This window comes from Schistocerca cancellata, chromosome 8 (genome assembly GCF_023864275.1).
Source record: "Schistocerca cancellata isolate TAMUIC-IGC-003103 chromosome 8, iqSchCanc2.1, whole genome shotgun sequence".
In the NCBI taxonomy this organism is placed as follows: Eukaryota; Metazoa; Arthropoda; class Insecta; order Orthoptera; family Acrididae; genus Schistocerca; species Schistocerca cancellata.
This window is the reverse complement of record NC_064633.1, coordinates 45,118,251-45,190,339: the sequence shown is the minus strand read 5'-3', so window position 1 is coordinate 45,190,339 and position 72,089 is coordinate 45,118,251.

Here is a 72,089-nt window from a genome sequence, read left to right as displayed (position 1 = left end):
TTCGACCATGAAATCCAAGTATTCTCACCTCCCGCCTAACTGTCATAGTACTTGCTGTGGATCCTGATGCCGTTTGGAATTCCTTAGTGATGTGTCTGGATAGATGTCTGCCTATTACACATTGCGACCCTCTTCAACTGTCGGCGTTCTCTGTCAGACGAGGTCGGCCTCTACGCTTTCGTACTGTACGTGTCCACGTTTCCACTTCACTGTCACAACGGAAACAGTGGACGTAGGAGTGTGGAAATCTCGCATCCAGACGTATGACACCCAATCACCTGACCTCGTTCGAAGTCCGTTAGTTCCGAGGAGCGCCCCATTCTGCTCTCTCACGATATCTAATGATTACTGGAGTCACTGACATGGAGTACCTGGAAGTAAATGGCAGCACAATGCACCTAATACGGGAAACATGTTTTTGGGGGCGTCCGGATACTTTTCATCACATAGTGTATAAAGCACTGCCACACAAATGAAAAACTGAATATCAGAGTCTTTTTTTTTCGGACATTTATGGTAAGTACGTAGCTTTAGTTTACGTTCAGATTCAACTGCCAACCGCGGCAGCAGTCATCCGTCTTCCGCAAGTCTTCCTTCATTTCACACATATCCGTTCTTCCAAACTTCCCATAGCCAACACCATCGTCCGCGAATATCTTCACGGAAGCTACAGCGTTATGCCCTGGATCATTATTATAGCGCGTGTTTACCTGTCAGATGTACAAACGGAAGGGGCGCGTAGACGTCAATGAAACAAGCAAATAACCTGAACAAACTCAAGTTCGCAAACCAGTATCTGTCCAATACGATGTATACTTAAGTGTAGTCGAGCCAATGTCACAACATTGTTAAGGCTACGTTTTGCGTGATGTTCCTTATGGCGAAAGGATGAGTATGTGGTGGGTGCTTGATGCTTCAACAGCACACTTTCACGTGACTGATCGGGAATGCGTAGCAGGTACTATCGGCAACAAGTGTATGCAGCAAGTATATGGCTTGCATATACTGTGGCTTGGCAGGTCCGCCTACTTGAACTCATTGGATTTTGAATGTGGGAATATTTAAAAGCTTTCTCGTGTTGCAGCCCTGTTGATAGTGTGGATGAACTCCGGGAAAGGGTTGTGGAAGGATGTCAGCGCATTCGGACCACGCTTATATATTTGAATGTCTGTGGGCATCGATCAAGTGACGTGTTGCAGCCCGCGTTCACATGAATTTGGTAGTGTGTGTCCTCATGTGCATACTTGCAGTTTTTCAATCGTCGGGGTCTGTGTTACAAGTTGTTCATGTGCTGAGTCCTGATTCGTCGTATCAAGGGAACAGCTGGTTTCCGGGACCATGTATTTGAGGATTATTTGATTGTCGAACACCCAGTATATTGTAAGCACCAACATGAACATAAAGAGCAACGGAGACGTAAAGCTAGATTCCTTCCGACGATTTGCATTTTATAACTAATAAACAGCTCAGAATTCTGTCTCGCATTCAGCTGGCTTGGTGACCAGGCAGGCCGTTCGGTCATACAGATTGCGTTTTCCAAAGTTTTCAAAAATAGCTAAGAGACAATCGTCCCTCGGATAAATACACAATTTCTGCTCGCCAGAATTGTATTATATACCACTGACGTAGTCGTTGACGGGATGTTGGATGATAATCTTACTTTCTTCATTCCAGCCTTATCCTAAATTTCTTCCATTCATTCTTGGATGGCTCCTTTAACATATTAAGTCCAAAGCGCGTCCTTGGCCCTCTACTAAGTGAGCTAGTGATTCCACATTAAGGGCGTTGTGGATGAAATGTTAAACTGTTATTCTTGTATCAGGAAACGGGTTTGTTCACATCAAGAAAAGTAAGCACACCGAGAATGTGCTGACGTACGGAGCAGGCCGGAATGTCAGCTCGGTGACCGCTGTCGTGGTTTCCCATAACCGGGTGGCAAGAAGAGGCTCGTCGGATGTTGTGCGCCCACCAACGACTCTGGACACTGGAATGGCACAAAGTTCTCTTTTGAGACGAGTCCCAGTTTTTTGTACAGCATCACGACAACGTGTCTCTGTGCGGAGCCTCTAAGGAGAATGACATACATTTTTCATCTAGCGTCATGTTACGAGCTGCCGTCGGGTACATTAGTCGATGATTTCTGGCTCCCATTGCCGGTAATTCAGACATCAGCCATTGCTGAAGTGTAAAGACCGATGCCGCTCCCTTTCTCTGAGTACTCCGTGACATCTTTCTAAAAGCTGCTGCTTGACAGCATGTCGCTACAAAGAGTGTTCGACTACTGCGCTAGCCAACATCTTCTCCATATCTGTCACCAGCTTGAACCATCTGGTCAGGGCTTGCCTAGGGACTGCCACTTCACCGCAGGTCCGCCGCTCTGATTGATCAACTCTGGCACAGATTCGGAGCAGAATGATACGACGTAACTGTACCTGCCATCCAAGCTCCAGCCGTGGTGGAGCTCTATGTAATTACTCTCACACCTTATACACCCCAAAACAACAAAGTTAAAAATGTAATGTTTCAACTACGTTGCATTAGCTCATTACGTCCACAAAGTATATCTTCGGATCCTTGTGGTAAATTCGATGCTGATATTTGTAACTCACTCACTGAGATTTGGGAATACAATCCACACAGTAGCATTTCAATCACGAGACATTCTCTGTAAGTCGGCATTGGAGGTTCCTTTTAAGGTATCCAAAGCATTGTTCCTAATTAGAAAATTGTCACCTCGTTTGCTCCTTCCCCGCTTACTTTTGACGTCAAGATTAGTAAGAAGAGACAATAAATCCATCAAAAAGTATTTCAGTAGCAACTGTGGGCCAGTAAGCGCATTGTGGCGACATTTGTGTTAGAATAACAGGTACACAAAAGCATTGAGAGAAGCGCTAGCCGTAAGCAGTGGAAACGCACTGCGCAGTAATAACAGCTGGCGGAGGCAGGGCAACGTCACCACGCCAGGACAAGACCCCCATTTTGTGAGCTACGTAAGCACGGGCTGGGTGGTAGTGCAAGAAAGGCATCTCGGAGCTATACAGGGTATTACAAAAAGTTACGGCCAAACTTTCAGGAAACATTCCTCAGTCACAAATAAAGAAAAGATGTTATGTGGACATGTGTCCGGAAACGCTTAATTTCCATGTTAGAGCTCGTTTTAGTTTCGTCAGTATGTACTGCTCAATGGAGCACGTTATCATGATTTCATACGGGATACTGTACCTGTGCTGCTAGAACATGTGCCTTTACAAGTACGACACAACATGTGGTTCATGTACGATGGAGCTCCTGCACATTTCAGTCGAAGTGTTCGTACGCTTCTCAACAACAGATTCGGTGACCGATGGATTGGTAGAGGCGGACCAATTCCATGGCCTCCACGCTCCCCTGACTTCAACCCTCTTGACTTTCATTTATGGGGGCATTTGAAAGCTCTTGTCTATGCTACCCCGGTACCAAATGTAGAGACTCTTCGTGCTCGTATTGTGGACGGCTGTGATACAATACGCCATTCTCCAGGGCTGCATCAGCGCATCAGGGATTCCATGCGACGGAGGGTGGATGCATGTATCCCCGCTAACGGAGGACATTTTGAACATTTCCTGTAACACACTGTTTGAAGTCGCGCTGGTACGTTCTGTTGCTGTGTGTTTCCATTCCATGATTAATGTGATTTGAGGAGAAGCAATAAAATGAGCTCTCACATGGAAAGTAAGCGTTTCCGGACACATGTCCACATAACATATTTTCTTTCTTTGTGTGTGAGGAATGTTTCCTGAAAGTTTGGCCGTACCTTTTTGCAACACCCTGTATAAATAGGTACTAGTTTTGACGCAGATTCATTCGGAGCACAGCACCACCACCACAGTCTCAGTTCTATGTAGATGATGAGATGACTATGCACTGTAAGCTGCATCCGTGGGTTCAAGACTGGGTCCGTCCTGCCGCCACCTGCAGTGAGTCTTCCTGTGGGACAGGGTGCCACACTGCTGCTGATCCGGTGTCAGTGCCTGTCGTAACCAGATTCCAGCCAGAGGGCAGCGGGCTATGTCCTGTGACCATCAGTCTCTACCCACCTGCACGTCCGACGCGTACACGCCATGAGTCGCTGAGGGCAGCAGTTCAACAAAGGAACGCCATCGCAGCAGAAGTAGGAGAACGTCACTGACGCAAGTGTCGCTGATCACTGTGTGTTAGAAGCTGTCACTCGGCCTGACATCCACATCGCAGGACGTCTGTTCGAGTATCTGCATGCCAGGACGGAAGCAGCAGCCATGAGCCAACCCCGACGGGAGTCACAGGAGTGAAGCGTGTCTGCCTCACATTGCTAATGACGTGATGCGTACTTAAAGTTCGGAGAGACATTTGTAGTTGTCACAAGTGTGTCTCTGTGCTGATTAGCCAGTCACCACCGCCACCACCAGCACCACCACCACCATCACTACCACCCCACACCTTATCAGGCGCCATCTGCACTCTTCCGTGGCATATAAGTATCAGAAATAAGTGATCACTCCCTTTCCCGTCTTCCCGACGGAGATCTCAAAACAATTAAGGGCTGCCACTGCACAATGTTATCAGTAGGGCACCTCAGTAATACGCAAACAGTAAGAGACTGTGCAAATAATGTCCTGATTGCTACAGTAGGTACAGTCGCAGAGATCGTCCACGATGAGATTCAATGTGCTGCGCCTGTTCTCAGTTCGAGCAACGGCAGAGTAGGATACGACGGTCCACAGCATCGCGTAGGTTTCGAGAGTAGCACAAACTCTCAGCAACCCCACTATGCTGCTGGATATCAACAGCAGCAAGTAGACACTGGCATACCGTGCCATTTCATAAACATGCTCTTGGCCACTCCAGGCACTACATCGATTATGTACAACAAGAAAACATGCCACTGAACACTCAAATTGTGGTGTCACCGCCAGACACCACACTTGCTACGTGGTAGCTCTTAAATCGGCCGCGGTCCGCTAGTATACGACGGACCCGCGTGTCGCCACTGTCAGGATTGCAGACCGAGCGCCGCCACATGGCAGGTCTAGAGACACGTCCTAGCACTCGCCCCAGTTGTACAGCCGACTTTGCTAGCGAAGCTGCACTGACAAATACGCTCTCATTTGCCGAGACGATAGTTAGCATAGCCTTCAGCTACGTCAATTGCTACGACCTAGCAAGGCGCCATTTATCTTTTGCTGGTTATCTCATAAAGCCTGTACCGTCAGACCGACGTTCACCAATTGTGGATTAAAGTTAAGTATTCTACCAGTTACTCTTGTTTTGCTAGTCTTATTTCTCTGACCTGTTCCAGACCTCACGCCAGCCTGGGTGAGCTTAATCGTGTGCCTTTCGGCTTCCTCCAAACTCCGTGAATTGGCTCCTGCCAATTCACAACACAAATCATGATACAAGGTAAGGCAAAAAGTATGCAGAGCGTCAAGACTTTTGAGTCAAAATTTAGTCAGCAGCAGCCACCATTTTTCGCTTAACAGCTTTTTAATGTGATACTTCAGTTTCTCCCGGCGATTTGTTGCTCGAACAGTCCACGGGTATACTGCCGGTTCATAGTGTCCAACGGGCTCAATATTTCGGCCATCAGACATGTCGCCATCGTCAGGTGCGCTGACGAACGGAGCCCCTGAGGGCGGGCGACCGATTTCAATTCCCTTCCCCCGCGGGCCGCTCTCTTCGCCGTCCGCGCCGGCGCCCGCGCGCCGGCGGTCGTGAAGACGTGGGCGTCGGAAGCTGTCGTAGCGTCGATGTGCTCGCTACGTCCTTCCTGGTCGCCAGTTCGTACTTCTTGCTGAGGGTCTTCTTAATTACATTCATTGCCGGGCCCCAAGCCTTGCTGAGACTGTAATCGCAATCTCGGTTGATAAGATCTTCCCTGGTGCGAATTTCGGTAGCCTCCCTTATAAGCTGTCCCAATATTAAGTCGTCTGAGCCAGGATCTTGGTACGCTCATAATCCGTCTCATGTTTCTCCGACAAACAGTGCTCTGCTACCGCCGAATTATTTGGATATTTCTTTCGAGTGTGCCTTTGATGTTCTCGGCAACGATCTTCGATGGTGCGTACTGTCTGTCCGATATAAGTCTTCCCACACTCACAGGGAATTTGGTATATGCCGGCCTTCCTCAAACCGAGGTCATCTTTCACTTCCCAGTGATGGCCGTGTTTTATTGGGTGGGCAAAAGACGGCTTAACTCGGTGTTTCTTTAATATACGGCCGATTTTCCCCGACACTGTACAGAATAAAGGCAGTGGCTGCCTCTTCTTCCGTGACTTCATCCGTCTCCACAGGTTGTGCTGTGGTGGTGGGACGGAGAGCGCGTCTAATCTGCCATTCCGAGTACCCATTTTTTCGGAACGCGGTTTTGAGGTGTTCCAATCCCTGGGGCAGATTCTCTGCGTCTGAGGTGCTGTGTGCCCTGTGTGCCAGTGTTTTTAGTACGCCATTCCTCTGAGAAAGGTGGTGGCAGCTGTCTGCATGCAGGTACAGGTCAGTGCGCTTTTTCTTCCTGTACACACCGTGGCTCAGGGTATCCTGTGGCGTGGAAACCATGTATCATTACTGAAGCTTCCGCTGGGCTCAAATAACGGTTTTCCTTGTGCTCTTAAGGCCCCACTTTAGCTTTCGTAGAGCTCTCGCAGTTCCCGTGGACATGTGAAACGGAAACAGATTGTAAGCAATGGCTCTCTTTAGTCTCATCTTGCCTAGCGACCATGGTGGTCATCAGTTAATCAATTTATACGTTGCGATTTTGAAGCCAGCATTAACGCATAACGCAATATTAATGTTTGTCCAGTTACCTAGCCACAACCGATTTTGGTCAATTTAACTAGGGACCAGTATTTCTCTATAACAGCCCTACCTTTCTGGATTCACAAGTGTGCCTATCATAGAGTGCTGTCGAACGCATTCTGCAAGACGAAAACCAATTGTACAGTGTGATCAGAGGAGTGTGGCCCCCATGGAGTGAGCATTTAAGAATATTATGGAAGGATATCACGTTCACCAATAATGAAATTAAGAGATACTTTGTGTCTTGTCAGACAGTGTTAACGCTTGTCGACTTGTCGCGGATGCGTGCCACCAGAGGGTAGGGAGCCCGCACATGTGACCGAAGGCCGCTGGTATCAGGCTGCGAGGAGAAGTGGACGGTGGAGTCAGCTGATGGACAGCCACGAACGGGAAGGCTTCTCCAAAGCTGGTGTTCCCAGCAGCCGAACTGAACTTAGCTGGCTGTCAAACACAAGCAACCCAGTTGGGCAGTTGTTGTCTTTTCCCGGGCGAGAGGATGGCGATTCCAGAGGAGGCGTAGAAAGGGGCTTGTAGATTACAAGAGGAGCATTGGCTGGGTACTTTAGCAACCGACAGAGGCATTTCGGTCGACCGAGTGATGCTACATAGGGTGCAGTGGAGACTACAGGTTGTGCGTTCAGTGTGACGAAATATCAGTAATATCCAACATGAAAGGTTCGTGTCTACTACGCGATGTGTTAAGTTTATTCTGTGTTGACACGTTGGCGGTGCGTTTGTTTTCTGTAATTAAAAGCAGTAATGATGTTAATTTTATACTGTGAGCGTGACTGATTCAGTACGTGCCATACGGAAAATTATTGTTTTGTTATACCGTGAGCATGACTGATTTTATGTGTGGCATTGTAAAGAAATCTGTAATTATAAAATTTGCGTAGGTTCTACTGTAGTGAGTAGATAGTAGCGTTACTTTGTGTAAGACACCAAGAAACCCGAAATCCCAAATAAGAACGTCACGATAATGTAAAGTAGGGAACAGTGTTAGCCTGACAGGTACGACAACTTTGACAATAATATAACACCTTAATGTTTTGATGAACACCAATTTCAATAATTACTGAGTATGTCATGATATAAAGGTAGAAAGAAAGAAAAGTTATTTTTAATTACCTATCAAACATCTCAGTAATAACTGCAAATCAGTAAGACGAAAGTTAAGTCGAACGTAATATGTCGATCAGAGATAACATTTATTGTGAAAGAGAGTTGTAAACGCGGCGAAAACTAAATTCAATGCGTCTACAATGCTCGATCGTGGAAGTGTTGGTCGCTTGCTAGCTTGCTTGCTATCAAGTCGTGAGAGAGCACCGTTTGTTATAGTACTACAAACGGAACGCTACGAGATTGTTTCTATTAAAAAAAAAAGTGCGTGATAGAAATGCGCGGACTTTGTTCTCAGTTATTGTGCCTTGAGAACTTGAACTGAAGTGATATTCTGATACTGTACGACGAGTTAATGAACTCTAATTATTGGAGATACTATTGTTGGACTCAACCTTCATCAAAGTGAACAGTTCAAAAAAAATTTCAAATGTGTGTGAAATCTTATGGGACTTAACTGCTAAGGTCATCAGTCCCTAAGCTTACACACTACTTAACCTAAATCATCCTAAGGACAAACACACACACCCACGCCCGAGGGAGGTCTCGAACCTCCGCCGGGACCAGCCGCACAGTCGTCCGTCGCTCGTGGTCTCGCGGTAGCGTTCTCGCTTCCCGAGCACGGGGTCCCGGGTTCGATTCCCGGCGGGGTCAGGGATTTTCACCTGCTTCGAGATGACTGGGTGTTTGTGTTGTCCTCATCATTTCATCATCATCCAGGAAAGTGGCGAAATTGGACTGAGCAAAGATTGGATAATTGTACGGGCGCTGATAACCACGCAGTTGAGCGCCCCACAAACCAAACATCATCATCATCATCACAGCCGCACAGTCCATAAAGTGAACAGTTACAACGAAGAATGGACATAGTATCGATGGCTACAATACCTGATTAGCCTTGAGCAGGAAACATTAATACGACCACACGAAGATAATACAAATACGTCGATTGTAAAAGTTGTCGTAATTGTCACGATCACCGAACTGAAATGAATCGTAAGTGATCAGATCCATCGGTGATGATTATAAACTAACTGCTAAGAAGGGACAATAAAAATTGTTCGTCAGTAATGGAAATCTCACGTGTTGGCTCCATCATTAATTGAATTGTGTGATAGTTGATGATCAAAATTAATTAACAGTGAACGTTTTAATTGAAAGAGTGACTTGATGAACATTGAGCATTGAAATGAGTGTTTCGCCGAAATAATATTACGACGTACGAAAGCAAGATAGCATTATAGATTTGTCTCTGGATCTGCGTCGTGCCGTACTGAACTATTCTGCCTAGCAACGTAACAACAACTACTGATATTGAACCGCAAGTGAATTTTTCCTCGCTTCAGTGGTGTGAAACGACGCCTGTGATGAATATGAGAGGCACCCACGTGCCTTGCTCATACTGTGGCATCAAGCAGTCAGGCCTGCGAGATGAGTGGTCTGCCAAGCGAGTGGATTAATTCTTATTTATCGAGTAACATGAACTCTCGTACTCACAATATAGTTACAAATTATCCTCCTGTATGAATAATACGCAACGGAAACACGCATCTGACTATCAGTAATTTACAGAACTCTGACTGTTCACTATGCACTGGCAACACCACATTTTCTTTCCTTTTTATTTAACGGCTTTTATCAACACGTGGCCATCGCACTGAATATGAGTGGTGCACACATTATAAATTCTGGATATCATGATAACATACAATTCGAAGGAAAAGGCCACCAATCTTTTTATTTTGACTATCTTATTTATTCCGATGAATTCTATAACCTAAACACACAAATTCTATAACCTACAACAATAACACATGAGAAATTCCGCCCAGTGGGCATGGCTTTACATTGGTGAATCTCTATCTTATGGTCTCGTAATTATTTAACGCTACAGTGCACTTTCTGGATAGGATGGTGGATCTTTTATTATACCTCACACTTCGACTCTCACAATCATCATCACGAAACTTTCCTCCAGACCGAGCGGTACCGAAGGAACAAGCATAACCCACTAATCTTTTGAAACTACCTTGTTACTCTCCCATGCAAACCACACATACCCAAATTACATGACATACACCACACTACAATATGCAATACTACACAGGGAATAGTCACAACATTATCACTTTCAGCTTTCCCACTTCAATTAATATTTATCCTAGTTTCACACGACACTGCCCCACCTTGTAATTCTACTTTCCTACTATGAACTCTGGAGATATATGCACATCTTCCTGTGCAATGAAAGCCAAGTGGCGTTGCTGGATAGACGGCTGACTCACCTTGTTTCTCTCTCAGAGAGTTATAGTTTGAATCAAGCATCACACGGAAACATATCTCGACGAGTAATAATAAGAACATATTCATCACACACACGAGTCCTCAACTGATACCATGGACGAATACTTCTCTTTATCCTTTGTCTCATACACAGATTGAGACTCACACAGTACTCACCACGTGGAAGTACTCGCCTCTAATTTCAAGTCCTGCACACGCTATTTCTTAAATATTTCAAGTTATAGTACACACGCTAGTAATTCAGCTTAACTTAAGCACACGGAAGTATTCCAACTTATTGCTACACGTGGTTTCATTGTGACCGTTGGTCACTTCCGAAGATTACTACGATCCCATTAATATTACCTGCCTGACATTTAATTCTCCCCACAAAAGTTCCTGAAATAGAGAAATTATTATTTCAAACTACTCTTAAATATTCCACATGCATACCATGTCTCCACTCTTTTGTCTTAACGGAGCACAACTAAGACAGGTCTTAACAGCACAAGATCCAGCGGCAGAGTGCTGAAACATGGCCGTTCTTCAGGTCATCTCGCACCTCTGTCGAGGTGGGGGAAGACCATGCTACCGTATTGGTCAGCCACATTTCAGGCGCTCAAAGCTCCGGTAAGTTTCATCTCTTTGGTTCCACCAAAGGTGGCCAAAGGATCGTCTCAAAGATGATCATATATTCACATTCACTATCTGCGGTTAGCAGACGACCATACATTCATTCATTTCACAGATCTCACCAAACTGGATGTAGGGATTTATTTTGTGGGAGTGCACATGTGATCAATTAAATAAATAAACTGTCATTCTTTCCCACACTGGTATCCGGCTTCGCTGTATTAATTGAAATTGAGTTATTTTACAAAAAAATGTGTTGTTCTGACAAAAATAATGAAGTATGTTGTACCTATTTTCAATGTCGGCGGTACTGTACCCTTTCAAATGATCCACTCAATACTGCAATAACTAACTAACAAGGCAAAGCAAATGATCATAAAACCAGAATAGACAATTAAAATCAGCAGTTCGCATCGCTGAGAAGTCTGTGCGGACTCGGAAACGGACTTTCATACATTACGCGAGGAACAATTTTCTTTAGAGACTTTCAGCTGCTGTTCCACGTTATCCGACGGGGAAAACCATCACTGCGCGTTGCGTCTCTATTCCACGGAGCAGTAGCGGCTCAACAGCAACAGAAACAACAAAAGGGGAGAGGGGACGTCACATTTGGTGACCAGTTGGTGATGAAACTGCTCCATATCTAGATTTAGCTTAGTGATAATCTAAGGAAGTTCTAATGATGCTAAAGAATAGTATTCTGTTTCTTTTTATTGCTTTTTTTCTGATTATTTGTGGAAGTTACTGTCGTCTGCCATTTCGGTGTCTGTGGCCAAGAGTCATATATTATGAACTGTTGTTTTCATTGGACCATTTTCCTTACTGGGGCAAAGCCTAAATTAAATTTTGTTATTTTGTGCTCAAGGGATTTTATGTTGTTATCCTCTCATTCCAAGCCATGAATTCAATAATGTATCTGGGCTGTAGATTACGTTTAGTGCCACTGCTTATTGTCAGTTCTGCGGAAGGAAATTTTATGATTGTAAAACAGAGCTCACGCCTGCAGAATCCCAGCCAGAACCCAAGATCACCCAAATCCTAGCTACAACTTCCGAAAGTGGTATGGGAAAACGTACTAGAAGAACTGACAAGGTAATGGTATTTACAGTAATAGGAGACTCGCTTGTGGAACAAGTAATAAAAAGCACTCCGTCGTCATGCCACGAGTGGCCTACCGGGACCATCCGACCGCCGTGTCATCCTCAGTGGAGGATGCGGATAGGAGGGGCGTACCGGAAAAAAATGGTTCAAATGGCTCTGAGCACTACGGGACTTAACTTCTGAGGTCATCAGTCCCCTAGAACTTAGAACTGCTTAAACCTAAGTAACCTAAGGACATCATACACATCCATGCCCGAGGCAGGACTCGAACCTGCGACCGTAGCGGTCGCGCGGTTCCAGACTGTAGCGCCTAGAGCCGCTCGGCCACTCCGGCCGGCTTCCCGTAAGAAACGTTATGAGTATGACAATGCGTAATACAAAAGTTACTCAGCACGTTTTAATTGTCACCTGTAGAAAGTAATTTTTGTTTGATCGGAGGCACATTTTTTTGTCCTTTTCGTACACTGGCAACTCGCAGCGCCATAGAACCGCTGTCCGCCCGCTCGAAGAGTGCCTTGTCTTTCTGTAGTAAATCGGAATAACGACGCGGAAAGCCTTAGTATGAAACGTTAATTTTACTGTCTCTTCTAAACACCATGTTCTCTTTTCGCTTGGCTACAGCTGAAGCAGCATTTCTTGTAAATTCAAGAGCGCAAGGAGGCGCCAGGAACAGCTTATTATGGATCAGCGCAAGAAGCCTGTCAGAAGATCACAGAAACCGTGTGCGCGACAGGCAGATTTCTCTGTCACACACCACGTCGCTTATCATAAACCCGTCTCAACACGCACCCAAGCGTGCGCGACGTGCCCCACGTTGCAGTTGCCTCTTAACCTTTCCGAGCGCTGATGTCCTTACTGGCAACGGCGGCTGTTGCTCGATCTCGAAAAGCCTAGAATATTTTCTTGATACTTTTATCCGCTTCTGACATGCAGAGGCTCAGAACATGGACGTAACATCCAGTGTAAAGTAAAAGCCTGTTTTATAAAATCACGTAGCACCAGCAAATGTGCTATAAAGTGTGTTCGTTATCATTAGAACAGTTCGGTAAATCCCATGTTACAGTACTGAAGCACATGCAAAATTTTTGTTCGCGTAAAATCCGGTCTCAGGTGTAAAATTAGTTTTCCGCTATTTAAATTTCATATAAGTAACTATCAAAAATTTACTGACACATACATTTCTACTCATATGATTGCCGTTCCGTCCTGTAACACGGAGAAGAAGGGAACCAGAGCAAAAATGCTCCTATCAGAGCATAAAAAAGGCGAATATGCTCTTGTTTTAAGAGACTCTGACTGAAAATGGGGTACCAGGTGGCTGACGCTATTTTTTTCCCAAACTTTTTTGCATACGAACATATTTGGGCATATTTATCCTGAGAGAGAAAGAGTCAGTGACGTGATATCGCATGTCGATACAACCCCACGTCTGCCATAGCAACTGAATTAGCCGGCCGCGGTGGCCGAGCGGTTCTAGGCGCTTCAGTCCGGAACCGTGCAACTGCTACGGTCGCAGGTTCGAATCCTGCCTCAGGCATGGATGTGTGTGATGTCCTTAGGTTAGGTTTAAGTAGTTCTAACAAGGGAACCTCCCCATCGCACCCCCCTCAGATTTAGTTGTAAGTTGGCACAGTGGATAGGCCTTGAAAAACTGAACACAGATCAATCGAGAAAACAGGAAGAAATTGTGTGGAACTATGAAAAAAAAGCAAAATAAACAAAGTGAGTAGTCTATGCACAAGAAAGGCAACATCAAGGAGACTGAGAGCTCAGGAGCGCCGTGGTCCCGTGGTTAGCGTGAGCAGCTGCGGAACGAGAGGTCGTTGGTTCAAGTCTTCCCTCGAGTGAACAGTTGGAATTTTTATTTTCGGAGAATTATTAAAGTTCAGGCACCCACACATGAACTTCGCTCTCCAAAATTCCAGGACATGTTCAGATTTGCTTGGACATATGCTGGATTTGACGGTCTACACACGGAAAAATTTGGAAACGTTAAAAACATATGTTTTCACAAAGCACAGGGAAAACTGTGCGACTGTGAAACTGTTGCATTCATTTCTTGCAGTTTATGTGACAAACTCTTATGTTTTCATCACTTTTTTGGGAGTGATTATCACATCCAAAAGAAAACCTAAATCGGGCAAGGTAGAAGAATCTTCTTACACATTCGCCAAGTGTACAAGTTAGGTGGGTCGACAACATTTTCCTGTCATGTGACGCACATGTCGTCACCAGTGTCGTATAGCCGGCCGTGGTGGCCGTGCGGTTCTAGGCGCTCCAGTCCGGAGCCGCGCTGCTGCTACGGTCGCAGGTTCGAATCCTGCCTCGGGCATGGGTGTGTGTGATGTCCTTAGGTTAGTTAGGTTTAAGTAGTTCTAAGTTATAGGGGACTAATGACCACAGCAGTTGAGTCCCATAGTGCTCAGAGCCATTTGAACCATTTTTGAACCAGTGTCGTATAGAGTATATCAGACGTGTTTTGCTGTGGAGGAATCGGTTGACCTATGACCTTGCGATCAAATGTTTTCGGTTCCCATTGGAGAGGCACGTCCTTTCGTCTACTAATAGCACGGTTTTGCGGTGCGGTCGCAAAACACAGACACAAAACTTATTACAGTGAACAGAAACGTCAATGAACGAACGGACAGATCATAACTTTGCGAAAACAAAGAAAGTAAACTTTTCACTCGAGGGAAGACGTGAACCAACGACCTCTCGTTCCGCAGCTGCTCACGCTAACCACGGAACCACGGCGCTCCTGAGCTTACACTGTCCTTGATGTTGCCTATCTTGCACATGGACTACTCAGTTTGTATATTTTGCTTTTTTTTTTTCATAGTTCCACACAACTTCTTCCTGTTTTCTCGATTGATCTGTGTTCAGTTTTTCAAGGCCTATCCATTGTGCCAACTTATAACTAAATCTGAGGGGGGTGCGATGGGGAGGTTCCCTTGTAAGTTGTAGCGAACTGATGACCTCAGATGTTAAGTCCCATAGTGCTGAGAGCCATTAGCAACTGAATTGCGGGCGAGCGGTTCTAGGCGCTTCCGTCTGGATCCGCGCGACCGCTACGGTCACAGGTTCTGAAACGTCCCCTTAGAGAAATTGTACAAGACTGTGCTTAAACTGACACACAATATTTTTGGCGCAACGCTATCTGACTTTCAAAAATCTCTACAAAAGAATGGCGCTGACTAAATTTACCTATACGTTTCACAAATCACTTACCTCACAAAAATCTTCGTTTCTCGAACTACTGCAATACAGCGAGCGCCAATACTGCCAGCTAAATAAAAGATTCAAACTACTGAAGGCACTAACTACTGATAGGCATAGTTAGCAAATGAAAGATTTTGCTGGAGAACAAACAATGTATTTACCATAATAGTGTTCAAAAGTCATAATATATATAGCAGTTCATGACATCCAGTCTTACAAATTTACTGTCTCTGATGGACACACGTCCAGATCATATGCTCTCAAAACTCCGCCATCTCTCTCCCCACATCCACCACTGCTGGCGGCTCACCTCCAACAGAGCAACGCTACGCGCTGTTAACAGCGAACAGCCCAACACTACAATGGCAGACAACAATGCAAACTAGCCACAGAATGCACACAGCACAGCCAGTGATTTTCATACAGAGCGCTACGTGGTGGTGGTGTTACCAATATAAGAACCTAAACAGCCTAATTAAATAGCCCCTACGCTCCCCACAAAAACTTTTACAAATTGTTTTGGGCACTGGCCAATATACATTTGTTAAAATTTTTTCACAATTACAATAACTAAGAAATCAAATGCACACACTTATTGATACAATGTTGGTCAAAAGATAAAATTTTCTCACAGTCCATAAATACAGTCCTGATCGTTCATCATAGTAAAATTGCAGTGTTTTCCTCTAAGTCTGAGCAGTCAAAGAAAATTCACACGGAAGTAGTGGATTTCCGTGCAGTCTTGAAGAAGTAGTGTTGTCCTTCCAACGGAAAGGCAGTGCTGACTCTTGACATGCAGACAGATAATGGGCCACAACAGAGCAAACCCACACCAGAGTCAGTCGAAGTTTTGAAGAATATTTGTAAGTAGGTCATCACAGAGCAGACCCACTATAGTCTTGGTAGAGAGTATGGTATTGGTAGGCCACCAGAGGTGGAGACCCACTGCAGTCCTTGTAGGAATAATGGTATAAATGAGTCATCAAAGGTGTAGACCCACTGTAGTCCTTGTAGAAAATATGCTATTGGTGGGCCATCAAAAGTGCAGACCCACTGTAGTCCTTCTAAAGACGGCCAGCAGCCATCTGTTGCGACCATGCAGGTGCACAATCACCATCGAAGAGTCTTGTGTACAATATAGCAGAGTCCATAAACCACCACTTGTGCACTCACAAAATTTTTGGAATTAAGTTAGAACCAGCATTGCTGAATTATTAACATATGTCCAAACACTAACAGTCCTCTTTTTTCTTTTTTCTTATTTATTGTGCATATACTATGACCAACAGAAATGTGTGCAGTGAAATGAATGCTTACAAGTTACATAATTTGATGAACTTTTGTCAATTACAAATTTTTAACATGAGAATACAATAACAAAGGTACAAAATACATCATTAAAGAACATAACAATACTGACAACATTTGTAGTAATACAGGCTTTACAAAAGAATAGATATAAACGTATACATCAGTGTTACAGGAATTATGATATAAATAAATAAAATAATGAGAATAGTTTTCGAAACATTAATTTCACACGTGAGCATTGAAACAGAACAGAATTAATAATGTCTAAACATCTTTACAAAGTAAATAACATATTATTAATGCAAATTATATTTGAGGGTAACAGTATTCTGCATCATAGTGAATGTAGCTTAGTACTAGAAAAATTCTACAACATAAATCTTATTAGCTAAACACATAAAGACAGGAAAAACACGAATACACAAGAGTACACAAACACATAGCAGAATAACACAAGGAAAGGACAGGGTTTGTTTAACTGCAGTATTTTCCAAACAAAACATTCTTTACTTCTTGGAGATCTCCCTTTATTCATCATTATTCCCAAAAAGTCCTATCTATACTTGCTTTCAGTATTGTTTTCGTATAACTTGTCAATGCATTTCTTCCAACTCATCGCAACTCATTCTCTTATACAATCTACCATCTCTTAAGCTAACTTAAATCTACTGAGCTCAGATGCTAGACTAAGGGATGTGGCAATGCAGCAGCACAAATTAACACAAACAGTAATGACAAAAAAATGCAAATTGGCAAAGCAAGCAGCAGTAAATCTAAATTAGCAGAGCAAATGCAACATTACAACTAATATGAGCCAATGTGCAGCAACAAGAAAAATAAATCAGTCGTAAAACTGGCTTAACAGAGTAATACAAAGTGACATTCAGTAGCACTATGCCTGGCAAACAGCAAATGCTATAACTTATTCTTAAACATGGCAAAGTTCAAACAGAAAAAATATTACACTAAAGACAACAATGCAGATAAGGGAAATGCCTATTCACATCGTAATGTCTATGTAATGAAAGTGGTGCACCACAACTTGATCTACGAAAAATATTACCAAGTAATTGAAAAGAAAATTATGTACGCAATTCCTGTGAAGGGAAATGTCTTTTTGTGCTGTTTCGTTTTTTTTCTATTTTTTTTGAAGTAGATCATGAAGTTATTATTTACTGGATCTGTAGGCACAAAATATCTATATTAGTACATCTATTAAATTTTATTCTAACCAATGCTGCAGTGTAGCTAGAAACTAGATATTAAACAAAATGAGTAATCCCTCAACTAGAAAGACAATAGATGTAAAATGTTTTTCATCATTTCATTAGGCATTTTAGAAAATATCATAAATTAAGAGCCTCACAGTGTAATCATATGTTTTCAAGTTTGAACGTGTCGTATTTGCGAAGCTTTCTACTAAGAAATGACAATAGTGAGGATAATGGCCTCCTTTTTTCTCCACCTGTACCTCTGAAAGGCACACACTATTGGCTTTTTTCCAGGCGACTATAGCGCAGCTGGGTGCTTACAGTGACCTACCTTCCTTACCGGAATATTTACGACATCAGTTTGCGCTACAGTGACAGTTTGATACAAAAAAAATTTCACAGGTCGAAATATTTGCGTTACAAATCTGTAGAAACATAATCCTATAAATATAACAGTTTCCAAAACATTTTTGCCGGCATTCTGATACATTCACGCATTTACACACATTTCATAACTCTTAAAATACAATTCTTGGTTTCCAACATCCTTTTTCACAAGTCAGAGTCCCAAACCACTACACATTATTCCTTACCTTATTACACATATACATATTCGTCAACACTTCTTCTATATTTCATCATAATAAATACGTAGCATAATCAAATTGCTCATATAGCATCAGCTTATTGATCATAAACATACCTCAACAGCACAATACACATCATCGTCGTAATAATATCATCAAAACACTTCAGTCAAATCTCAAAAACGTCGTAGCTTTCTGTAATAATTTCGAAACATAAAAAAAATTCTCTGCTCATTTCAATAGTGTCATCTACCTCAAACGTACTTTAAGATCATGATCCCATATCAAATACACAATTCAAAGCTCTCATAGTATCACAATGGTTCCGAAAAAATATGAACAGTTCACAAAGTACAGACAAAATACAATTTCGTAAGTGTCAAGTTATCCAACTGTGTAATTGCGTTAACATCTGTCACTGATATAGTAAAAAAAATGTTAGTCTCTCTCAGTTAAATGATCAGATAGCTGTGTAATTTATGTCTTAGAGAAATGTGGTACCGATGTGTAAAGTTGTATAAGCAAATACCATACTAGCTAGGGTTCCTTGTGCTTTCCAGACACATGGTACAGAAAGTAAGCATGTACCCCCCTGAGGATTTATGTAATTATACCCTCAGGTGTTAGAGATTACAGCAATGGAATGAAAAGTATCACGGAAATTCTCTGTATCGTTGTAATTCAAAAATATTTAAAAATAAATGTTTTAAGTACAAATTAATCACTCAAATACGTGTACTGTAACGCTAAACTGTGCGTCTTGTAAGATAATCTCTGTGGAAGTGTCGTAGTTATCGTCCTCCGAAAGCTAAGTTCTGCAGAAGTCAATGTACTTACCTCATGATAAAGAAAAGTGAAATGCTTTGCGTATAGATATCTTAGTTATTACGCTTATTGCCGTGATGAAGAAAGTACTGTGCTGTAACATATTGTTGTGCTATGGAAAAGGCTGTCTCATTGTAGCTATACCACAAAAGTTACTACTAAAACATGTTTTACTTTCCAGAATAATACAGAAAAACTGAGCAGATATAAAACAGAAACACCGCAAAAGCAACATTGTAAATTGTGTCACACATTACTAGCGTCGTGATATAATCGTGTTGCTGTCAAAGAAACCAACTGCTAAGTCATCTTTAATCTCACAGAAAGTACTTTAAATCCAGAATGTATTCTCAAGTAAACCAAAATGTTGCATTAAAATCTTATTAGCAGTACTGGTATATGTTCTAAGTATGTGAGCCTTATAGTCGTTACATAATCGTACAACTAACAAGCAAGAATGTACACAGACAATAACACTGTGTCATCTGTTCACTATAACAATGCATTCGTAATTACTGTCTAAATACGTTCCCTAGGTTCTAGACTGGATAGTTAACCTTGAAACATAGTTGAATGTTAACAGTTTCTAAGTCTGACGAAGCGTACTAGTTACATGAAGTGCAAAATTTTATAGCAAACACTAAGTTAAAAAGCAGAATATCTTTCAATAAACGGTTCTACATGTGGAATATGGTGTAAACATTTAATCTTCCTAGTACGCAGAGTTTCAACTTCAACACAATTATCATGTGGTATACGTCAGTAAGGAAAGCTAAAATTTTTCTCAAGGTTAGCATCTATGTTATTTTTCTCTGAGCCAGCCGGCGCACGTGGCTGCCTGCAGTGCAAGTCATTGTCTGTCTCTTTGTTGGCGCACGTCGTTATTGGGATTAGGAGATCTAACTTCTACAAATTCACCGTGTCGAGAGGGACCTGCCCTGTTTGAATCCCGCCAGTTCTGATGCAATTCAGGTCTGTCGTTACGATCATATCGTCTGTCGTCATGTCGGTAGATTCCATAGTTTCTTTCTTGTTGGTCACACGGTGAAGAATTTCTCCCTGAATAGTAACTGCGCGTTTGACCGTTGCGTCTAAAGTTATTCTGTCTCCCTTGATAATAATTATTTTGGTTCCCATATTGTCTGTTTCTCTGATTGTCTCTGTGATAGTCACTACTGCGGAGAGGCGATCTTTCCCTGTAATCATTACTACTCTGTCAACGGTTGTCATATGGGTGGTACCTGTTTTGGTCACGATTTGTGTTGTGAGAATAGCCTTATCGTGTCCAGTTATTACTTCTTTCATCGCGGAATTGCAACGGATGTGACCTGTAATTGTTGTGTTCCTGTTTTCGCATTCCGCGATTGTCAGTGTCAATTTGTAATTCTTGTAAGAGTACCTGAAAAGCTTCAATGTCGTCTTTGCAACGTCCTGCCAAAATAATATGTCGTAAATGTTCAGGTAATTTGATTAAGCAAATGCAGATGAGTTCTGAGGGTCTGTAAGGGTTTGACAGGTACTGATTCTTGTGTAACATGTCTGCAAAATAATTCACAAGACTGGAAAATTCAGATTGTTCGAAATGTTTCATCATTATGATGCTATGTTTTACTCGGTCTTGTAGCTTGAGACCAATACGCTGAGAGGAAGGCATGATAAAATTCTCCTTCACTGTGGCAATCGTGAATGACCGATCGCATTCTTACAGCTGGTTCATTCTGTAAATAACCACACATAAATTCTAATCTGCGCTCTAATGACCAGTTGGAAGGGAAACAATGATAGAATTGATGAAGCCACGCTTGTGGATGAATGTCATTGCCGGAATTCTTATATGTTTTTAATTTACGTGTAGTAATAAACAGCTTATAGTCAAAATCATCATGTCGGCGAGTCGCATATCGGTCATTGCTACTTCGTTTCGGCGGTTCCATCTCAAAATTAAGTGTACCTTACCAATTTCCGAAGTACCCCGTGTTATTATTTTGTGGCTGTCCCGTATTTCTATGTCCCTCTTCCCGTATTGGAGCGCGAGTGTCCTCTGATATACGTAATTCTTGTATTACTTGTGTCAGCTGCTCTTGTACTTCCCGGATTTCTCTTTGGTGTTGCGTATTATTTTGATTCTGATTTTGTTTGAATTTCCTAATTTGTTCGCACTCTTCTGTGTCATTAAAGACTACCGGTTTTGTGTCATTCAGCTTATCATCTACTTTCGTAGATAAATTATTTAGCTGATCCGAAAGTTCAACTGCTTTCTCTGATAATGAACTAAATTCCTCCATGTGTCTTTCTGAACCAATTATCAGAGTACCTACTGTGTCCTTTAAGTTTTCCTGAGTTTTTGCAAGTTGCGTAACCGAATCGTAGATGCAACTGAGTCAATTTTAGCTTGCAAGGTCTCATGATTTTCGTGAACAATGGTTTGCAGTTCTTTTACGGCTGCTTCGTGATTCTGTAACGCATTTTCATGCCGAGTAAAATAGGACGAAAATGCTCACAAATTTCTGTTTTTACGTCATTACAGACTTTTTGACATTTCGATTCAATGTTATGTAACTCAGTAGTTAAATCTTCTCGTGTTTGTTCAGGTGTGGTGTCTAACTTCCGAAGATTTTGTTCCATTGTGTCTAACTTTTGAAGCTTTTGCTGTGTTTGTGTCTGATTTTGTTCCATTGTGTCCAACTTTTGAAGATTTTGCTGTGTTTGTCTCTGATTTTGTTCCATTTGTTGCATTAATTTCAATAATAATGTATTAGTGTCTGGAATCTGTTTCTCCATGCTTTTTGGCAGTGCATTTTCATCGGCCACATTCACATTTCGACAAGCAGAAAATGTGTCTTGACTCATTTGAGAAAATGGTGAGGACCCAAAACCTGAGTCTACAGTATTTGCAATATTGTGTTCTGTCATTTCGGATTCCTGAGGCGAGCTGTTGCCGGCCCGATCGATCGATAATGCTTCCCTGTTCACTACTTGTTTCATTGCCTACACCATTATTTGCCACCCGCTCATTTCCCTATGCACAATTACCAAATTACTACTTTGAATGTCTGTTAATTCACTACACAGTGGTGCTGATAAGCTACGCTCGTCGTCACTATTATTTCTCAGTTTACTTTGGAGCCTAGTGTTACGTTTTTCACACGCCATTATTGTCACAACATTTAACACGATAACACAGAAAAGAACAATTTGAAGAGCAAAAATAAGAGAACACATTAACATAGCACCGAAAATAATATCTAGTTAATAGCAAGCGCAGCTGCGAAATACTTGGTGCAAATATACATGCATGCCACAACTGTTTTGCTGTACAACAATGAAAGACTGCAACTACAAATGAGATTCTCTCTACAATTACGCACTAGCAATAAACAAAAGCTTCACTAATTACACAAACTACAAGAAAAAAACAGAAGATTCCAGTGAGGTATCCTTGGCTAAGGGTAGACATATGAAACGTCCCCTTAGAAAAATTATTGAATTACTGTGCTGATAAACCTCTTACATTATTTGATTTTCAAACAGCTGAGCAAAACTGAACGTACTCAGGCATTACTCTCTTTACTTATTCTGATCAACACTAAACTGACACACAATATTTTTTAGCGCAACGCAATCTGACTTTCAAAAATACCTACAACAGAATGGCCCTGACTAACATTAACCTATACGTTTCACAAATCACTTACCTCACAAAAAATCTTCGTTACTCGAACTACTGCAATACAGCGAGCGCCACTACTGCCAGCTAAATAAAAGATTTAAACTATTGAAGACACTAACTACTGATAGAGAACAAACAATGTATTTATCTTAATAGTGTTCAAAAGTCATAATATATGTAGCAGTCCATGACGTCCAGATCATCCGCTCTCAAAACTCCGCCATCTCTCTCCCCACATCCATTACTGCTGGCGGCTCTCCTCCAACTGCGCAACGCTACGCGCTGTTAACAGCCAACAGTCCAACACTACAATGGCAGACAACAATGCAAACTAGCCACAGACTGCTCACAGCACAGCCAGTGATTTTCATACAGAGCGCTACGTGGCGGTGGCGTTACCAATATAAGAACCTAAACAGCCTACGTACAGTTCGAATCCTGCCTCAGGCATGGATGTGTGTGATGTCCTTAGGTTAGTTAGGTTTACGTAGTTCTAAATTCTAGGGGACTGATGACCACAGAAGTTAAGTCCCATAGTGCTCAGAGCCATTTGAACCATTTTGAACTGAATTGCAAGTATCCGTAAGACGCCGACAGCGCTCCTGCGCGATCCGTCGGATTCAATGGAATACACCCGCTGAATCACGCCACTAGCGGGTCGGTACTTCCAGCGTCCTCTGGCGCCACACTATAGGAGGGCCAGCGGCAGCGCCTCAACCCCTCAGCCCACATGCGTCTGGAGTGACTTCACTATGGGACAACACGCGGACACCGCCTAGTTGTGCCTACAGTATCATCGATGTTGCTATTGTATGGACTGGACTCTGTTTCGTGCTGCAGTATTTGTATTGAGCCTTCGTACGTTTGGGAAAATACAGTACAACACTAATCATTTCTGCTCCTGTCCAGCTTTCCTACAACGACAGCTGCCGTAAAGCTCTGTCGTCCATCGCTCCTTACTGTTGTGTACGGAGCCGTATGCAACAAGTGGCAGTGGGAAAGAGACAGAAAAGTAATAGTGTAAGACCGTAGATACCTGTTGTGATAAAGAACGAAGGAGACAATGGCAGTGTGTATGTGTGTGAGACAGGGGAACATTGACAGTGGAACAATGACAGTGCCAGGGAAAGAGTCAAGGACACAGTGCCAGTGGGAGAGGAATAAAGAGAAGAGAATGTGGAAGTGGGTGAAGTGATAATAAAAGACAGAGTCTACGACAATGACAGCGCGGAAGAGAGAGATAAAGATACTTACCAGAAACAGCAGCCACGGAAAAGAATGGGCGAGACAGTAGCAGCAAGAGAGCGCACGAAGGAGAGAGCAGTAATAGGACAGAATGAACGAGATCGTGGCTACGAAACAGGAGACATTGACAGAGAGACACAAAGAGATTATGATAATGGGGTGCGCTGAATAAGTAAGAGACAATGGGTAAGTGGTACTGGATGGGTAAGAGCGGCTCACACCTGTGGGCTACCTACAATTAGCTACAGTAAACGGAGCTTGTAGGAGTGAGATGTGAGTTGAATGTTAAAAAAGAGCGTGAATATATTCGCAAGTCAAAATTCTGGAAGGAGAATTTTTGAAGATGCTAATGAAGGTAGAAAGAGGTAACCCATTTTTCATTCGGCGTCTTGTAAAATGGTTCAAATGGCTGTGAGCGCTATGGGACTTAACTTCTCAGGTCATCAGTCCCCTAGAACTTAGAAATACTTACACCTAACTGACCTAAGGACATCACACACATCCATGCCCGAGGCAGGATTCGAACCTGCGACCGTAGCGGTCACGCGGTTTCAGACTGTAGCGCCTAGAACAGCTCGGTCACTCCGGCCGGCAGGAGTCTTGTAAAACTGGGACATATTGGCCTTTTAATGCTCCGATAGAAGCATTTTACCGCTTGTCACAATATATTCGTACCTGCCCATATACCGTAATGAGCGGCGCGCTTGCTTGCGAGACGGGAAGCTGGCCTGGACCGAATCAGCGATGCGGATTAATAATCGCGGCTCGTGCGTCAACCAGCCCAAGAGTGATTTGTCTCGTAATCGTTCAGGCACGTACTGAGCATGTTTACAAAATGAACCTCAGAAAACTTTCCGGCACAACGATAAGCGACGGCACGAAGAGGAATAACGCAAGAGCAAAGAAGACTGTGAGACGACGTCGGCCAATAGCCCGCTGACAAGGACCGTACCACGTCAGGAGCGCACTCTAGCCGAATAGAATATAAGCACCTCTCCTGCCAGACTCAGCCGCACAGTACTGACACAGTACCAACTGGGACCTGCAGACCAGCAAAGTACCAGCAGAGACCCCTACGATAGCAGTGACGTGTGATCCGTATCAACTGCTTACATGGACCTTGAATACAGTAAAGGACTTTAATTATTTGCACGTCGCCCAGCGCTTGCGACACCGTTGTAAATTCAAATTTAAGTATTGCCAATCTCCTGTTTTGCAATAAAAACTGTTACAGTAATCTGATTTGCTTGAATTGTTGCATAGCTGTCCGAGAAATCGGCATCCTTTAGGCGCCCTATAAGCGACAAGAGAGCAGGACCCCACAGAAAACATGATACACACATCGTTAAATTACCATCCCACACAGGACGAACTTTACACGATTCACAGACAAGAGACAAGTGGAGCACACGACTTCCCCCCCCCCCCCCCCCTTTGGTAACTGACGGCTGCGGCAAGAGGGAGAGCATCCGGCCGCAGAATTAAACAGAAATAGATTGAATGAATGCTGAAGTACTTCCTTTAGGAAGCAGGCTGTACCATAAAACACTCTAAGATAATATAAAACGATGCACGAAGGAATTGTTCGAATAGGAAGGAAATCGGTAGATGTAATGTTCACAAACATACAAGCATACAAACAAACGATTACAATTTCAGAAACATTTGATGGTTTATTCACGAGAAAGAGCTTCAAAAATTGAGCAAGTCAGTAAGGCATCGGTCTACCTCCGGCCAGTATGCAAACACTTGTTCGGCATGCAACTGGTTCACAGAGTTGATGGATGTCCTCATGGGGGATATAGTGCCAAATTATGTCAAATTGAGGCGTTAGGTCGTCAAAATCCTAATATGGTTGGCCAGCCCTGCCTTTAATGCTCTAAATGTTGCCAATTTGCAAGAGATCCAACGACCCTTCTGGCCAAAGTAATAGACTAAACAAGCAGCAGAGACAAAATCTGTTATGCAGGGCAGCCTTTATGTCAGAGACTGGAGGAACACACTTTCGTCTGTAAAAACGTTCAGCATATATATATATCAACCCCTAAAAAAATTAACCCCTCCACACTCTCTTTGTCTATTCCTTCCTGCCCACATTTCGCTTATCTTCACATCTCCATCTACCTTACTCCTCCTAACTCGGTACGTAACTTCACCTCCCCTCATTCCTGTCTTTGTCCATTTCCCCACACCATCCAGCTGACCATATCTTCACCCCCTTCCTCTGTCCACTTCCTCCCCCTCTCTTAGACTAACTCCTCCTCCGAAACTTCCTTTTCCACAGGTCCACTTTGAATATACCCATGCGCCTCTGGCATATCCATGTCCACCCCACACTTTGTGCTTCCCACTCTTCCTCTTCTTCCCTCTACCTCCTCTCTCTACCTCCATGTCCCACTCTTTTCTTCTGCTGCCACTCATCACCCTTCTCTCTGCCTATGTCTTTCTTTCCATCCATCTCAACCCCTGTCCCAACTCTCTCATTCTTCCCATCTTCTCTCCTCTCCACGTCCACCTACTGCTCCCACTCCATTTCTCTCTGTCTATCTCGTCCTCCCCTCCTCCTTCTTCACCTGGCTGTCACTACCATCTCTTCCTCCTCCTCTCCAAATGCTTCTTCCTCCCTCTCCCTATTGATCACCTCCTCTCCTCTCTCCCCATCTGTCTCCACTGTGTCATCACTCTGTACTGCCCTCCTACCTCTTCCACTCTCTGTCCATCACCTCCTACCCCTTCTCTGACCATCGACTCATCTATACATCCTAACTGCACCCCACACATGTCCATCCTCACATGCAGTCCCTACACAACAGGTTGATCTAAAAGGCCAATACTACTCCAAACAATATGGCAGTTGGGGTTGGAAATTAGTTTCTATCCCTGACATGTTGGCTGCGCTCCAAAGCAGGCTAATAATGAAGGTCAATACTATTCCCACACAACACACCTTCATGCAAAACAGCTTGTACATCAGGGACTAAAAAGAAAAATGTTTACCAAATCTCCACTACTAATGAAACTAGGAGGTAATAAAACACACAGTACTAATACTGGTGAGTTTGACTCTTTGTGTGATAATACTGAAATCGGTCCAGATGCTTATAAACCTTCAACTTTCCGTTCCTCCTCCTCTTTTTATCCAGCCACTCCTCCCACTCTCTCTGTCCATTCCTCCTCTCCTCTACCTCTCTATATCCATAAATTTCTTCCCCATTTCTCTGTCCATCCCCATCTACTACAAACCCTTTGTCCATCTCCTCCACTCCCCTATCTCTAACCATATACTCCTCTCCACTCCTCTCTCCATTTCCTCTTCTTTACTTCTTACTCACACCTTTTATGCTTGTCTCTATCTCCGATCTTCTCTGTCCAACTGCTCCAACAATTACCTATGACTATATCCTCTTCCACCTGTCTCTGTACAAATCTCCTCCACCTCTCTCTCACCATGCCCTCTTCCCTCTCTGTCTGTTAACTCATTGCATCCTACATCTCCCTATGTTTGCCCATCTTGTCCTCCCCACTCTCTGTCTCTCCCCTCTCTGTTTCTGTCCCTGCCCACCTCCCCATGACTTTCTTCGCACTGGGCCCATTTTTCTGAATGATCCCGACTGAGGTTCCCCGAGCCCCTCTATTACACTTCCGTATGGGCTATTGACCCATAAACTAGCAGTGCGTCTCCATATTCGTTGAAGTTCTGTTTTCGTGCCTATTTGACAAAAAAATGTATAAATCAAAATAATGAAGTAGCGCTCTAGATAAAAAATCATATTAGACTCTTGTAAGTAATATCTGTTACACACGAAGCACACTTTTTTCAGAAACTCTTCCACTTTTCACGCCTGTTACTCGTTGCACGTTTAGTTAATTTCATAAATTTTCTTAGTATTGTTCATAGGTATTCCAACGGTCTCACAGGGGTGAAGCACTTACCACTAATCTTGCAATCGTATTCTATTATGTTCCGTCTCTTTGTTACGTGTTCCACTTTGCATGCATACACATTTAGTGATTTGTCATACGGAACACAGAGTCGACAAACTGCACAGCTCGTTGTGGATTTCCTTGCAGGGAACGAAGTACTACATTTTCTGCAGGCAACAGCGTCATGAGTGAACAATCCGACAATGCTGCTCAGTGTTTCTGATACCCATATCGCGTACACTGAGAACAAATGAAATCTTGTTGCTCTTCCTTGCGAAATATTCGATGCTACTTCCGTTTCTGTGAAACACTAGTTCTTCACTAAAATCCCGCGGGTTCCACCAGTTCGAACATTTCTCTAGCAAGTCATACACTTTTGGTGGTTACTATGATCGTAGATAGGCAGTCACGTTACGTATGCCAGAGTTTACAATTAGTTTTGGAAGTTTAGGAGCGCTGAAACCTAGGACTCAGATCATGACTCATTAGCCAACAGCTCAATCGTACAGTCAAGTCCCGTTGTGATACACGCTTTTAGTATACCAGGAAGCTTCAGGACTGAGTGGTTATCCTTGTAACCATCCAGTTACATGGCGTTTTTTATTCCTCGCTCAAATACTAATTTGAAACGTAAGCAGGTGACAGTGGATGTGGGTGAGACGACAAGCAATGCCCTAAAGAGACACAACGTCCGCTACCCGCCCTTGTCACGAAAAAAGGAAAAATTTTGCACACGTTAATAGTCAACCAATAGATCGTATTTATTAGGGACTGACCGATTTAGAATTGTGCCCGGGCTAACTTTTAGAGACTGTTAGAAAACTATTTCCATGGGGTCCAGTGCCTGTAGTAAAACGTAACTTAAATAATGGATTATGTACCGTTACATCCCTACCAGGGTCCTTAGGATACTTAAGAAAGACCAGTGCAGTGTCATTTTTGGTTTATGGCCCTACGTACGCTCCTTATCATAAAAACGATTCTACAGATTAATATATACGATACTATTAGCGCTCATCCGACACCGTATTTAGAAGTGTAGCGTTCTGTCTGCTTAGAGTGTACACTGTGTCAAAATGTTTGACATCTGTTTTTAGTCTAATTCTCACCTTCATATGTTTGTAAAGTTACTTAAATAATCGTAAATTACAAATGAAATTAATTTAAAATTGAATACGGATAATAAATTTGTACCAAAATATGTTATATAAATCCAGTACGAAGATGACTGCTTATAAAAAACGTACGCAGCAAAGCAAAGAGCGTGTGAGACGATAACTGCGGAGTCCGAGATCATTTACTGGCGCTACGTTCTGGTCGCTACAAAATTGAGACACAGTGAAGTGATTATTGTAAAACTGCAGTATCGGCACATGTTTGTCTGAAAATATGGTTCGTAACGTAATCAACATTAAGAGATAGTCTTTTCTTGACTATTACACCCTGCAGAGTGTCCTAGGTTGTAGACTTGGGTCAAGAACTTTAAGTTCAGGAGCGGTAAGTCTAACTACGCTTATGCAGGTTGACGTTAGCACGCTAGGTACGAATTTGCCTATTGTAAGTTTTGTCTGATTCCAAGGAAGAGCTGGTGCGGCATAGCAGATGTTACAGCTAGAAAGATCTCCTTTCGCTTTGATGCGAAAAAGCAGATTCATACAACAAGTTTAGCTTCTGCAGTTCTTCTTCATTTTAGTTTTTTTTTTAATTTTGATTGGTATTGTGGATTTTGTAGGATGGAGGATTCGATATATTTCTTTTAAAATAAGGCTAATGGATTTGTTGGCTCGCTCAAGGGAAACTGAGTGTCAGCTTGCTTTTGATTTAATGGTTGTTGGTCCCTTGGGATTACTCGAGCAAGATGACATCTCTAGGTGTGTAAGTGGTTATTGCATTTGATATAACAGTCCATCGCAATGAGTAAAACGGGGAAATTTATGATGAAAGACTGCAGGAAGCTTTGAACAGTGGTATAGCGGTGATCTTTCCTAGCTACGATAATAAATTTCCATTGAAATTCGGAACCGTATTACGAAATCACATGTGCCTGTGCTGCATTTTGGTAATTGATGGAGTGACAAATGACCATTTTTAATTTTGAGTTCATTAGTGCGATTCGCTATCTGTCCAACCCTGTAGTGACTTGGCTCTGTCTATTAATTACCTTAAGGTTTGTGTAAGCTAGCGATGATACTTAGGATTTTCTATTTTTAATTCAGTTGCTCTTTCGACTTTATTAGAGGGAATTAAATTCATCTGCTGTCACTTGGTCACTACATTTTGTAAAAGGAACTTAATTGACAAAAATATAGTACAAACGTAAAATAAGTTCTTACAGAAATCAAAAACCGCAAATCAGCATTTCTTATTTTAACCTATAATTTTCAAGAAAGTGAAAGCGATTTCGTACCAGTGCTTTCGTCGTAATGAGACACACTGCAAAGACATTTGGGTGACTTATTTAATTACGACTATAGGACTCGAAGGTAGGAAATAGACTATCTTGAGAAATATCAAAACCAGGTTTCCTGCAATAATTATTTCGGAATAAGGAAGTAAACTAAATTGTCTCATTTTTTATAATATGTACTCAGAGTTCATACATCCTATTGGCATAAATAAAATGAAGTAGCTAAATATTCTATTAAAACTGCTATTATAAACAAAAGGCAAATATATAATTTTCATTCGCAGAAGCTGAGCATTTCTACGAAATAGTCAAGCTATTTAATATTATATTACGAAAAGTAAGCAGTTTACAACAAGGAAGCATTGGTTTTAACAAGGTATAGATTTTATAGAAAAGTAATATCAAGTTCTTTCTATATTAACAACAGAGATAAATGACATACGAAGTGGTAATCCAAACTCGTTCAGGTTCTCTGATTATGAAGTAATGAAGTAAGTCCAATTTAAAGTTTTCCTGTTAATTTTGAAGCGAAAAAACTGTTGTAGAGTTTGCAATGAATTATTAACAACAGGCAGATGTTACCGTGATTTTTACTTGGATTAATCATTCCTCATATATCGTCATTTTGGGGAATTTGAAACCATTCGCGTTGCAGGAATAAATTTGAATCTGTAGTGACACTTTTATTAAATGTTAATAAGCATAAAGAATTCTGAATGTGCTGTTCTAGCAAAAATAATAATGGAAAACAGTATATTAAGAATCCTCAGCTAAATGAATATCAGAAATTACAAGTTGTTCTACTGTTCTGTGAAGCATACCAGGTGCTCTTGTGGACTTTATTTATTGTATATTTCCTTTTTTTCTGGTCTACATGCTGCGTCTTATTACAATTGAGTGGAGTGTAATTGTTATTCGATAATACCGCCATTAAACGCAAAACACGGTACAACATTAAATCGTATTAAACAAAAATCGAACTTAAATTTCACTCAATACACAGACGAAGTGGACACAGTACAAGCTCTGCTGTTGCAGTACAACAAAAACGAGCAGCAAGTCGTGACTCTGCGAAGCAGAGATCGATATTTACTCTTTGTGTAACATTTCATGTTGACTGGTACAGTCAACGATGCCCGCAGGTGTAAGCGAGTTTCTCGGCCCCAGTTACAACTTTTGTACTGGTAATCTAAATTTTAACAAGTAATTTCGTATCTATCTGATCGCTACACTCAGTCACGCATCATGAGACGGAAGATGCAAAGAGGGGGAAAAGTGACATATTTGTATTTTTTTGGGTTATCAATCTTCTGATTGGCTATATGCAGGCCACCACGAATTTCTCTCCTGTGCTAATCTCTTCATCTCAGAGTAGCACTTGCAACATACCTCCTCGATTATTTACTGGACGTCCGCAGCTTGTGGTCGTGTGGTAGCGTTATCGCTTCCCGCGCCCGGTTCCCCGGTTCGATTCCCGGCGGGGTCAGTGATTTTCTCTGCCTCGTGATGACTGGGTGTTGTGTGCTGTCCTTAGGTTAGTTAGGTTTAAGTAGTTCTAAGTTCTAGGGGACTGATGACCATAGATGTTAAGTCCCATAGTGCTCAGAGCCATCTGAACCATTTGAACCATTTTCTGGACGTATTCAAATCTATGTCTTCCTCTACAGCTTTTGCCCTCTACAGTTACCTCTAGAACAATGGAAGTCATTCCCTCATGTTTTAACAGATGTCCTATCATCCTGTCCCTACTCCTTATCAGTGTTTTCCACATATTCCTTTCCTCTCGTATTCTGCGCAGAACCTCCTCATTCCATGCCTTATCAGTCCACCTAATTTTCAACATTCGTCTGCAGCACCCAATCTCAAATACTTCAATATTCTTCTATTCCGGTTTTCCCACAGTCCACGTTTCACTACCATACAATACTGCACTGCAGATGCACATTCTCAGAAATTTCTTCCTCATATTAAGGCCGATATTTGATATTAGTACACTTCTATTGGCCAGGAATGCCCGTTTGCCATTGCTAGACTGCTTTTGATGTCCTTCTTGCTCCGTCCGACATTGGTTATTTTACTGCCTAGGTAGCAGAATTCCTTAACTTCAACTACTTCTGGACCATCATTCCTGATGTTAAGTTTCTCCCTGTTCTCATTTGTGCTACTTCCCATTACCTTCGTCTTTCTTCGATCTACTGTCAGTCCATTCTCTGTACTCATTAGGCCATTCCATTTAGCAGATCATGTAATTTTTCTTCACTTGCACTCAAGATAGCAATTGTCATCAGCGAATCGTATCACTGATATCCTTTCACCTTGAATTTTAATTCCATTCCTGAACATTTCTATTATTTCCTTAAATGCTTCCTCGATGTACAGATTGAAGAGTAGGGGCGAAAGGCTACATCCTAATCTTACATCCTTTTCAATATGAACACTTCGTTCTTGTTCGTCCACTCTTATTATAACCTCTTGGCTGTTGTACATATTTTATATGACCCGCCTCTCCCTATATATCACCACTACCTTTCTGAGAAATTTTGTACCTCTTGCGCCTTTTGACATTGTCGAACACTTTCTCCAGGTCGACGAGTCCTATAAATGTGTCTTGATTTTTCTTTAGTCTTGCTTCCACTATTAACCGTGTGAGGTAACGGGCGAGTTGTGGCGCCCTGAAAATACACTACTGGCTATTAAAATTGCTACACCAAGAAGAAATGCAGATGATATTCATTGGACAAATATACTATACTAGAACTGACATGTGATTACATTTTGGGTGCATAGATCCTGAGAAATCAGTACCCAGAACAACCACCTCTGCCCGTAATAACGGCCTTGATATGCCTGGGAATTCAGTCAAAGAGAGCTTGGATGGCGTGCACAGGTACAGCTGCCCATGCAGCTTCAACACGATACCACAGTTCAAGAGTAGTGACTGGCGTATTGTGACGAGCCAGTTGCTCTGCCACCAGTGACCAGACGTTTTCAGTCGGTGAGAGATCTGGAGAATGTGCTGGCCAGGGCAGCAGTCGAACATTTTCTGTATCCAGCAAGGCCCGTACAGGACCTGCAACACGCTATCGTGCATTATCCTGCTGAAATGTAGGGTTTCGCAGGTATCAAATGAAGGGTAGAGCCACGGGTCGTAACACATCTGAAATGTAACGTCCACTGTTCAAAGTGCCGTCAATGCGAACAAGAGGTGACCGAGACGTGTAACCACTGGCACACCATACCATCACGTCGGGTGATACGCCAGTATGGCGACGACGAATACACGCTTACAGGGTTACAATGTGCATTCAGTGCGGTGTCGCCTAAAACGGTTGCGACCATCATGATGCTGTAAACAGAACCTGGATTCATCCGAAAAAAGTGACGTTTTGCCATTCGTGCACCCAGGTTCGTCGTTGAGTACACCATCGCAGGCACTCCTGTCTGTGATGCAGCGTCAAGGGTAACTGGAGCCATGGTCTCCGAGCTGATAGTCCATGCAGCTGCAAACGTCGTCGAACTGTTCGTGCAGATGGTTGTTGTCTTGCAAACGTCCCCATCTGTTGACTCAGGGAACGAGACGTGGCTGCACGACCCGTTACTGCCATGCAGATAAGATGCCTGTCATCTCGACTGCTAGTGATACGAGGCCGTTGGGATCCACCGATTCCATATTCTGCTAACAGTCATTGGATCTCGAGCAACGCGAGCAGCAATGTCGCAATACGATAAACCGCAATCGCAATAGGCTACAATCCAACCTTTATCAAAGTCGGAAACGTGATGTTACGCATTTCTTCTCCTTACACGAGGCATCACAACAACGTTTCACCAGGCAACGCACGTGTTGGTGTCACCACCGGCGCCAGCCTTGTGTGAATGCTCTGAAAAGCTAATCACTTGCATATCACAGCATCTTCTTCCTGCCGGTTACATTTCGCGTCTGTAGCACGTCATCTTCGTCGTGTAGCAATTTTATTGGCCAGTAGTGTATTCTAAGTGCGGAGTCGGCGTGGCCGCGCTGGGGCTTCTCGGTAAGCCGCGGCCGTCGGCGGCCGCGCGGTGCCGAACGACAGCCGGGGTCCAGCGACCGCATGGCAGGGAACTTTGTGAAACCTTAATGGCAGCCATTTCACAGCTTGTACAGAAATTAATAGTAGCCAGATGAATCATGATACCTGAAAAGGAAACATATACCTTACCATTATTTGCACGACAGTTCTGATGGTATAATCAGATTTTCAAGAGCTTCATTAGTTTGAAGTTAAGTATCTGACGGTAAATTATACAAGTAACACCGAGCTACGAATTTGCAAAATCTAGATGGTTCATCCGATTTTGTCGATCGATGTGTCTTTAGGAAGTTATTAGTGTAAACCTAAAATTGGTATGAATTACAGGCATGTAACTTCAATAGTACGTGAGTTATTGGAGGTCAATGTGGCCGATGACTATTAACCGCGTCAGGCCATAACTACTCCACAGTTACACGAAAAAACGGTAGCAGTATGCTTATAAATATATTTATTCATCTACTTCTTTGTTTATATCTTATATATTCTATTTATGAACAAATTGGTCAATTATTTACAATGGTTTAGAAAGCACAAAGACATTAAAAAATGGTTCAAATGGCTCTGAGCACTATGGGACTTAACTTCTGTGGTCATCAGTCCCCTACAACTTAGAGCTACTTAAACCTAAGGACATCACACACATCCATGCCCGAGGCAGGATTCGAACCTGCGACCGCAACAGTCCCGCGGTTTCGTACTGCGAGCCTAGAGCCACTAGACCACCGCGGCCGGCACAAAGACATTAGGCTCCAGGATTATTTGTCTTCTATTCCTTCGATATATGAATATTTGATTTGTTTATGTCTTTAATAATGTGTATAGACTGTGTTTTTGATCCATCCGTACGAATATTTATTTATTTTCAAGTTATGTAAATAAAAATCCAGTATTTAGAATGTGCTTCATTATGTATGTGCGTGTGTGTTGGCTTGAAGACATGGCGGGAGCGCTCTAGCCATTCACGGCACTCGTGAATGGGGAGACTGGATGAAAGTGGCGGTACGGGAGAGGACAGCGGGGAGTGCGGGACAGTATGGCGCGACAGACGCACGGTCACGCGAAAGTCTTGGGAGTGGCTTTTTGCACGTGGTCGCGAAGACAGAAATATTTCGGACAGCCAATTTGTGCTCTTGTGTGATTTCCGTGTCTTCTGCAGTGAAGACGTAGTATCAGTTTAGAAGTGAATATCTCGCGAGCTATATTGTTGTTCATAACTAATTACGTGAAGTAGGAATCTATTGTTTCCCTATTATTCAACTTATATTTTATTTAATTGCTGTACCATCGACACCAATAATTGTTTTGTAGTAATAAACGGCATTCTTATAGGTATGTCTGCTAAGAATAGCACCTGCGGATTTTATTTAATTGCAGTCTTTCATTTATAAATACCTATACATTAAAAATTCTTAATTGCCGAGTGATAGGAACCTTCGACCACTCGATTCATGTGTATATTCATACTGTATACTGTCGACTCAGCAGTATTTGGCCTGTAATGCGGAAACTACGTATCCCAGCCTCTAGACAACGAAACCAGCCAAACTTTTTAATATTTCAATGAGTCTGATGGTACGTAGTTGAGGGCCACACCACATCACCATATATTGTTGAAAGCCCGCAACCGCAATTTCAGAATTGCCTCCCTCGTGCCTCTACCTTTCCTAAAGCCAAACTAATCGTCATCTAGCGCATCCTCAATTTTCTTTTCCATTCTTCTGTATATTATTCTTGTAAGCAACTTGGGTGCATGAGCTGTAATGCTGACTGTGGGAAAATCTCGCACTTGTCAGCTCTTGCCATCTTCGGAACGGTATGGATGATATTTTTCTGAGAGGTCAGATGGTATGTCGCCAGAATCATACTTTCTACAAACTAACGTGAGCAGGCGTTTTGTTGCCACTTTCCCCAATTATTTTAGAAATTCTGATGGAATGTTATCTATCCTTATCTCCTATTTGATCTTAGGTCCTACAAAGCTCCTTTAAACTCTGATTCAAATACTGGCTCCCCTAAATCGACTCCTGTTTCTTCTTCTATCACATCAGACAAATCTTCCCCCTCATAGAGGCTTTTTATATATTCTTTCTACTTATCCACTCTCTCCTCTTCGTTTAACAGTGGAATTCCCGTTGCACTCTTAATGTTACCACTCTTGCTTTTAGTGTCACCGAAGGTTGTTTTGACTTTCCTGTATGCTGAGTCTGTCCTTGGGACACCATTACTTTTTCGATGTCTTCACATTTTTCCTGCAGCAATTTCGTATTAGCTTTCCTGCACTTCCAACTTATTTCATTCCTCAGCGACTTGTAGTTCTCTGTTTCCGAGGTTCTCGGAACATTCTTGTAATTCCTTCTTTCATCGATCAATTGAATTATTTCTTCTGTTACCCATGGTTTGTTCACTGTTACCTTCTTTGTACCTCCGTTTTCCGTCCCAACTGCTGTAATGTCCCTTTTTGAAGATGACCATTTCTCTTCAACTGTACTGCCTACTGAGCTATTCCTTATTGCTGTATCTATAACCTTAGAGAACTTCAATCGTATCTCGTCATTCCTTAGTGCTTCCCTATCCCACTTATTTGCGTATTGATTCTTCATGACTAATGTCTTAAACTTCAGCCTACTCTTCATCACTACTATATTGTGATCGGAGTCTATGTCTGCTCCTGGGTACGCCTTACAATCCAGTATCTGATTTCGGAATCTCTGTCTGACCACGACGTAATCAGAAATCTTTCCGAACCGCCCGACCTTTTCCAGGTATAGCTTCTCCTCTTCTGATTCTTGAACAACGTATTCGCTCTTACTATCTGAAACTTGTTACAGAACTCAGTTAGTCTTTCTCTCTCTCATTTCTTGTCCCAAGCCCATATTATCCTGTTACCTGTTTTTCTACTCCTTCTCCTGCAACTGCATTCCAGTCTCCCATGACTATTAGATTTTCATACTGTATTACCCTTTAAATATCCTCATATACTTTCTCTATCTCTTCATCATCAGCTTGCAACGTCGGCGTATATACCTGACCTATCGTTGTCGGTGTTGGTTTGCTGTCGATTCTGATAAGAAATATCCTGTCACTGAACGGTTCACAGTTACACACTCTCTACCATACCTTCCTATTAACATCGTATGCTACTCCTGTTATACCATTTGCTGCTTCTGTTGATATTACCCTATACTAATCTGACCAGAAAACCTTTTCGTCTTTCCACTTCACTTCACTGACCACTACTGTATCTAGACTGAGCCTTTGCATTTCCCTTTTCAGATTTTCTAGTTTCCTTGCCACGTTCAAGCTTCTGAAAATCCACGCCCCGACTCGTAGAACGTTACCCTTGCGCTGATTATTGAATCTTTTTCTCATGGTAACCTCCCACTTGGCAGTCCCCTCCCGGTGATCCGAGTGGGGGACTATTCTAGAATCTTTTGCCAATGAAGAGATCGTCATGACACTTCTTCAATTACAGGCCACATCTCCTATGGACACACGTAACGTATCTTTAATACATTGGTTTCCATTGCCTTCTGCATCCTCATGCCGTTGATCATTGCTGATTCGTCCGCCTTTAGGGGCAGTGTCGTACCCCTAGAACTAGAGAGTGCCCTGAACCTGAGTCCACTCCTCCTCCCTCTTTGACAAGGCCATTGGCAGAATGAGGGGTGACTCCTTATGCCGGAAACCTTCGGCTGCCAAGGCTGATTATTAATCAAAATTTGAGAATCGGCGCGATTCGAGTCCGGGAATGAAGACGTTTTGATTATGAATCATAGACGCTAACCCTAGATCACGGCTACAACGTGTTATGCAGATGGAGGTAAATCGTCCTGCGCCTTCGCTGAGACTTATCTTCAACCTACCTACGCGACATATTTTCACAAGTGGCAGCGCCGGAATTGTTCATAAAACATAGTTGCAAGACCTTTATAAGAAGAAGCTTTTACGTTATTTCTGTAGATTTAGAAACAACCTTTATAATAAATCTGATATTTGAATTTCTTCTTACCAAGTCCTTATATTTTCTCGGAAAATCGTTACCGTGGTTCTGCATTATAGACTATGACCAAACTATACGGAAACCGACACTTCCTGGCAGATTAAAACTGTGTGCCGGGCCGAGACTCGAACTCGGGAAATTTGCCTTTCGGGGGCAAGTGCTATACTAACTGAGCAACCCAAGTACGACCCACGCCCCGTCCTCACAGCTGTACTTCTGCCAGTATCTCGTCTCCTACCTTCCAAACTTTACAGAAGCTCTCCTGCGAACCTTGCAGAGCTAGCACTCCTGGAAGAAAGGATATTACGGAGACGTGGCTTAGCCACAGCCTGGGGGATGTTTCCAGAATGAGATTTTCACTCTGCAGCGGAGTGTGCGTTGATATGAAACTTCCTAGCAGATTAAAACTGTGTGCCGGGCCGAGACTCGAACTCGGGACCTTTGCCTTTTGCGGGAAAGTGCTCCTCCAACTGAGGCACCCAAGCACGACTCACGCCCCGTCCTCACAGCTTTACTTCTGCCAGTACTTCGTCTCCTACCTTCCAGACTTTACAGAAGCTCTCCTGAGAACCTTGCAGAACTAGCAGTCCTGAAAGAAAGGATATTGCGGAGACATGGCTTAGCCACAGCCTGTCTCCAGCGGAGTGTGCGCTGATATGAAACTACCTGGCAGATTAAAACTGCGTGCCGGGGCGAGACTTGAACTCGGGATCTTCGCTCAGTTGGTAGAGCACTTGCCCCCGAAAGGCAAAGGTCCAGATTTCGAGTCTCGGCGCGGCACACAGTTTTAATCTGCCAGGTAGTTTCATATCAGCGCACACTCCGGTGCAGAGTGAAAATCTCATTCTATACGGAAACCATTATGTAGTGCGGAATTGACCATTAGACGCTACAGGGGGCCGGCCCGCCACTATAAAATCAGGTAAAGAGTATATAGTGTTGTCGCCACAGAAGCAGTAACAGAAGAATGAGTTGGTGAGGAGAGGTTCGAAGCTTCGAACGTGGGCTAGTCATTGAAAGTTACGTGATGTGAGTAACAGATCCATTAAGGTCACTATAACGTTTTTTAAGCTGCCCAAGCCGACTGTTGGTGATGTGACTGTGACGTGGAAACGAGAAGGAGCAACCGCACCAGGCAGACAACATGACTACGACCGCCCAGCGTTGCGTAGAGTGGTTGTAAAAATTCGCACGACATCGGCGGAAGGAATCGTCGTGATTTACGAAGTGGTACCAACAGTTTAGCCAGCACAATGATCGTGCTTAGGGAGTTAAGAAGAGCGGGTGCAGAGGTCGAGCAGCCCTTCATAAGTCTCACCATTTCTGTAACGAATATTGAGCGGTTATTTTGGTGTTATCACTGGAGAGTGAATGGCCGGAGTCGAGCGATTTAGAGTGTGGTAATGCGATGGAGTGTTATGGTTTGGAGAATGTCTGGAGGCCATTACCTGTCATCATGTGTAAGGCCTACATTGAACTGCAGAAGATGTGGTTTTACGGTGTTGGCGTGTTTTTCGTGATTATGTTGTGATCTACTTGTTGAGCTGAAGCAAGAGCCAGAAAGGAAAGGAGTGAGCACATTTACGGCATTGTGTACTGTTTACAGTGGAGGAGCAGTTCGGAAGCGATGATTGTATCAACATGACGATAAACCCTGTCACAAAACAGTATTCCTGTGTTGCCCTGTTCTGCCCAGAGTCCCGACCCAGAGTCCCGACCTGAACCCAGTCGAACACTTCAGGAAGAGCTAGAACTTCGATTTCCCACCAGACCCCAGTATACAACATTATCTTCACTACTTCAAGCTCTTGGGGAAGAATGACCTGCCATTCCTTCGAATACCTCGTATGTCAGCGCAGTTCATGCCGTCCTAGACGGCGAAGGGGGAACACATCCACTAATAGGTGTCCATACACTTTTTGTTAGATAGTGCAGCCGGCCGGAGTGGCCGAGCGGTTCTAGCCGCTACAGTCTGGAACCGCGCGACCGCTACGGTCGCAGGTTCGTATCCTGCCTCGGGCATGGATGTGTGTGATGTCCTTAGGATAGTTAGGTTTACGTAGTTCTAAGTTCTAGGGGACTGATGACCTCAGAAGTTAAGTCCCATAGAGCTAAGAGCCATTTTTTTAGATAGTGCACGTATTAGATTTCCAGTAGTGAATGGTTATACAGACATAAGCATTTTATCACACTTCAAATATTTTAAGCTCTTTATTGTAAACCACTTCCACATTTTAAACGCAGAAAATGATAAAAACAAATAGAATTATACTGCCTCGCGTTACTGCCATCCATGTGCAGTGTTTTCTAGTATTTAGTAGGTATACGTTTAAATAGCCTGCTGTAAGGTAATGATTTCGCAATGATAATCATCGACCTCCCAATATTGATATGCGTGAATTTCTAGTACCCTATTTCGATTAGTATTTGACTCTGTTGGTGCCTTTAGTAAGAGAATAAGGGATGAGGTAGTTGCTATTGTAGCTTCTGTACCTTCGTTAACTAAAACAAGTGACCCAAAGTGACTAGAAGAATACTAGAGTGGATTAATTAGTTTCTGTAGTTACCGTGTAACTACCATTTTCCATTCTTAGATTAAGGCCCACAGTATCTAAATTAACCATAGACATGGTAAAAAACTAATATGGTCGGCTCAGAAAGTGATAAAACACAACAGCTTACTTTGAGTTAGTGAATGTTATAAGTTAAGTTAAAGACAGTGGCATAAATGTATGTATCTGTCAGTGGTTACTAGTAGTAAATAGTGAACTACTTGCTACCAGCATGTAGTGCATTCGAAAATAGATTACGTGATCAGACGAATGCTTCCTAAACTGAGGGTTACCACTTTCTACCATCGACTTCTACAGTTTTCTATTTCTACACCTGTAAGGCTTGATATTGTTTCCATCATTACAATATAACTGTAAACTCTTCAAAATATTAGTAAATTTAAAATTCTTCCAGTATAATGGACTGTATGTTGTGAGCTTTTTGTCACCGTTGCCAGCTGACTAATGAATTCTTGGCTCTTTCGAATAGCAGTCTTACTAGGTCTGTGAAACCTTTATTACAAGGGGGAGGCAAATTAAGACGTTAAATTATTTTTAAAACTCTTTTCCATTTAACAAAAGTGCTACACAAGTGTAATATTTTTCGACATATTCCCCTTGTCGATCTACTCACTTCCTCCAATGCTTAGGGAGTGCAGGAATTCCCCTGAAAAAAAAATTCTTTTGGTAGTATGAGCAGCCACCCGTGCACCGCCTGCAGCATCTTTTCATCGAAACGAAATATCTCTCGGTCAGTCGCCTCTTTGAGAGACCAAAACATGAGGAAATCATTCGGTGCGAGTTCTGGTGGATATGGCATATGTCGCAGACTATCAAACGGCAGGTCACTGGTGGTTGCAAGTGTTGTAGTATGACGCCCAACAGTGTCATGTTGCCAAATTACAGCTGTTGTCAGAACCCGACATCGCTTTGATCTTACTGCAGGTCGAAGCTGATTTTTTAATGTGTTGCGATATGACGCGCTGGCGACGGTGTTTCTTTGTGTGCTGTTGAGTTCATAGACACCTTGACGTTCATCCCAAGAGGTTCAAATGGCTCTGAGCACTATGGGACTTAACTTCTGTGGTCATCAGTGCCCTAGAACTTAGAACTACTTAAACCTAACCAACCTAAGGACATCACACACAGCCATGCCCGAGGCTGGATTCGAACCAGCGACCGTAGCGGTCGCGAGGTTCCAGGCTGTAGCGCCTAGAACCGCTCGGCCACCCCGGCCGGCGCATCCCAAGAGGGTATCAGCCAATCTTTCCCTATAGATGGCTGCGTCCAGAGCATTTTGGGTTCTGGTGATAAGGAAAGGCACCATTGTATGTTCAATGTCGTTGTTTCTGGTTGGCAGTAGTGTACCAAGGCTTCGTCTCCTGTAAAGATTCTCGCGAAGAAGCTATAAAATTCTCCTTCAAAGTGCCGCAGAAGTTCTTCACCGGTGCAAACGCGTTGCTCTTTCGGTTCTAGAGTGACCTGCAGTGGCACATACAGGGTGTTTCAAAAATGACCGGTATATTTGAAACGGCAATAAAAACTAAACGAGCAGCAATAGAAATACACCGTTTGTTGCAATATGCTTGGGACAACAGTACATTTTCAGGCGGACAAACTTTCGAGATTACAGTAGTTACAATTTTCAACAACAGATGGCGCTGCAAGTGATGTGAAAGATATAGAAGACAACGCAGTCTGTGGGTGCGCCATTCTGTACGTCGTCTGTCTGCTGTAAGCGTGTGCTGTTCACAACGTGCAAGTGTGCTGTAGACAACATGGTTTATTCCTTAGAAAAGAGGATTTTTCTGGTGTTAGAATTCCACCGCCTAGAACACAGTGTTGTTGCAATAAGACGAAGTTTTCAACGGAGGTTTAATGTAACCAAAGGACCGAAAAGCGATACAATAAAGGATCTGTTTGAAAAATTTCAACGGACTGGGAACGTGACGGATGAACGTGCTGGAAAGGTAGGGCGACCGCGTACGGCAACCACAGAGGGCAACGCGCAGCTAGTGCAGCAGGTGATCCGACAGCGGCCTCGGGTTTCCGTTCGCCGTGTTGCAGCTGCGGTCCAAATGACGCCAACGTCCACGTATCGTCTCACGCGCCAGAGTTTACACCTCTATCCATACAAAATTCAAACGCGGCAACCCCTCAGCGCCGCTACCATTGCTGCACGAGAGACATTCGCTAACGATATAGTGCACAGGATTGATGACGGCGATATGCATGTGGGCGCATTTGGTTTACTGACGAAGCTTATTTTTACCTGGACGGCTTCGTCAATAAACAGAACTGGGACATATGGGGAACCGAAAAGCCCCATGTTGCAGTCCCATCGTCCCTGCATCCTCAAAAAGTACTGGTCTGGGCCGCCATTTCTTCCAAAGGAATCATTGGCCCATTTTTCAGATCCGAAACGATTACTGCATCACGCTATCTGGACATTCTTCGTGAATTTGTGGCGGTACAAACTGCCTTAGACGACACTGCGAACACCTCGTGGTTTATTCAAGATGGTGCCCGGCCACATCGCACGGCCGACGTCTTTAATTTCCTGAATGAATATTTCGATGATCGTGTGATTGCTTTGGGGTATCCGAAACATACAGGAGGCGGTGTGGATTGGCCTCCCTATTCGGCAGACATGAACCCCTGTGACTTCTTTCTGTGGGGACACTTGAAAGACCAGGTGTACCGCCAGAATCCAGAAACAATTGAACAGCTGAAGCAGTACATCTCATCTGCATGTGAAGCCATTCCGCCAGACACGTTGTCAAAGGTTTCGGGTAATTTCATTCAGAGACTACGCCATATTATTGCTACGCATGGTGGATATGTGGAAAATATCGTACTATAGAGTTTCCCAGACCGCAGCGCCATCTGTTGTTGGAAATTGTAACTACCGTAATTTCGAAAGTTTGTCTGCCTGAAAATGTACTGTTGTCCCAAGCATATTGCAACAAACGGTGTATTTCTATCGCTGCTCGTTTAGTTTTTATTGCCGTTTCAAATATACCGGTCATTTTTGAAACACCCTGTATCTTGCAGATACTTTGTAAAACGTAAGAAATTCATGAACGATGTAATGTACAGAGCCATGACTAATGATTTGATTTGCGGCTGTTTCATCCACCGTCCAACTGCGGTTTTCCATTACAATGGCTTCAGCTACAGCGGTACACTCTGGTGACACGACGCGATTTCCCTGATACGGTCGCTGAGCGTCATTTACAAACTTTCTCCTCGCCCTTGTACACTTTCTGAAGTGACAGAAATGCATCACTTTACTGCACCTTCATTCATCGATGGATTTAAATGGGTTTGGTATCTTCACTGCGCAGAAAACGTATTAAAAAACTGTGTTCTCTAGCAAGCGGGATAGCATTCCGGTTGCCTGCAGAATGCTGCCGCCTGGAAGATATTCCTTACGTAACTGGTAACAGTACCGCCAACTTACACAACAATGGCGCGTAACATTGATTTTAAATTACACGTTTAAGGTTTTCATTTTAATCCCCTTTGTATTTCGTAATTGTATCTACACCGCAGCATTTCGAATTTGTCAATACTTCTCTTTCCAGTTTGCTTCAGATACGTACTTCACAGACATAAAAGACTATGGATAAAATGACGAATAACACAGATTAGTGAAGTTTCACTGAGTTATTACTTTATGTTGTCCAACACTTAACACATGTAGCGTGAATTTTCATGGTCAAAAAGTACAGACAGACACAGAAATGTAAGAAGGAAATGTGGTCATGGTTAAAAGTCATAATTAGTCATTACAACATGGTAATAAGTATTGTAACAGAGGTCAGTAATTACACGTAAAGCGTGTTTCTAGAGTTACTGGTGACGCAATGCCCTGATGATATGTAATGGATTAGTAAGTGATAAGTTTCGACTGTATTTGAGGAAGCAGTGCGAAAAATCAGACTCTGACGCTGTGGGTATGTGATTTCTTCCGATGCAGCGATGTGTAAGATAAAAGAAATGAAAGGGACAAGGCAAGAGGGAACGATGCAGTACAGACAGACACAGAAATGTAAGAAGGAAATGTGGTCATGGTTAAAAGTCATAATTAGTCATTACAACATGGTAATAAGTATTGTAACAGAGGTCAGTAATTACACGTAAAGCGTGTTTCTAGAGTTACTGGTGACGCAATGCCCTGATGATATGTAATGGATTAGTAAGTGATAAGTTTCGACTGTATTTGAGGAAGCAGTGCGAAAAATCAGACTCTGACGCTGTGGGTATGTGTTTCTTCCGATGCAGCGATGTGTAAGATAAAAGAAATGAAAGGGACAAGGCAAGAGGGAACGCCGCGGAGTCTCCTTACTTTGGAAGAGGGGATGTTGTAAATCAGTGACTGTGCTGTGCGCAGCCTGTGGCTGGTTTGCATTGTTAGAATTTGCTATTGTAGTGTTGGGCAGTTGGCTGTTAATATATTATGACTTTTGAACACTATTAAGGTAAATACATTGTTTGTTCTCTATCAGAATCTTTCATTCGCTAACTATGCCTATCAGTAGTCAGTGCCTTTGAATCTTTTATTTAGCTGGCAGTAGTGGCGCTCGCTGTATTTCAGTAGTTCGAGTAACGAAGAGGTAAGTGATTTGTGGAAGGTATAGGTTAATGTTAGTCAGGGCCATTCTTTTGTAGAGATTATTGAAAGTCAGTATACGTCGCGCTAAAAATATTGTGTGTCTGTTTAGTGATGATCAGAATAAGTAAAGAGAGAAATGTCGCAGTACGTTCAGTTTTGCTCAGCTGTTTGAAAGTCAAATGACGTAAGAAGTTTACCAGCACAATCATTCATAAATTTTTTCAAGGGGGCGTTACAATCTCACAGAAAAAAAAGAAAGTAGTACTGACAAAGGAAGGCTCCTTGCATGCAAGAGAATGCGTAAAAGATTAAAGGCCTAATATGTCTCCAAAAACGGAACAACGGAAATGATTGTACTCCCATACCGGTTTAACTTCTATGCGGGGTGTCGCAGCTATCTTGTCCACCCAAAATATCTCTGGAACAATAACAGCTATTGGAAAACGACTTTCACCGGTATCTATGTAGGGCTGGGGCCCATGAATGTACTTATTTGGAAACATTCTAAAACGAAAGCATATGTGTTTTTAACACAAATTTATGTTTCTTTAAATGGACCTCCTATATTTTTTCTTCAGCAATCCATAGCATGACAAAGCACATACACAATGGGGTTGATTGCATCGCAATATTCCCATTACATCCCGAGATATTAAGACGCGAAGTTGACGCTTCAAACACCCGACATTCGCTGCTTGCGCACGTCCTGACGCTGAGGCGTGAACCCCATGCTGCCCGTAATCGCGATGTGATTGACATGCGTAATCACCCTTCCATACTTATCAAGAGGTCCGAAACGAATAATACGGTCTGCTGCCATCCTGCATTAACGTCGTACATTGCAGCAGGTATTTATCCCATAGGCTGGGGATGATGCGGTTCTGTAACATATCTGTGTACCGCAACGTTAGTAAAAAAGGTTAACTTCGCTTATCGTTAATCCGTTACTAAAAAGGTAATGCCGTTCAACGTTAAAACTTTACTTCACTGTAGATCTAGCGCAAGTGACAGTTAATCATTCACTCGTAATAGTAAAATTCATGTTGATGGTTTTAGTGAAACGAGAAAGTGGACTAAAAGTTTTACCGTTGTTTAGGTAAAAATGTTTTGATTTGGGAAGTTCAGGTAGGACATAGAAGACGAATGTAAACATGTTTAACCGATTAGTTTTATTATCACATAATTATTAATGTTATGTTTATCTAATGCGTTAAATGACGAATTGTTGCAAACAAATGTTTCTTAACATCACTGGGTAAAATGGCCCTTTGTAGAAACTTCCACTGTGATACCAGCGTTCACATCTCATGCTCAAAGTGATGCCCATTGGCGTGCATACATAGGGTCACTCTGCGGATGAAGGATGCCCTACTTCGTGCTACTGTTTCCTCTTTGATGGCTGTACAAGCATCAATAATGCGTTGCTTCATGTCCTCTGGTGTTGTTGGTTCATCTTGGTAAACAGCATCCTTCACTGCTCCCCAAAGAAAATAATCCAGCGGTGTAAGGTCCGGAGATCGGGCAGGCCACCTAACTGGGCCACCTCGTCCAATCCACCTACCAGGGAACTTACGGTTCAGAAGTCGTCGTGCTCGTAAGGCGTTATGTACAGGGCATCCGTCATGCTGATACCACATGACCATTCTCCGGTTCAGAGGTACGGTGTCCAAGAGAACATGGAGACTGTGTCGTAAAAATCTGGAGTATTGTCTGCCATTTTGGATGCCATTTATAAAGAATGGTCCGATAATGGTATCTCCAATAATCTCACACCAATCATTAACTTTCCACGGACGTTGATGCTCTACCTGACGGAGTCATTTTGGATTGTCTGCGGACCAATAATGCATATTCCTCATATTAACAATTCCTTTGTTGCAGAATGATGCCTCGTCGGTAAAGAGAACATCTGAAAAAAATTTGGATTAGTCAAAAGTTTTTGCTGAGCCCACCGACAAAATGTTACCCTATTGCGGAAGTCATTTCCATGAAGATCCTGGTGTAAATGAACATGGTAAGGATGAAATTTATGACGTTTAAGAATACCCTGTGCACTTGATTTCGACACACCAACTTCAAGTTCACTTTGACGTGTGCTGATTTGAGGATTCACAGCTATGGTAGCGAGCACAGCAACTTCAGCACGTTCATCTGTGCGTGTTCTAGGACGATGTCGAGGTCTTGGATTTAAGCTTCCCGTTTCACGTAGACGAGATGTGAGACGACCAAACATCCGGCGCGAAGGCGATGGCTTGTCAGGGAATCGTCTTCTGTACAGTCGTTCTGCCTAAACAGCATTTCGTCCACCTACAACAGGGTACAGTACAGGTATGTAGAGTAGGGTAGAAAACAGACATATTAACTTAATAATCATAATGTTTGCTAACAGTACTATCAACAAACAAGCAATCTCATAACGTATTTCCCGTCAACGTACATTCTCCATCAGCAGCATTTCTACCATATCTTCATGTGTGTACATTATACTGTACAGTAAAAGTTCCACAACACAACGTTTATTCACAATGTGTACTACCTCCGTGCCATCACTAGATTACTCTGAAGCACGACTAAACTGATAAGCGGTGCACTGCACGCCAAAGCAACAACAAATGGGATGCTCGGGTGGCAAATCATAAACAAGGCGAAGTGGTAACTGTGGTAGTAGTGGGAACTACGTCGGACACTTGACTAGGTCGCTGCGCGACAGGCACAATGGGTCATATAACGCATTAGATAAACCTTATTTTGGGTGCGCAGGATAAATAAGACAACCTGACGGGTGTACACCGATCGGTACTGGTTCATATTGTGTACGTAGATACGTAAAACGTGCTAGAGGGAAACCATTATGTGCTTATGAGTTGATGGCAGCAGACCGTATTATTCGTTTCGGACCTCTTGATAAGTATGAACGTGTGATTACACATGTCAATCACATCGCGATTACGGGCAGCATGGGGTTCACGCCTGAGCCTCAGGACGTGCGCTAGCAGCACATGTCGGGTGTTTCAAGCGTCAAATTTGGGTCTCAATATCTCGGGATGTAATGGGAATATTGCGATGCAATCAACGCCATTGTGTATGTGCTTTGTCATGCTATGGATTGCTGAAGAAAAAATATAGGAGGTCCATTTAAAGAAACATAAATTTGTGTTAAAAACACATATGCTTTCGTTTTAGAATGTTTCCAAATATGTACATTCATGGGCCCCAGCCCTACATTGATACCGGTGAAAGTCGTTTTCCAATAGCTGTTATTGGTCCAGAGATATTTTGGGTGGACAAGATAGCTGGGACACCCTGTATAATGGCACGTGTTTCTTACAGGACCAAGTCTGACTGCAGCATACCTGTTAAGAACCATATACAGATTCAAGAAGTACAAAACCAGAAATTAAAAAAAAAAGAAAAATTGTCTAGGCACGGAAACTAACTCTCGACCTCGCATGTCTGGAGCACAACTGTACCCGGAATACTAACTGTGTACCACAGACACAGAGTACTGCCTGTAGATACCTATCTTTTCTTGGTCCATTTTCTACCGAAAATATGCATAGGACAAGGTTTTGTTGGAGTTTTTGCAGTGTTAGTACGAAAGGAATCGCGCTGTGCCATCCGACTGCACGAACTTTTTTCACGTTGTAAAGGGTCACAGTTAATAAAACCGACTAACTGCAGGGACGGATTCCTGACTGGAAGTGGAGCAAATATGTCCTACGAACATGCGTCTGGAAATGCATCGTTGCCACGGTAGATGGTGCTGTCGGATGTCAGTTCCACTGACTACCTGCCGTGTGTTCCTTGTGTGCTACAGGCTGTGTGATTGACGCAGCGAAATGAAAGCGGCAGAATGGTCAGGTATTCGCGTCATTCACATGCCAGATTGTGTATGACCAAGCAGATGGGAACAGTCGAGAGGCGGTTGGTTAGAGCAAAACAAGTACCCTCACAGACATCAACCACAACACACAACATTTCGAGCACTTTGTGGGACTCCGGGCGATCATGGGATCTTTCAGACAGACGAACGCGCAGGGAGGCGGCGGTCTGTGCATACCCCAGATTTGGAAAACAGGGTTCTACAAGACATTGAGACGAATGTCAAGGTACGTCACATAAATGGACATTTGGAGAAAGGGAAAGGAAGTTTTTGTTATGAGACGAGTGAATTATAAATTATTTCAAGACTGCGTACGGGTGCACGATGTATAACAAATAGTAAAGAACGTAAGTTACTATTATCAAAACACAAATATCGATTGTAAGAGGTCCGAGCAGATGTAATTTCGATGTATTGCTCATGTGCTGCCTGCGATATGCAAGGTATAAGAGAATAGCTGACCAGAGAGCAGTGTTGACTGAGTGGGAACTGTGTAGCTGTAGCAGTAAGTTGTTGCTAGTGGCCAGTCTGGAGTCTGCTCTGATTTGGTATGGTGTATCGTGTTGGCTGGGCCGGTCGCAGTGCAGCGATGCCGGAGCCTGAGTATTATTGTATAAGGTAAAAAGCAGCCTCGCGCATATCTAGTAATGTTATCTGAACTCCCATGTAAATGTTTTAAAAAATGTCCTAATAATAATCTCTGTCATATAAAGTAATTTCTAACAAGCATTCATTTCAATTGAAAGAATTTACTAATTTCTCCAATCCATGATCATTCCGATTGTTGCAAAAGAAAAATCACTTGCTTCCTTTCATAAATGACCAATCTATCGGCCAGCACTGCACAGAACTGTGCCGGAAAAATTTATTGTAAGAGCAGATATATTCGAAAATTTTTATTGAGGTAAGAATTTTTCCTTTTTTTATTCAGAATGATCTTACACGGCCATGACGCTGCACTGCTGTCGTCCAAAATTTACCAGGTTACTGAATTTACTTTTTATTACGAGGTTTAGGAATTTTTCTGTTTCGAGCTTACATTAAATGAGAAAAGAATTTTGTGGGTACATTCAATGGGAAACAAATTTTGTGTGGAGGTTAAATGTGAATGAATTTCTGTAGGGAGGTATAAATGGGAACCAATTTTGTTCTGAGGTTACACCAAAATTAGAATCATATTCATTATTATTATTTAATACAAATTTTGTGGGGAGGTTACACTTGGCGACAACCGGCCAGGATCGTATTTCTTTGTGAATCTCTGAGAAGTAATCATATATCTGCTCTTATTTACGTAAATGTAGTTTGCATCTGGCGCATTGCATTTACTAATTTGTCACGCTTTCTTTCACAGATCATCGGCAATTTATTGCTCTTTGTTGTAATTGTTTGTTCCATTTCGTTTTGTCTTTGTTTCATTTTGTGGTTAATTTTGATTTGTGAAAAATGCCGCGAAAAACTGTTAACAGTACATCGCGATGTGCAATGAGTGAAATAGTTGACTCGAATAATATGACCGATAATACTTGCGACAGTAAGTGTAATAATGATGATCCCCTAATTACAAATAATCAGTGCCTGCCGATCACTAGTATTGAGTCAAATCCTAATGATGGGCAAATAAATTCAATCATGTCCACAGTAAATTTAACAATTGATGACGCGGCACGTTCCGATACAATGAACGCTGCCCAGTTTGACACACCCGGTTTGCAAAATTTGAATTGTGAACAGATAAATTTTTCCTACGAAGATGAACAATGTAGTCAAAATACGTCAGATTTATTTGCTTCCGAGGTAGTGACCCACAGTGCTCATCCGATTGGCAAAACTTTTCGAGAATCACAGAATGACCAAATGGTTACACAAAACATGACAATTGCAGGTACGCCATCAAACAGCTCAGAGAAAAGAGTAAGTAATTTTGGCATGGATCAAGTTGTAGCATTATTACCACAATTCAAGAAAGAACAAGGCGACAATTTCAAACAACTTAATGAAAAACAAGACAACCATAATGAAAATTTCAAACAGTTGAATGAAAAACACGACAACCTAAATGAACAGAACAAACAACTTAGTGAACAGATTACAGCCGTTGCTGCGCAATGTCATGATACTAAAGAACAATTACGTGAGGAAATTAAGGCTTATGCTAGGAACAGTAGTGAAGAAATTAGATCCGTGGCACAAGAATTAAGTAATACACATGCAGCCACAACCAAATTACTTAGAGACGAAATTAGCGCAGTCGTTAAACAATGCCCTGAAAACGCAACATAGTTACGCGACGAGTTTAAATCAATGTCAGCAGAACTTTCACGCACACTGGATGCGAAAGTAGACGCGAAATTTGACCGACAGAACAGTCAAATTGGCGAACGTTTTAATTACCACCTACAAAACAGTGAAACGCGTTACAATAAATTTATACAGGACCAGAATGAAGTAAAGCAACAAGTCAGTAAAACAATTTCTGCACAAAGACAGGAAGATAAGCGTAAATTGTTTACGAAAGCAAAAACATACGTAGACAACAATATTGCTACAGTATCAGACGAAATTAATACTATCAAACAGTTGAACACCGAATTGCATGATGAAATCTCTGATCTTAAAACAAAAACAGACACACACACAGTAGACTCTCAGACAGTGACCGACAGACTTGAACAATTAGAACTAATACAGGATCCCGATGCCATCAAAGCATACGTTAAGAAATTAAAGAAAACCACACGTAAAATACAAGAACAAATTAATGCTTGCGATACTAAAAACGATGATCAGGTAAAAGTATGATGAATTGGCCAGTAGTGTTGATGTTATCGAAAGTAATTATGACACCAAATCAGACGATACGTCACCAGTTTCGTTTAATCAAACACCCGAATTCCAAAATTTACAGCAGACGATGAGTGAGATAGGTTCGTCCAGTAATACATTACGTAGAAAATTGTCAACTTTACAGCAAGAAGTGACAGAGATGAAAAATATTTCACCCTTTAACACATACAGCATACGCCACTTTCTGAACATTTGTCAGACTCACACAACCAGTATAATTTAGGTAATTTACAGAGTGTACGTGACTTTGATTCCGAACAGTCACAGACAAACAGACTAGCATACAATCCTGAACCTGTTCAGACATTCAGAGACGACAATTTTGATTACAAGCGCTTTCTAACCGTGAGAAAATTTAAGGTACTTAATAATGACAGAAAACGGAGTCATCCTTTGGACTGGATACGACAATTTGCTTTTGTATTTTCATCAGCTTGGCCTGTAATGCAGAAACTGGAATTTGCCTGGATACAACAACTTGCTTTTGAATTTCCACCGGCATTGCCTGTAATGCAGAAACTAAAATTTATTTGCAGCGTGTAAGAGACCTCAGGGGATTCATTACACTTCGATGAATATGTGCCGTAGCTTGCACAGGGCCCCGAGCTGTAGTAGTGCTATTTCATCTTTAGTTTCCTGCACTGCTGCCTTCTCTTCTACTATCCTTTATATCTATCAAAACAGCTCATCAGTTATCGACCCATATATAATTAGGAATTAGTAAAGAAACCTGATACGACAAGTTTTACGTGAAAGTGACAGTTATCATTATACGCTCCAGAAATGACAACCACCAGAACTTGAATAGCAGACAAAATTTTAATTATCAGTATCGTCAAAATTTTCAGCAGTCGAAGACACATTTTGGTAACAATATAGGTTTTTCCCCACGATAGCAACATAACCAACCGGTTGGCATACCTAGCCAACAATGCAGTCTGCTAGGTCAACCAAGCTTTAATGTTTCGCCGCCTACACGTATAGCGTCGTCCACACCAAATAGTAACGCACAGCAACAAGGAAATCAGTTCGTACAGAAAACACACCATTTCAACTCATATCGCAATGCACTGTCTAGAAATGACTATCATGACAGACGTAAAAATAATGAGCACAATTTTCAGCGTACGTTTAATAACAGTCGGTCTTACCAGCAGCAGAATCATCCGCAACAACAAATTATCATGAATGAACCAGACAGTAGATATCATCCCGAACGTAATACATCAGGACGAAATAACAGAACAGTACAAATAGTCGAAATGCCACAGCATCCTCCCGCAAATAATAGCACGTCAGATAGAATTTTACTAGATACAGTACAGGATGCATCTTCCAGCAACGCAAGCAATACTTTTGACACAGAGAATCTTGTTCACGAAAATGTTATTACTTTTGACGACATCCGAGACACTCTTTTGCAGGAAAGACCAGTTATTCAAAAAACCATTTCACTCCCTGTCATTACCGAGCGGGGTGGCGCAGTGGTTAGACACTGGACTCGCATTCGGGAGGACGACGGTTCAATCCCGTGTCCGGCCATCCTGATTCAGGTTTTCCGTGATTTCCCTAAATCACTCCAGGCAAATGCCGAGATGGTTCCTCTGAAAGGGCACGGCCGACTTCCTTCCCAATCCTTCCCTAATCCGATGAGACCGATGACCACGCTGTCTGGTCTCCTTCCCCAAACCAACCAACCAACACCCTGTCATTGAAGTAAAGATTGGATCATCCAAATTTTCAGCAGTAATCGATTCTGGATCACCTATGTCAGTTATAAATGAGGAAACTTTCAACGAATGTAACAAAGAGAATACCTATCCTACTTTACCATTAGGCAAAACTAAAGTAAAAGGACCAGTATCTGGTAAAGGAGTAGATGTAAAATTACAGACACATTTATCATTTTTGTATTGCAGGTCATACGTTTCACTCAAATTTTTGGATTGTTCCCTTATTGACAACAGAAGTTATTTTAGGTACGAATTTTCTGGTACAACACGACGCAGTTATTGACTTTCAAAATTCCTATTTAATGTTAAAGGATGAAAATGTACTACTGGCATTAGAATTTCAGCAATCTTTATCTGTAGAAGAACAAACAATTAATCGTACAGAGGTCATTTGTGCTTCACGTAACATAGACTGTCATTCCACATTGTTCACAGATACGTACGTACACAACTATAATACTCCAGACGAAGCCGACTATGACGTTATACAGATGATTTCTGATAAAATTAAACAGAGCAATGCAAATGCAGACGACGAACGCACGCAACTACGCAAAATTCTTTTACAGCAAGCTCTAGTTTTTGACAACGTCCCTGGTACTATGTCCGGTTTTATGTATGAATTTCAAGTTAAACAGCACGACACATTTAAAGCCAAACATTAGCCCATTCCGTATATTCACAGAGAACAAGTTAAGAATGAATTGCAAGCTATGCTTGAACAAGGAATTATTGAACCGGCAGTTAGTCCGTACATAAACCCACACCATATTGTTAAGAAACAGGATGGTTCACTTCGTCTCGTACTTGATTCGCGTCACATCAATGACATTATTATTAATGAAACAGATCGCCCACAGACACTAGAAGAACTTCTACAGAAATTTCATGGTACTGCTATTTATTCCACATTAGATTTGAAATCTGGATTTTGGCAAATTCAGCTCCATCCGGACTGCAGAAAGTACACGGCTTTTCTCTGTTTTGGTGACTGTTATCAATTTTGTAAATTACCGTTCGGTTTAACTATTTCTTCAGCAGCATTTATTCGCGGTTTGAATACTATAATTCCGACAGAATTAAAAGACAGAATCACAACGTACGTAGACGATATTCTTATTGCAGAAGCTAACTGGTCTGAACACAATCTGATTCTTGAACAACTGTTACAAACTTTTCGTGCACAAGGACTCACAGTTAATCTCAGTAAATCGCACTTTGGCAAAACTTCTATAAAATTTCTTGGACATGTAATGTCAGCAGAAGGCATTGCGCCTGACCCGGAAAAACTTCAAGCTTTACGTGACATTACTGTTCCTACGACGAAGAAACAACTACGCAGCTTTTTGGGTTTAATTAACCATTTTCGTAAATTTATTCATTACTCTGCTTCAGACACCCCTAGGTTATGTCAATTGACGAGTAAAAACACTATTTGGTCATGGGATAGCCAAGCACATTCTGAATTTGTCAATCTGAAACAAGCTTTGTTGAATGCACTTCTTTTATCACATCCAGATCTTACTAGAAATATTTCCATTGCCACCGACAGTTCTAACACCGCTTTAGGTGTACACATTTTTCAGGAAATTGAAGAAGATGGTTGTACAGTAATTAAAAACATCGCCTTTGCGAGTCGCATTCTGTCACCTGCTGAACGCACTTATTCTGTTACAGAACTTGAAACATTATGTGCTGTATGGGCATATACGAGATTTAGGCATTTTCTTTATGGAAGACACACTACCGTTTACACAGATCATAGAGCTATACAGTTTTTACTTTCCGCAAAATTTACACACGACAGGTTAAGCAGATGATAACTTTATTTACAGAATTTTAATTTTACAATTGTTCACATTCCCAGTACACAAAATATTGTAGCAGACGCACTATCCCGTTCTCTCAGCAACAATCAGCAAGACATCGCAACCAACTTCTGCAAAGCAAATTTCAGCGTCATGTATATTCAACAAGTTTCATTTGAAAATTTCATTTCGTCGTCATCACGAGACATAGCACAGGAGCAGAGTAAAGACAACGTATGAAAAGAAATTAAACACGTTTGGCAAGATAGGAATAATGTTACCATTAGAAACCATTACACTGTACGCAATAATATTCTGTTTCACCGCTCTCACCCTGACAGCAACAATTGGTTACTACGTATTCTTGACGACCTTGTTACCAAATTAATTTGGTATACTCATTTAAGTTACGCACATTACGGAGCCAGAAAATGTTTTCTTATACTGAGACAGAACTGTTATTTTGCCAACATGGAGAAATGTATTCGACGAGTTTTAGCGTCATGTAAAATCTGCCAGAAAGCTAAGTCAGATACGACTTCACATATTCCTCCATTACATCCCATTGTACCTGTTAAATTGAGACACATGGCCGGTGTAGATATTTTTGGTGCGATTCCCAGAACTAATAGAGGTTTTTGCTACATCTTTGTCGCTGTTGAACTCACTTCGAAATTTGTTACCTTCACTCCGTTACGCAAAGCTACTGGTAAATCTGTTTCGAAAGCATTTGTAAAACATTTTCTATTCCATGTAGGGCATGTATTGAAAGTAATTTCGGACAATGGATCACAGTTTCGATCTGCTATATGGACACGTATGTTACGAGCTAGAAACATTTCTCCGATCGATAAATCCAGGTACCACGCTTCTTCGAACCCTTGTGAACGACTAATGAAAGAGATTGGTAAACTATGTAGAATATACTGCCATAAAAGACATATTTATTGGGACACACCCATACTCTCATTCCAGGATGTAATTAATTCCATACCAAATGAATCTACTATGCTATCTCCGACTGTTATACTGAAAAATGTTGAACCACCTAACAAACTTAAAGAATTAGTATCCTTTCCTACATCTCGTCGACTACGACACCATGAAATAATTGACATTGCGCTGAACAACATCAAACGTGCCGCAGAGCGCCGGAGAAGACAGCAAAAACAGGTTTGTACACGCCGTAACTTTCACATTGGACAGAAGATATTAGCACGTACACACTAATTATCCAACGGAGGAAAGAATAGATGCAGTAAATTTGAGCTTCTATACGCAGGTCCATATCGAATTCGCAGCATTCCTCACTCCAATGTAGTACACGTCGAAACTCTGAGAACCAGAAAAATTAAAGGCAATCACCATGTCTCCAATATCAAACCCTTTATTCAATGAACATACTTTATGATTTATCACACTGTAATGCCATTTTCTGATTTTTATATGACCAATGATGCAATTGTATTTATGTGACTACTTGCTGATGATTATCATATTTTTTTCTTGGTAAGTGCCCGGCAAGGTAAGGTTAGCAGGTCGGTTTTCTTGTCGTTACACATCAGACCGTGCACATTTTTCCAGATAAACTGACATATTTTATGACCACTTAAGCAATTATATTTACGTGACTACTTACTGATGATTATCATATATTTTCTTGGCAAGTGCCCGGCAAGGTAAGATTAGCAGGTCGCTTTTCTTGTCGTTACACATCAGACCGTGCACATTTTTTCAGATAAACTTACATATTTTATGACCAATTACGCAATTCTATCTAGTGACATATTAATTTTATCAAATTCTTTCTCCATTAAAGTCTTCAACTCTCGCCTCTATCAACTACACAACATACAAGCTGAACACAAAGAAAGTCATTTCTTGTCGTTATATATCAGACCGTGCACATTTTCCATTTTTCGTGTATGTATGATGGTTTTCCTGTTTTATTTGTATGCACTACGAAATCTTTAAAATATAACAAACACCAGTTGACTTTGACATTTTGCCTTACGATATCCCAACAAAGTGACTATTTTACATTTATTTGCTACTACATTATGATACTGTGTGTACATTTTTGTACCTGAACACTGTCTATGTTTTTTGACATATTACGTTTTGTGTAATGCTATGCAGTATGCTTAATTATATCACTAGAAACCAGTTTTTATTTAATGGGTATATGATTTAAATGCAAGATATTAATCGTTATTCATCATTTTCAGAAAGCAATAACGTATAAAAGAAATAATTTAAAGAAACCATAGTGGAATACTATGAAATGGGAATTTCACCTTCGAAATGAGCGAAAGAAGATGAATAATATTCTGTAATACTTCATACATAGTACAGAAATGTTTAATAACTTGGCAATGAGGGCCACCAATTACTCAAATCGGTTGACAGACTAGTGTAATTCTCAATGATGACTAGCATAAGACTTAATATCCTTCACTTTATGACCTAATTACCAGAAATTACTGCAATATCCGTTTGTCCTGTCCATCCTCATGATCATGGAGCACTATACTTGGTTTTTGCACTAATTCTACGTTAGTGAAAGAGTATGGGTTCTGCAAGTGTGTGGTGTTGACACATCATGCTGTCCACCACCTTGAACAATGGAGATGTTATTATGGTCCCACTGTTTGGTGTACCTAATGTACTACCAAAATGATAACATTGAATATTAATACAACATTTCAGTGTCTTGGCTACACTGACTAATACTTCAGTGTAGAGAACTTCAGATTGTCTCGCTTGGTGTCGTGCTTCTATAGAAAGATATGGACTTTCAGTGCAGCTACGTGCAACCTACTGTGCTACAACCATGATGCAATCCTTCCCTTTCCTATCCTAGTTCTTGTAAAATGGCAAAAATATATACAGTGCGTGTGCAGTTGATGTCATTTGTTAATATGTTTTGTACTCATTGCATATACTAGTTCTTGTAAAATGGTAGAAATATATACAGTGCGTGTGCACTTTATGTCATTTGTTAATATGATTTGTACTCATTGCGTATTCATTTTGTGATTTCTTGATATGTTCTGTATTCAGTGCGTGTGCACTCTATTTCATTTTATGTTCTGCACTTATATATATGTATATACTCTGTGACTGTAAACTTAGTTAATTGAGAAAAATTTGTTGCTCATGGCAAGTCCCATTGACTCACGATCGCTGCCAAATTTTTGCCCCCCCAGTGGAGGGTTATGTAAGAGGTCCGAGCAGATGTAATTCCGATGTATTGCTCATGCGCTGCCTGCAATATGCAAGGTATAAGAGAATCTCAGACCAGAGAGCAGTGTTGAGTGAGTAGGAACTGTGACTGTGTAGCTGTAGCAGTAAGTTGTTGCTAGTGGCTAGTCTGGAGTCTGCTCTGGTCTGGTATGGTGTATCGTGTTGGCTGGTCGGTCGCGGTGCAGTGATGCCGGAGCCTGAGTATTATTGTATAAGGTAAAAAGCAGCCTCGCGCATATCTAGTGATGTTATCTGAACTCCCATGTAAATGTTTTAAAAACTGTCCTAATAATAATCTTTGTCATATAAAGTAATTTCTAACAAGCATTCATTTCAATTGAAAGAATTTACTAATTTCTCCAATCCATGATCATTCTGATTGTTGCAAAAGAAAAATCACTTGCTTCCTTTCATAAGTGACCAATCTATCGGCCAGCACTGCACAGAACTGTGCCGGAAAAATTTATTGTAAGAGCAGATATATTCGAACATTTTTATTGAGGTAAGAATTTTTCCTTTTTTTATTCAGAATGATCTTACACGGCCATGACGTTGCACTGCTGTCGTCCAAAATTTACCACGTTACTGAATTTACTTTTTATTACGAGGTTTAGGAATTTTTCTGTTTCGAGCTTACATTAGATGAGAAAAGAATTTTGTGGGTACATTAAATGGGAACCAAACTTCGTGTGGAGATTAAATGTGAATGAATTTCTGTAGGGAGGTTATAAATGGGAACCAATTTTGTTCTGAGGTTACACTAGAATCATAATCATATTATTATTATTATTTATTCAATTTTGTGGGGAGGTTACACGATGTAATTAACAAAACACATTTTTTTTGTATAATCTCTGTGTAACATTGGCCATGAGGATCAGACACAATGCTTTGATTGAACTAGCTCTCCTGTTTTGTTTCGTCTAGCGGTAGGCCGCCATTGTAGTGCTGTCTGATAATTAACCTAAGTTTTTTCCGTATTTTGAAAAATATAAGAGAAATTGTTATTAGAAAGTGTGTATTATTGACTTAGTTGTCACCTCTCATGATCGCAACCATTAATTATAATTAAGAAAGTTTTTACAGAACTGCACAGTACAGGGAGCTCATCTCCCCTAGCAGGATTTAGTCGGCGATTACCCTGACTGTATTATTTAATTAAAATATCATGTCATAATGTTAAATGTAAATGCGAGAGACTTTTCACTTTTAATCTTTCATTAATTTCAATGTTAAAAAGAGTCAAAATAGATTTCGTTTATTAATATTTAGAATACTGAGTGAGTTCAGTATGTTTCATTTTGGCCACCTAACGGCAGACGAGATTCTCTCCAGTTTTGCCTTGCCAATAATGAAAAATAAATATTAAAAAATCATTACATTACGCAATATCTCAGTTAATCTTTGTGTAATTTGGTACATAAATAACCAGTAGCCCCTGAGACTCATATTAATAATCAGAGTTTGCTTAAGAATACGCATATTTTCTTTTGTAAATAGCAGAGCTCACGCAAACTATTTATTAGAAGGCGGTGAGTCGCGTGCTGTGTTTAAAAACTATTATATCGTGCATACTTCGGGGCAGCCGATGTCTGTACGTGTGTTATCGCGGTATGAGTTAATTAAAAGTCTCATGCTAGCCCACAATATTTAAAGCCACCCCAACCAAAATCATAAAATATGTAATTATAAAAATAAAAAAATATACACTTATACCGTGATACGAACCATAATACAAGAGCCAAGCAAGTAGCTCACCAGTGTTGTGCAATCCAAAGTACGATTACTCGTAAGTATGTCCTGAGTGACAAACGCTAGTACTCCTATCACCTGAAACGAGAGTATAGATTACCAGTGGATTTTGTCGATGATTTTTACACCAGACCATCATTAATCTCATAAACGAAAAACTGGCATCAGTGCGTAAATGGCTACAGACGATCCTCGAGGAATAGCTGAGACGTCTCATCACAATTAGTTCAGCATCAGTGTGTGGCCAGGGATTCTTGGCGACCATACAATTGGACCAGTTATTATTCCTCAGCGCATCGACGAAGGAACGTACCTGGAATTCCTGAGGAATACGCTGGCTGGGCTGCTTGAGAATGTGACTTTGGCATTACGACAGATCATTTGGTTACTGCATGAGAGAGCAACGCTCCCATCGGCTTTACTCTTCGTCGACACCTCAACAACATCTTTCGCGGATGTTGGATAGGATGCTGATGCCCTATAGTATAAGCTGCTAGATCACCGGACTTAAAGCTAGTACGGCCTGCTAGATCACAGGACTTAAAGTCCCTGAATTTTTACCTCTGAGGATATCTGAAAGGCGTTGTGTATGCTGAACCGGTTCCTGGTGTGCAGACCATTCAACAGCTTGTTCACGACGCCTATGACACTATTCGGAAAGAGGCTGAAACGTGCGAAAGAGAGCGGAAATCCACTGTGCGACGTACGAACGCGTGTATTGCATCCCACGGAGGCCACTTTGAATATCTGTTGTGACTAGGTGCCGTTCATCTGTGTACAGTGTTCCGGGAGGATTTGTTCTCATTGCGCGCACACCGTCCACTTCCGGACTCGTGTTCATAGAACCTTTTATCCTCCTCTTCCAGTCAGAAATCCGTTCCTGCAGTTTGTCGGTTTTAGTAATTTCACCCTGTGTATGGACAATGTGAGTGTCACGTACTGACAAAAAATGGTTTTTGTTGATAGATCCTTCCTGCCGGAATGATGTTCTAGCAAATGTAAGCGTCTTGCGATCCTCACATCTCTGCGGCTGTGGTTGCTGTTTGCGAAGATTCGGCTATATAGGGTGGTCCATTGACCGTGACCGGGCCAAATATCTTACGAAATAAGCGTCAAACGAAAAAACTATACAGAACCAAACTTGTCTAGCTTGAAGGGGGAAACCAGGTGGCGCTATTGTTGGCCCGCTAGATGGCGCTGCCATAGGTCAATGGTTATCAACTACGTTTTTTTAAATAGGAACCTCCATTTTTATTACATATTCGTGTAGTGCGTAAAGAAATATGAATGTTTTAGTTGGACCACGTTTTTCGTTTTGTGATAGATAGCGCTGTAATAGTCTCAAACATATGGCTCACAATTTTGGACGACAGTTGGTAACATGTAGGTTTTTTAAATTAAAATACAGAAGGTAGGTACGTTTGAATATTTTATTTCTGTTGTTCCAATGTGATACATGTACCTTTGTGAACTTATCATTTCTGAGAACGCATGCTGTTACGTGATTACCTCTAAATACCACATTAGTGCAATTAATGCTCAAATTGGTGTCCGTCATCCTCAATGCATTTGGAAATACGTGTTACGACATTCCTCCCAACAGCGAGTTGTTCGCCTTCCGTAATGTTCGCACATGCATTGACAATGCGCTGAGGCATGTTGTCAGGCGTTGTTGGTGGATCACGATAGCAAATATCCTTCAACTTTCCCCACAGAAAGAAATCCGGGGACGTCAGGTCCGGTGAACGTGCGGGCCATGGTATGGGGCTTCGACGACCAATCCACCTGTCATGAAATATGCTATTCAATACCGCTTCAACCGCACGCGAGCTACGTGCCGGACATCCATCATGTTGGAAGTACATCGCCATTCTGTCATGCAGTAAAACATCTTATAGTAACATCGGTACAACATTATGTAGGAAATCAGCATACATTGCACCATTTAGATTGCCATCGATAAAATGCGGCCAATTATCCTTCCTCTCATAATGTCGCACCATACATTAACCCGCCATGGTCGCTGATGTTCCACTTGCCGCAGCCATCGTGGATTTTCCGTTGGCCAATAGTGCATGTTATGCCGGTTTATGTTACCGCTTTGGTGAATGACGCTTCGTCGCTAAATAGAACGCTTGCAAAAAATCTGTCATCGTCCCGTAATTCCTCTTGTTACCAGTGGCAGAACTGTACACGACATACATACGTACGCAAGCAATTCCTGGTGCATAGAAATATGGTACGGGTGCAATCGATGTTGATGTACCATTATCAACACCGATGTTTTTGAGATTCCTGATTCTCGCGCAGTTTGTCTGCTAGTGATGTGCGGATTAGGTGCGACAGCAGCTAAAACACCTACTTGGACATCATCATTTGATGCAGGTCGTGTTTGACGTTTCACATGTGACTGAACATTTCCTGTTTCCTTAAATAACGTAACAATCGGGCGAACGGTCCGGACACTTGGATGATATCGTCCAGGATACCGAGCAGCATACATAGCACACGCCCGTTGGGCGTTTTGATCACAATAGCCATACATCAACACGATATCGACCTTTACCGCAATTGGTAACTAAAACATTCGTATTTCTTTACGTACTACACGAATATGTAATAAAAATGGGGGTTCCTATTTAAGAAAACACAGTTGATATCCGTTTGACCTATGGCCATCTAGCGGGCCAATCATAGCGCCATCTGGTTTCCCCCTTCAGGCTAGATTCGTTCTTTGTAGTTTTTTCGTTTGACGCTCGATTCGTGAGATACTTGGTTCGGTCACTATCAATGGACCACTATGTATACATTGTCGTTTGATTCGTAATGTAGATCATGTTAGCAGACTCCACACCACGCTGCTGTAAAGGACAGCAACAAACTCTGTTTTGTTTTGTTTTTTTTTGCTGGAGAGCTGGTCCGAGATTGTGGGCGCAGGCCGTACCAGTCGAATATTGGTACATGGAAAACCCCCAGAGTTGGCGTGTCAGGGGAGAGTTGTAGCCATTTACACACAATAACAAGTACTACTTCCGAGATTTGGGTGCGATTTCGAGTGAGCACGATGTATCGAAGCCGCTGTAGAGATCAATAATCTTTAACGAATATAGCCATCGTTGCGATTAGATGGCTAAATATCTCTAGTTGCAATACTACGTGGTGTCGAGAATTGAACGGGCACAAACAAGATGCAACATAAAGAATGACTAGAAATTGTATTATTGTAGCGAAAGAACAAAAATACCTTGCGCTTCACATTGTTATCGTACCTGATGTAAGTAAGCAGAGGCAGACACCTTTCTTTGCGTTGATACTTAGCTTGATGTGCTCAAGAGTTGGAAGCGCGGCCTCAACGATTTCCTTTAGTCTAGATTTGGAGGGTTTTCTGAAATCTAAGAGAAACTATTTGTGAACGTAGCTTGTTTTTGCTGCACTCACATTAAGAAACGTGTTTCTAGTGCAAAATCGGCCGGAAACTCCCTAGTGCATGTTGGAGGAATTCAGTGTATCGCTCGCGACGTAATTTCTTATACAAAAAGGAAAATTAGGTATAATGAAAGCGGCCAGACCTCGTATTTATGCTGCAGATATTCTAGTTGCGTTGCTCTCGGGTGTGTTTACTCCTGACCACTAATGAGTATTGCGGGTATTTACCTCGCTATTAGGTTTAAAAGCGACACCATCAGCCTGCGGTACGATAGTCATTAAGTCCAGATACTGAATTATAAACATTGTGCAAAAAGCGAACCTTCTATTAAAAATCTCTTAATGCCTGATGGACATGCATTAAGTATGGACGCTATAACTCTTGAGTGCAATGTCGCAGTCGCTATTTTTGTTCACCCATAATCTTATACTGAATCCCTGATAAAAAAAAGGTGGGGAAGAGATCTGTCACAGCAAGAATATCTGCCCTTCTATTATATATAACACGTATTCTGACTTCTTTGTTGGTTGTGTACGTCGTCCGCACATGGCAACTATTGTGGATCCGTGCCCCTCAGTCGGCGATTCACATTTCGCGACCACCGCTAACGATCTTGTTATCTCTCTGCATACCTTCTCTGGTTTTAGACAATTCGGAGGAGTTAATTTTGTGTACGCTCATTTTCGCCACTATCTTGGCTTAGGGGGCTCCGGAACGCCCTATACTTGCAATGTTAAAATGACGCTTATAAATTACATCTTTCCTCACAAAGTATTTGAGGCAGGAAGTTGAACTTTTTACAGATTATTTATTGGAGTATGGGCTACAACTTAACACAGGGATTTTACAAAATTTTAGTTCAGTTATTAAAGATGATTTTTTTTCAATTGTAATGAAAATTCACAACATTTTTTTGCAATTTTTTATTTATATATTCAAAAATATACAGTTTTTTTCGGGAAAAGGCTGTGTTAAATTATGCAGAAGGTACCGTGTAACATTTACTGAAAGTTTGAAACAAATATGTTTGGAAGATCCTTAGAAAACATGTAATTAGTATGAGAAAATAAAAGTTTTGGGAATCGAGCGACAAAGATTGGATTAACTTTTTAGTGCATTCCAGGTCCATAGGATGGATTATCTTCATCCTCTGCAAACTCCTGCTCCAGCTTCCTCTTGTTCCTCCTCCTGTTTACTCTTGCTTGTATTTCTAGACTCTTTACATCCTGTCTGCAGCCCGAAGGCGTTCCTTGTCTAAAGCAAGCATCGCTCGTACCATGTTAGAACCTATCTTCATTCCCATATTTCTAAATACCTCGCACCTTACAATGTTGCCATCATTGAAAGTCGCAACAGCATCATACACACCAAAGTGAAGTGTTTCTATTCCAACAAATACAGTCTTGGGAATTCTCGACCATATAACACTATTTACACTTTCATTGGGGTTTTGAGTTTTTCCGTGAATACACTTTTTCAACAGTTCAGGTGCTGCTATGTCTGTGAAAATAGGTTAGCCACAACACATACTTTATCTCACATCACTAAAATGTACCTGATGAACACGGACGTTAATAATAACACCATTTGACAGCAGTTTAACAGCGCCACAGTGGGTCACGCCCATGTAGAACACATTTCAAAAAAAATTTAAAAATAGTTGTAGTCTTCGGAATTGAATTAATTATATATCTATTAAAAGGTAATAGTCTGCAGATTCAGAAAACGCAAAAAAGTAATAATTGAACTTTTCATGATTTTGAGCCTTTCCGGAGCAGCTGACAGAACAATAATGGGAGAGCATAGCTGCAGACATTGTTGTAAGAAACGTGGTGTATACCATTTTCAGCTGTAAAATGCAAAAGCCGAAATCAGTCGCAGCAACAACAAAAAAATGTTTACTTGACAGCAGCTTTTGGTGTTATATACAGGATATCGCAGGAGGAACGGTCAATATTTAGGCATAGGACAGGAACGACCATTCGTATCAAAACCTTAAATAAACTTGGGCTCGAAAATGTATACGTTACGAGCGAGCAATCACCACTTCTTCATTTTCGGAACTGTGAAACAAATCTCCTCCACCCCACCGTCTTTGATTTTCATATTTTGGCAGTAGTTAGTATAGACGCACTCAAGAAAAAAAAATGTCATGAGTTATGAGCACTTGTTCATTAGAAGAGAAACGTTTCACGGTGAATAAGATGAAAATGTGGTCATAGCTCTTACGTTATGCACTTTACAGGCCTGCTTTTCTTATTATTGTTTTTACTGCCACCTGTCAGAGTATGAAAAGCAAAGAGCTTGCAGTGGCAGAGATTTGTTTCACCGTGTCGAAGATGAAGAAGTGCTCATAGTTTTCAAGATATCCTGTTTACTAGACTTTTGGCTTTGAATGGTCGTTCTTGTCATATCACTGAATGTTGACCGTTCCTCATATAACACCAAAGCTACTAGTAAGCAGAACTTTGTTTTGCTGTGAGTGATTTCGGCTTTGGGTCATCACAGCACTTTACTGTTCAAAATGGTATACACCGTATACTAATTATTGCGAAGTATGTTCGATACATAGCCTTCATTGTGAATGCCGTTGGTTCTGGTGTAGTGCACGACGTTGTCCGGTACAGAAAACTCAAATCTGTACACGGGAATACTGACAGTTTGTTAACCTCATACATTCCGAAAATCGCAAAAAGGTAAAATGATTATGGCATACCATGTACACTCCTCTTAGTCACCGTACTGTAGCTTGTGAGACGCAGATTTAAACGTAGATCGCTTTTCCGAATGTGTGTTTCGCAGCAGCTTTCGTTTGAGACAGCCGACTATGTGCTGTGTACGAGCTGGACAATTGGAGGTGTCTCTGTTGTGTGTTGGCCGCAAGAGCAAGGTACCATGTTTGGGTGGCTGGCGCTTCCATGTTCGTAGGTAGGCGTTCCGGACAGGAACTATCCCGTGTCTCACTGCCGTGTCTGCAGCTCTGTTTGCTAATCATTATGTAACAGTCGGAAGGCACGACTGGGCGATTCACTTCGAAAGACGCGGCTCTTGTTAGAGTACACTTACAGTTTTGATGATTGCACAAATTGAGCCATACCATTGTGACCACTGTCAACCGAGAGGCTGAATTGCGCCTGGTAATGTTGTGGGCACCTGGATCGTTAAGGAAAGTACGTAAACGTATGAAGTCTCCAAATTAGGACGTTAAAGGCTGAGTGATTTTTGAACCATTATTAAAATGTCTGTAGTGTATAGTTAACTAATTTCCGCCAGAGACATGGTCTGAAGAACATAGCTACCATCCCTGACAACTGCAATTATAGATAATAATATCTTTTCTTGCTCTATCAAAAAACGGTCGTAATAGCTGTTAGATATTTTATCTGCTCTACCATTGTTTTCGCTGTTATTGGAGAAAGAGTCATTTAAGTTGAGCATGCGGGTACGTTCTAATTGTTAATATGTGCACGAAATGTTACCCTTGTTGTTATTCAAAGAAACCTTCCAATCACTGATTTCATTGTTTCGAACAATTAAACAATTTCTATCAATGTATAGTTGCCGCGCCGCCAGGAAACAGAACATAGCTGGTGTGCAACTATCAGCCACCTTGCGCGGTTACTTCAAATACGACGAAAAATTTTCGCCACGAAGCAGTTTAAAGCATTTCGTTTAATAAAAGCTTGCATGGCAAAAAGTTAATTTTATTGTAGTGTCAGTATCAACAATATTTTAGATCCAAGATAGGTACAATAACTTTGGCCTGACTAACACCTAAAAGCTCTTAAAATATAGAAATTGTTTAGGCACCTTTATGACAAAATGATTCCACCAACAAAAAATAAATGCAAAGCCAGTATTTTATTCTCTTCACATATTCTTATTTCATTGGCTTGCCTACGGAAGTCTGGCCTCTATTAAATGCGAGTTTACGTAATTTAAAGGCGGGGTTTGTGTCGGATCATCAATTAACGAACACGTAAGCAAGAATAAAATGAAATAACTAACGGATCAGAGGTGAATGGTGAACCATTACGGCTGCAGATCGGAAAATCCAGTGGCATAAGTGACTTTAAACGGGAGTAGGAGACAATGTGTTGGACGTTCACACCTCACCATACGTCGTGGAGGTAGGAGGCAAACAGGAACAGGCGGCCATCTTTGGCAGATTTTACAGCAGTCTGGGAAGTAGCTACCGCCGTATCAGCCATATGAATGATGCGGGTTCCCAGGTGTATTGGGGCCCCGATATATATCAGCAAAAATTCGTAGAATGAGTCCACACTCTCACTGAAGGTAAACGCCATAGGCCATACACCAAACTCTTAATTAGCCGGGAGTCCACATGTTGGTAACACTGAAAGTCTCACATTTCCCACGGTGCACGTTAGCAGACAACAATGATTATGGTGTTTCTCATTTTCAGGTGCATGAGAACAATTTATATGTGTTTATTTCAATCTGTGCACGCGGTTCATGATGTTTAGACGTTGTAAATCTAGTCGTTATTTGTTCGTTAGTAAGTCTGATTGTGAAAGATATCAGTGAAAGAAAGAGAGATTACCCCAGTGGAGCAATGAAAAGAAAAATAAACAGGAGAAAATTCTAAAGAAATTGCCTAAAATTTCTTCATTTTTCCGGATACCAAATTCTATGAATGATTTACTTTTCAATGGTAAGTACTAAAACCCTATATGTCTCCATGGAAAAAAATACTTCTTGTTTGTAATTTAGGTCACGTTACGTAGGGTTCTATGCTGTGTAACATAAAACTACACGTCCTAGCCGAAACGTACAACAAACTCAATTTTATTTGAACTTTGGTAACAGACCACAGTGTTACATTAAGGGTACGCATCCCATACTTATCACTCGAGAGCAGCATCTTGTGAGAAGTTGCATCTAGGTGTATCGTCTAATAGAAAAAATTACACTAACTAAATATGCGCGAGCAGCGTGTACACATGCAGTACCCATCTTTATACGAAACACTGAAACGTCCCCTTTGAACAATTTCTGAATTACTGTACTGATAAACCTCTTACACTATTCGCTTTTCAAACAGCTGAGCAAAAGTGAACGTACTCAAACATTCACTAAAGTGACACACAATACTTTTAGCGCAACGCAATCTGACTTCCAAAAATCCCTACAAACGAATGGTCCTGACTAACCCACTGTAGTCCTGGTAGAGATTGTGGTATTGGTGGGCCACCAGAGGTGCAGACCCACTGCAGTCCTTGTAGAAATAATGGTATTGGTGGGTCATCAAAGGTGTAGACCCACTGTAGTCCTTGTAGAAATAATGGTATTGGTGGGTCCTTGTAGAGATGGCCAGCAGCCATCTGCTGCGACTGTGCAGGTGCACAATCACCATCGAAGAGTCTTGCAGAGAAGATAGCAAGTCCATAAACCACCACTTGTACACTCACGAAGTTTTTGGAATTGTCCTTAGAACCAGCAATGCTGTTATCCAGTCCCTTGCTGAATTATTAACACACGTGCAAACACTAACAGTCCCTACTTCTCACATATTTTCCATGTAGTATAACCAACAGAAACGTGTGCAGTGAAATGTAACTTACAAGTTAATAATATGATGAACTGGTGTCAATTACAATTTTATAACATAAGAATACAATTACCAAGGTACAAAATACATCATTAAAGAACATAACAATACAGATAACATTTGTAGTACAGGCTTTACAAAAGAATCGAAATAACATATACATCAGTGTTACAGGAATTATGACATAAGTAAATACATAAAAGATCAGAATAACTTTTGCAACATCAACTTTACACATGAGCATTAAAACAAAACAGAATAAATAATGTCTAAGCATATTTACAAGGTAAATAACATATTATTAATGCCAATTATATTTGAGGATAACAGTATTCCTCATCATAGTGAATGTAGCTTAGTATTAGAAGAAGAAAAAATTCTATGAAACTACACAGAGACAGGAAGAAAACAAATACACAAGGGTACACAAACACATATTGGGATAACACAAAAGGAAAGGACAGGGTTCGTTTTCAGTGTAACATTTGGTACTGCAGTCCAACCCAAAACTTCATTTCATAGATCTTTCGCCTTATTTCAACATTTGTTTCCACTGAAAAAGTCCAATCCAAGCATGCTTTCTGTATTTATATGTTCACATGTTTCTTACCAAAATATTTATTTTCCATTATCTTACATCATCATTTATTTCCAAGAAAATCCTACCTAAACCTGTTACCCTAAACCCTATTTTTTTGTTCATATCCTCTTTCAAAAAAATTTTTTCTCCACTGTGCACTACTTTTTTTGGCCAAACTATTTTCTTATAGCTTTTTAATGCATTTCTTCCAATTCATCATAGTTAGTTTCTTATATAGTCTACCCCTCTTAAGCTAACTTAAATCTACTGAGCTCAGATGCTAAATTAAGGGACGAGCAATGCAGCAGCACAAAACAATTAACGCAAACAGCAATGAAAAAAATGCAGATTTGCGAAGCAAGCAACATTATAGAAATTAGCAAAGCAATTGCAATATTACAACTAATATAAGGCACTGTGCAGCAAACAAGAAAAATAAATCCGTAGTAAAACTGGCTTAGAAGAGTAACACAAAGTCAAATTCAGTAACACTATGCCTGGCAAACAGCAGCAGCAAATGAAATAACTTATATCTAAACATGATATAGCTCATTACACTAAAGACAATAATTCAGACAAGGGAAATGTATATTCACATCTTAATGTCTATGTAATTAAAGTGGTGCACCACAAGAAGCTATTCTACCAAAAAATTACCAAGTAGTTGAAAAGAAAATTCCGTATGCAATACCTGTGAAGGGAAATGTCTTTTTATGCTCCTTCGTTTTTTTGAATAGATCATAAAATTATTTACTGGATCTGTAGGCATAAAATATTTATATTAGTACATCTATTAAATTTTATTTTAACCAATGCTGCAGTGCAACTGGAAACTAGATATTAAAAAAATGAAAATATGTACAAAGGAAGGCATGAAACATCATTCATTAGCCATATGGCATTTCATAAGGTAGTAAAAAAATCTCTCAACTATAAAGACAATAGTCATAATCAGGTGTATAGACATAAAATATTTCTCGTCATTTCATTAGGCATTTCAGTAAATCATAAATTACGAGCTCCACAGTGTAATCATATGTTTTCAAGTTTGAGCAGTTTCCGCTACAGTGACAGTTGCATATAAAAATATTTCACAGGTCAAGAATTTGCGTTACAAATCTGTAGAAACAAAATGATATTGATATAACAGTGTCCAAAAAATTTTCGTTGGCATTGTAATACATTCACGCATTTACATACATTTCATAACTCTTAAAGTACGATTCTTGGTTTACAACAATCTTTTTCACAAACCAGAGTCCCTAACCACTACTCATTATTCCTTACCTTATTCGTCGACACTTCTTCAATATTTCATCATAACAGATACGTAGCTTAATCAAATAACTCATATAGCATCAGCTTATTAATCATAAACATACCGCAACAAAGTTGTATAAGCAAATACCATATTAGCTAGGGCTCCTTGTGCTTACCACACACATGGTGCACAAAGTAAGCGTGTACCCCCCTGAGGATCAATGTAATTATACCCTCAGGTGTTACAGATTACAAGAATGGAATGAAATGTATTACGGAAAACCTTTGTATCATTGTACTTCAAATATGTTTAAAAATAAATATTTTAAGTACAAAATTAATCACTCAAATACGTGTCCTGTAGCGCTAAATGTGCGTCTTGTTGTAAGATAATCT